General features: G+C 34.8%; 8 protein-coding genes, 1 long non-coding RNA gene, 1 other non-coding gene and 1 pseudogene across 12 annotated transcripts; 5 read left to right on the top strand and 6 right to left on the bottom strand.

Moving 5' to 3' along the window:
• Window positions 1-2,503: 2,503 nt before the first annotated feature.
• Window positions 2,504-4,391, top strand: LOC110808832 (GDSL esterase/lipase At2g04570-like). The gene is made up of 3 exons (XM_022034445.2): window positions 2,504-2,954; window positions 3,058-3,550; window positions 3,915-4,391. Exons 1-3 carry the CDS (start codon window positions 2,583-2,585, stop codon window positions 4,106-4,108), a joined length of 1,059 nt encoding a protein of 352 aa, XP_021890137.1. The 5' UTR covers window positions 2,504-2,582; the 3' UTR covers window positions 4,109-4,391.
• Window positions 4,392-18,249: 13,858 nt separating this feature from the next.
• Window positions 18,250-19,193, top strand: LOC110808823 (uncharacterized). The gene has a single exon (XM_022034435.2). It carries the CDS (start codon window positions 18,330-18,332, stop codon window positions 18,987-18,989), a length of 660 nt encoding a protein of 219 aa, XP_021890127.1. The 5' UTR covers window positions 18,250-18,329; the 3' UTR covers window positions 18,990-19,193.
• A 651-nt stretch (window positions 19,194-19,844) lies between these two features.
• Window positions 19,845-30,193, top strand: ATZW10 (centromere/kinetochore protein, putative (ZW10)). Its single transcript, XM_088215645.1, has 14 exons — window positions 19,845-20,505; window positions 21,025-21,162; window positions 21,601-21,774; window positions 22,006-22,167; window positions 24,202-24,435; window positions 24,508-24,651; window positions 24,767-24,859; window positions 25,482-25,577; window positions 25,856-25,984; window positions 26,088-26,165; window positions 26,259-26,417; window positions 26,493-26,640; window positions 26,728-26,810; window positions 29,476-30,193. The coding sequence occupies exons 1-14, from the start codon at window positions 19,957-19,959 to the stop codon at window positions 29,557-29,559; spliced, it is 2,271 nt and encodes a 756-aa protein (XP_088071771.1). The 5' UTR covers window positions 19,845-19,956; the 3' UTR covers window positions 29,560-30,193.
• LOC148266684 (U6atac minor spliceosomal RNA) lies at window positions 23,275-23,407 on the top strand. Its single transcript, XR_015818200.1, has one exon. It is a non-coding gene; the product is annotated as a U6atac minor spliceosomal RNA (small nuclear RNA).
• A 198-nt stretch (window positions 30,194-30,391) lies between the features above and the next one.
• LOC110808849 (protein disulfide-isomerase like 2-2-like) lies at window positions 30,392-35,450 on the bottom strand. Its single transcript, XM_022034463.2, has 9 exons — window positions 35,252-35,450; window positions 34,357-34,515; window positions 33,573-33,686; window positions 32,393-32,550; window positions 31,868-31,967; window positions 31,417-31,593; window positions 31,168-31,313; window positions 30,855-31,001; window positions 30,392-30,768 (listed from the first exon to the last, which is right to left on the bottom strand). Exons 1-9 carry the CDS (start codon window positions 35,375-35,377, stop codon window positions 30,594-30,596), a joined length of 1,302 nt encoding a protein of 433 aa, XP_021890155.1. The 5' UTR covers window positions 35,378-35,450; the 3' UTR covers window positions 30,392-30,593.
• A 1,145-nt stretch (window positions 35,451-36,595) lies between these two features.
• Window positions 36,596-39,518, bottom strand: LOC110808848 (triacylglycerol lipase 2-like). The gene is made up of 9 exons (XM_088215647.1): window positions 39,098-39,518; window positions 38,858-38,971; window positions 38,577-38,717; window positions 38,388-38,498; window positions 38,032-38,175; window positions 37,909-37,949; window positions 37,546-37,625; window positions 37,216-37,311; window positions 36,596-37,100 (listed from the first exon to the last, which is right to left on the bottom strand). The coding sequence occupies exons 1-6, from the start codon at window positions 39,293-39,295 to the stop codon at window positions 37,938-37,940; spliced, it is 720 nt and encodes a 239-aa protein (XP_088071773.1). The 5' UTR covers window positions 39,296-39,518; the 3' UTR covers window positions 36,596-37,100; window positions 37,216-37,311; window positions 37,546-37,625; window positions 37,909-37,937.
• A 2,451-nt stretch (window positions 39,519-41,969) lies between these two features.
• Window positions 41,970-43,426, top strand: LOC148266683 (uncharacterized). Its single transcript, XR_015817747.1, has 2 exons — window positions 41,970-42,435; window positions 42,807-43,426. It is a non-coding gene; the product is annotated as an uncharacterized LOC148266683 (long non-coding RNA).
• Window positions 42,568-45,490, bottom strand: LOC110808843 (triacylglycerol lipase 2-like). The gene is made up of 9 exons (XM_022034458.2): window positions 44,979-45,490; window positions 44,744-44,857; window positions 44,462-44,602; window positions 44,234-44,344; window positions 43,877-44,020; window positions 43,754-43,794; window positions 43,451-43,530; window positions 43,110-43,205; window positions 42,568-42,994 (listed from the first exon to the last, which is right to left on the bottom strand). The coding sequence occupies exons 1-9, from the start codon at window positions 45,174-45,176 to the stop codon at window positions 42,675-42,677; spliced, it is 1,245 nt and encodes a 414-aa protein (XP_021890150.1). The 5' UTR covers window positions 45,177-45,490; the 3' UTR covers window positions 42,568-42,674.
• Window positions 45,491-45,552: 62 nt separating this feature from the next.
• LOC148266682 (uncharacterized) lies at window positions 45,553-46,986 on the bottom strand (annotated as a pseudogene). The gene is made up of 2 exons (XR_015817746.1): window positions 46,729-46,986; window positions 45,553-46,355 (listed from the first exon to the last, which is right to left on the bottom strand). The product of XR_015817746.1 is annotated as an uncharacterized LOC148266682 (transcript).
• Window positions 46,987-49,191: 2,205 nt separating this feature from the next.
• LOC110808844 (triacylglycerol lipase 2-like) lies at window positions 49,192-56,662 on the bottom strand. 2 transcript variants are annotated; one of them, XM_022034459.2, is made up of 13 exons: window positions 56,268-56,662; window positions 55,954-56,026; window positions 54,246-54,310; window positions 53,406-53,515; window positions 52,940-53,050; window positions 51,289-51,403; window positions 51,012-51,152; window positions 50,823-50,933; window positions 50,590-50,733; window positions 50,466-50,506; window positions 50,077-50,156; window positions 49,732-49,827; window positions 49,192-49,616 (listed from the first exon to the last, which is right to left on the bottom strand). In XM_022034459.2, exons 1-13 carry the CDS (start codon window positions 56,382-56,384, stop codon window positions 49,297-49,299), a joined length of 1,524 nt encoding a protein of 507 aa, XP_021890151.1. In that variant the 5' UTR covers window positions 56,385-56,662; the 3' UTR covers window positions 49,192-49,296. The 2 variants fall into 2 exon arrangements, with proteins under 2 accessions (XP_021890151.1, XP_088071770.1); XM_088215644.1 differs by lacking the exons at window positions 52,940-53,050; window positions 53,406-53,515; window positions 54,246-54,310; window positions 55,954-56,026; window positions 56,268-56,662 and adding an exon at window positions 51,529-52,795 and having other exon boundaries at window positions 51,289-51,402.
• Window positions 56,663-58,892: 2,230 nt separating this feature from the next.
• LOC110808864 (ethylene-responsive transcription factor 3-like) lies at window positions 58,893-60,356 on the bottom strand. Its single transcript, XM_022034481.2, has one exon. It carries the CDS (start codon window positions 60,000-60,002, stop codon window positions 59,316-59,318), a length of 687 nt encoding a protein of 228 aa, XP_021890173.1. The 5' UTR covers window positions 60,003-60,356; the 3' UTR covers window positions 58,893-59,315.
• Window positions 60,357-70,135: the final 9,779 nt, after the last annotated feature.

Genomic DNA, 70,135 nt, shown 5'->3' with positions numbered 1-70,135 from the left:
TTATTATTATTATTGAATTAAATGCTAAAATTAAATATTTATTTAAATAAAATATTTAAAATTTAAAAATAGATGAAAAGTTGTAAGAGACGTAATCTTTAGTCTATTTAATTAAAATGTCATAGTTTGCATACAATTTATTAATTTCTTAACTCAGCCTTCATGCAACAACATGACCCTTCTTGATTCTCGTATGCTTTTGAATTTTGTGTGTATGAGTTTACTACAATCGTGCTGATAATAAATTTCACAGTTAAAATAAATATACAAAACAATCGTGTTTTTTAATTTCTGAGGACAAATTTTACTCAGACCTGAAACAATAAATTAATTCTTTAGCGAAAATGTGACGTTAAGGCAACAACAACCAAAGATTTTTTAGATGATTTATGGAGAGTGCTTGAAAATTTCTTTTAAATAATATTCTTTGACTTTTTAGGAAATGTACTTTCTCCCTTACAGAACAGAACTTTGTAGAGACGGAGGCATCTAAAACTAAAAGTAGGATTATTTAATTAACCAATTAATCATTTTATTGATTAATTAAATAATAGCTCCCAGAAAATTGTAAAACTTTTAATGTCTATACGTTGAAATGTTTTACATTTAATTTAATTTGATATTTAATTAGTCGTGAAAAACTTAGATGACCGCGTTGATCCTTCTGAAAAAAAAAAAAACAAACCCATAATTAATTATTTCTTATTAAGAAAAATTGAATAACAATTCATAAATCAAGAACCGTAAACATTCTCCTAATCCGAATTAAAATGATCAGCCATATTCCAATTTTTAAAAAAATCCAAGGAGAAAAGAGGAATCGGTTCAATTAGAAGCAATAAGATTATAAAAATAATTTCCCAATTAAAGCGGCAATTAGGAGATCTCTCAGAATTCTGATGAACATTTATGGTGATGGGGTACACACCTCCATTTCTGTTGGAACGCTTTTAATGTCATAATTCTAATTATGTCTATAGGTAGTTGCAACAACACCGCCCTTCTGCATTAATTAATTTTAAAAATAAATAAACTGTACTGAAATTTTTTTTTATTTAATTATATGTATATAAATATATTAGTGAACTTACCAACTATAATTTAATTAAATGATTCATGCATTTTTTTTTTATTTATAAATTTTATTAGGTAAAATAATGTATCATTTATGTTACATATGATTAATATATATATTTCTTAATATATATCAGTAAATAGTGTAAAACAAGCAGCACTGTGTATTCAGTTTACTCTGCCTTTCTCTTTAATTAGCAGTACAGAGAAATTATTAACGAGCAAGCAGGTGGTACTGATCAGATCGAGCTGTGGCTGGACTTTGGGACTTTTCAACAACAAAAGGGTGTAAATAATTAATTAATTAACTAAGACTGCGTTAATTATAAATTAATTAATTCTATTAATTAAATATTTTTAAAAAGTTTAAACTTAATTTAATAAATATATAGTGAAAATAATGATTTAAAATGCACAAATTATCAGTACAATCTCTTAATTATGAACTACGTTTTAATTTAGTATTAAAATTTTCAGTATGATTTAGTTTTTGAAATTATAAAAAATTACGTCAAAACATGATTTTTAATGAATTTTTTAATAAAAATTTCAAAATTTCTTTCTCTATTAATATAGAAAATTAAAATATAATACTTATATTACAATTATGAATTTAAAAAAAAAAACTAGAAATATTTATTGCAACCATATTTTTATTTTTTTTAAATATGTGTTATTATTTTATCATCTTCATCGCTGAATAAAATAAATCAATTATTTTTGTTAAGTTTATTATGACTAATATTCTTTAATTGATAATAATTAATTAAAAATAAAATATAAACAAAAGAGAAAAAAAAATTATTAAAATTTTCACAGTTTTGAATTGAAAAAAAAAAAACATCGTGAGTTTAAAAATAATATAAAAATTCTTAAAACTTAATTGTAACTAACAAATAGTTAAAGGATTAAAAATATTTCTCTTTTTAATCTAAAATCTTCTTTTAATTAATTTGGTTAACCTTTCTGTTTCCTCCGTAGCAAACAAGAATCATGAAGTTCACACAACAATTCCTTTCGTATAATGTAATATAATCATGTTCTTTTTTTTTTTTTAACTAAAATAAACTTTTTCATATATAAACTATACTATATATACTTCAAATACATTATACTAAAAGATAACCCAAGATTATTATATATGTACAAAAATTCTTATATATACACATAGACATACAAGGTTCAGATAGATCATACTTCACATATCTTAGGTCGCTAATTAATTAGAAGATGATATTGAAGGATATTTTGTGTGTCCCCTCCTATTATTTTTGTCCACATGATGTCTATTATTTCTCACTCTACCAACTTTTCATGCCAAATTAAAGACTTTCAACGACCATCTTCAACCCATGAAAACTTCATTAACTCACCAAAGCATTACCATTTTCATACATAAATTAATGCATATATATATATACACCATCTATTTGCCTTGTTCTCCACTAAAAGTTCTTCAACATACAAAATATTCTCTGATTATAAACAAGACAAGGAACAATAAAAAGATGATCACAAACTCTCATGCTTTATTGTGGCTTCTCTCATGTCAGCTCCTCCTTTTACTGGCCAAGGTAGGGGCAAAGGTTCCAGCCATTATCGTGTTTGGTGACTCATCTGTTGATGCGGGCAACAACAACTTTATTCCCACGGTTGCAAGGAGCAATTTTCAGCCTTATGGTCGTGATTTCACCGGCGGCAAGCCAACAGGAAGGTTCTCCAATGGCAGAATCGCCACTGACTTTATTTCTGAAGCTATTGGTTTAAAACAAACCATTCCTCCTTATCTAGATCCAGCTTATAGCATCTCAGATTTTGCCACCGGAGTCACCTTCGCTTCCGCTGCAACTGGATATGATAATGCCACTTCCGATGTGCTCGTAAGCACCCACCAACTCAAATCCTTCTTTCTTTTTTGTTTATATTCTAACAAGCGAGATTATGAAATTGATTAACGGCGCATTTACTTTCTTGTATATTCAGTCTGTAATACCTCTATGGAAGGAACTGGAGTACTACAAGGAATATCAGAAGAAACTGAAAGCTCAGGTTGGAGAAAACAAATCGAACGAGATCATTAAGGAAGCTTTGTACATGATAAGCTTAGGAACAAACGACTTTCTAGAAAACTACTATGCCATCCCCGGCGGCCGATCATCCCAGTATAGTATCGGCCAGTACCAGGATTTCCTGGTCCAGATCGCCGGGAACTTCGTTAAGCAACTGTACGAGCTTGGAGGTCGGAAAATATCCCTAGGAGGGATCCCTCCGATGGGGTGCATGCCCTTGGAAAGGACAACGAACCTGATGCAGGGGCGAGGTTGCGTGGAGGAGTATAATAATGTGGCCTCAGAGTTCAATGTGAAACTGAAGAACTTGGCGGAGAAGATGAACAAGGAGCTTCCGGATATCCAACTCGTCTTCTCAAATCCCTATAATGTACTCCTGCAAATTATACGAAAACCTTCCGCTTATGGTAAGTTAATTAGTACATATATAAATATAATATGACGTATATAATCATAAAAAGATGATTAATTGGTAGATTGGCTAATGAACTGGCTATGGAATTATAGTTTCATGCCTTTTTTTTCCAAGTAACACGTGAAAGTCCTGGAGGGTAATTAATTAGGGAGGCATCTAAAAGTCTCATCACATTTAGCCATGATTTTGGTGGGAATTTAATGAGCTCACAGAAACGGTTAGGTCAATGTGAAAGTCTTGTATATATTACTTTTATATAGTCTTGTATTATTACTTGCTAGTTTATACTTTTATCATGATTTAATAATTTCGTTGATAAAAAGAAAAATACTAAAAATGGTCGTGTGGTGGTGCAGGATTCGACGTAGCAGGAGTGGCGTGCTGTGCGACGGGGATGTTTGAGATGGGATATGCATGTGACAGTCGGAATCCATATACGTGCACAAATGCTGATAAATACGTGTTCTGGGATTCTTTCCATCCCACCCAGAAAACCAATCGTATTGTCGCAGACTACGTCGTTAAAAATGTTCTCTCCGACTTCCTTTAATATTTTATATATATATATATATATGTTATATTCATGTGTGTAATTTCCAATTTTGTGGCTATACATATGGCCAGCATGCACATATATCTATTTATTATATATGTAGCCATGTCGTGCCATTTGATGTTTTTAAATATATATATATATATATATATATATACATATAGGTAGTGCAAGTATGAGATATTAATATAGTTGGTAGTATTTCTGTATTTGTATGTATCTGCGCATGTCTCGTATAACTTCCTATTTAATAAAGACATGGTTTATTAAGGATCTAAAACTGTGTAAATGTTTTGTCTTTAGATTTGTTAAATTTATGTTCATATATATTATTCCTATAATTTTTTCCTTACAGAGTACATGGGGAATTAAGATTATCTAGACCATATTAGAAACAAATCTATAAATGACGTTTTGATTTTTTTTTTTTTTGAAGTAAAAACTTTGTTTAGATTGATAAGAAAAGTACAAGGACTTCAAGATAGAATTTTAAATTAAAACATATTATAAACCACAATCCAATAAAATACCAATTTGATTTATGTACTATTTTAAAATATTTAAATTAATGTATATACTATCTTTTGTTATTTTAATCTTTATACTTTCAAAAAAATTATATTTCAGTTTCTAATTATTAATGATATTTGTACGAGTGTCATGTAAACTCAAGTTTGGACACATGATACAATTCGGTTGAGTTGTTGTCCATGTGAAATACCTGTGTCTGATAATGTAACACTTCTAACATGATTTTTTTTTGTTTAATCATTATAAATGTAAATCAATTTATTAAAAAAAACAAACCAATTCACCATTTTAACAAAAAAAATTCCATAATTCACTAAACTTATCTTGTCCCAAATGCACTCCTTCCAATCTCTTTCTAGTTGCATCTTTTGGCGGATGATTGTCCCTTATCGAGGCTCTTTCTTCAACAAGTAACGACAACTATTTTAAAGTTATCCTTTAAGTTTGCATTTCTATTTTACCCACAAATAAGTCTTGACTTAAATTATGAATAATTTTGAACTTTTGAATACGTAAATATGAGTATTCAAATATGAGCTTATGAATAGGCTTCCTCGTCAAGCTGTTGGTTTGAGTAATTTATCCAATCAGAATTTTATATTCATGTTTTTTAATATTATAACATTTGTGTGATTAATATAGTTTTATTAATTTTTTTACTAAGAACTTTTTTTTTTTAAATATGAATTCATGGGTTGATATATAGATTGGATTTTTAAGCTTAATACATATGCTTAGAAATTTTATTAGAATGCCTCTTTCCGCACCTCATTCAATGATACTAGTAACTGGTTGATTGAGAATCTCTCGAACTTGTTAAGCAATACTTTTTTTTCACTTAATGAGTCTTACTATTAAATATTTTTTAACCATTAGAAGGCTTCTCCCCATCACCTCATCCAAGGATACTAGCAATTGGTTAATCAAACGCCTCCCAAACTCGTTAAGAAGCGTCTTTTCCCACTAAGCAAGTCTTGTACTAAGTAGACACTAAATGCCTTACTGTTGAAGATTTTCTTATTTCTTGCCAATCAAATAGTTCAAATAATAATATAAAACAACAAATCAATTACTTCCTTGTTGTGTGACGGTCTGCCAATATCATGCCATATGTTAAAAGAGGGTTACAATATTCTTTAGAGCAGCCCCTTATATATTCCACTAAGTTAATCGTTGTAGCACATACTCTGATATCAATTATATTGAAGAAAAATATGCTCTATATTATTAGAATCTTAATTAAAAAATAGATACATACTTGGTATTTGAAGATAACAACAGCATTTTTTTTTTCAAAATTTAGATAACAATGATATTTTATTTTTTAAAAAAATAAGGAACATTTTTTAAAAAATATATATATATAAAATAAATATGGTGCCATATCGAGTGAATCAAGAATAGTAACAAATGTAACCCACAACGACAAGCAATAATTAATTTAGACAACAATAACAAATGGTGTCCCTTGTATCTAAAGCACCCTATTCTAAAATAAGCAAATAAAAATTGGATATGAACTCAATACTAATTCATTAATTAAAATAATTATGAATTTACAAATCAAATTTATTTCAAACATAACATAACAAATTATTCAGATTATGCAGGAACGGAAACCCTTCAACAATTATTTAAAGAATACACACACACACACACGTGTGTGTATATATATATATATGTGTGGAAGCATTTGAATATCTATGTTTCCCAAGGGCCCAGTGAGAATAGAGAAAATTTTGGATAAGAAGAATAGAGGTAATGCACACACACATGCATAGCCGATAGCTGATTATAATTATTAAAACTTCAAATTCATGTGCAACAATTGCTTACTAACATTCTTTATGATTAAATTTTCAATCAAGTCCTAATCTTTTTAGAACGTTAATTAATTTCAATCTTAATTAATTGTTATTTGGTAAACCAAATAAGCCATGGAAGTACTTAGAAGGAATGAAATCAATTGGTAGAGAATTAAGGACAAGAAGGAAATAAAAATATCGTAATAATAACAGTTATATTTAATGGATAAAAAATAATATCAATATTTTTTTAAATATATATGTATATATACGTTCTCAATTTTTTTAAAAAGAAAAAGAAACACCATATATAATATTTATACAATTATTTATTCGTGTATATATGTACTTTAGAGAACACCATACATATAACCTAAAAATAAGACGTTATATTTCTTATACTATATGTAAAAACTCAAATCCTTATATGAGATTTCGAACGTATAACTCTGAAATTTATTGTTTACTATAGAAGCAATTAAAGTTTTAAAATTACATTCATTACACGTTTACTTAAAATGTCTAAATAAGGGTTATGAGAATGTTTTTGAAACTCAAGTAGAAAAAAAAAAAAGACATTAAAATTAAAACTTATATATTATTATTATTTAAAAAAGAATTAAAATTCGTCATATTTGAGCCAAATTCTCATACTCGGGGTATTAAGACTCTCCCTCTTAAAAAAAAAATTTACTCTCAAATTGCTACCCCTAGTCAAACAATTGAGAATACCTAACCCTGAGGTCTGATTCCAACTTCTAGGTGGACTTGTCATGCGAGCGATTTTGCCACATAACCTTGATGAAAGGAATTTCTCTATTGCGAAGCACCTTACTCTTTCGGTCTGAAATACTGGCAGGTACCTCTTCGTAAGATAAGTCCTCCTGAAGTAAAAATGGCTTCTAAGAAAAAAACAGGCGAAGGGTCAAGATTATATTTGCACAGCATCGACATATGAAAGATGTTATGGACTCTGAATAGTTCTGGAGGCAATACTAGTCTGTAGGCGGATAGTCCAATTCTATCCAAGGTCCGATGAACTGAGAATTCAATTTCCCTCTCTTTCCAAACCTGGTGATGCCCTTAAGAATGACTTTAAGGAACACTAGATCATCTTTCTTAAATTTCAAATCTCTCATTCGAGTGTCTGCATAACTCTTATGTTTACTCTGTACCGTTTGAACATTTTTTTAATTTTGACAATCTTTTCTATGGTCTCATCTACTAGGTCTGGGTCATTCAATTTTCTGTCAACTACTTCCTCCCAACAGATTGGTGACCTACAGAGTCAACCATATAATGCTTTATACGGAATCATACTAATACTTATATGATAACTGTTATTGTAGACGAACTCTATCAGGGGTATGTGATCATCCCTGTGTCCTTCAAAATCTAGAACACAAACCCTGAACATATCCTCTAGTGCGCGGATAGTTCATTCTGATTGTCCATCTGTCCGAGGGCGGAATGCTATACTAAGAGATAATTTTGTTCTCATTGTTTATTGAAAACTTATCCAAAACCTAGAGGTAAACTTGGGGTCCCTGTTTGATATCACCGTTACCAGAACTCTATGCAATCTGACTATCTCTCAGATATAAATTCTAACTAACTTGTTCAAGGAATTTGTTATTCTAATAGCTAAGAAATAGAAGGACTTAGTGAATCGATCGACAATTACCCAAATCGCATCGTGTCTCGAATGTACCTTAGGCAATCTTATTAGAAAATCCATGATGATATGTTCTCATTTTTATTTCGGAATTGGTAGCGGCTAAAGTAGCCCCCCTCGGTGTTGATGCTCTGTCTTAACCTGTTGGCTTATAAGACATTTGGAGAAGAAGTCAGTAATATCCCTTTTCATCCCACTCCACCAGAATCGGGGCCATATGTTCTGGTACATATTAGTACTTTTCAGGTGCATGGTGAATTTCGAACTGTGAGTCTCTATCAAGATATCTCCCTTCAACCCACAATCACTAGGAACACACAATTTATCTTGAAACCTAACCAGCCCATCTTCAGAAATTTGGAACTCTGAATTAAAACCATGTTTTATATCATTTCTGAGAGCTGGTAGAGTGGAATCGGCCAGTTGAGCCTCATTTATTCTCTAAATTAACTCGAGTTGGACTGTTAAATGAGTTAGGCATGTTGCCCTCTTCAAGTCTTGGAGATGTATTTGCTGTGTGGCCTTCATCATCCTGCACTCAGATATTATATAAGCTAATATACATGCATTCTTCTTACTGAGGACATCGGCTATCACTTTACCCTTACCTCAGTGGTACAAGATTTTACAATCATAATCCTTAAGGAGTTCTATTCAATGCCTCTGAAGCATGTTGAGGTCTTTTGGGGTGAATATATATTTTAGATTCTTATGATCTGTATAGATTATAAATGTCTTCCCATACAAGAAATGGTGTCAGGTTTTCAAGATGCGGATAATCACAAAAAGCTCCAAATCTGGGGTAATTCTTTTTATGAACTTTCAACTTCCTGAACCAATAAATTATAACCTTCTTGTGCTGCATTAAAACGCAACTCAGTAGGACATGTCATTGTATATTGTATATCTACATGTTCCATTCGGCATAGCTAACATTGGTGCGATAGTCAATCGTTCTTTGAGTTCTGTAAAGTTTCTTTTACATTCTTCATTCTACTCGAACTTAAAATTTTTCTTCGTGAGTCGTATCAGGAGGTCTACTATATTTGAGAACCTTTCTATAAACCTGCAGTAATATTCTATCATATCCAAGAAACATCTAATTTCCTTAATCGATGTCAACTGATTCCAAACCATCATTGCCTTAATCTTGTCAACATTCACTGATATTCCATCTTTCGGTACTATGTGACCTAGGAAGGAAGTCTGCTCAAGTTAGAATCCATACTTATTCAACTTTGCATATAGCTACTTTTTTCTGAGAACCTATAAAACTTTAGTCAGATGTTGGACGTGTTCCTATCTACTCTTAGAGTAACCAGAATATCATCAATAAAAAATATGACAAATAGGTCCAAAAATTGCTTAAAGATCCTGTTCATTAAATTCATAATGATTACAAGTGCGTTAGTCAATTCGAACAGCATAACAAGGAACTCATAATGCTCATATTGGGTCTTGAAGGCCGTCTTAGAAATGTTTTCTACCTTGATCTTCACCTAATAGTAACTTAAATGTAGGTCGATCTTAGAGAAAATATAAACACCATATAACTGATCAAAAAGGTCATCAATCCTAGGGAGGGAGTACTTATTATTAATTATGATCATGTTCAGTTCTCTGTAATCTATACACAATCTTAAGGACTCATCACTCTTTCTTGCGAACGTAACTTTGGCGCTCCAAGGGAATATGTTGTGTCAGATGAAACTATTATCTTGTAACTCTTTGATATGTTTTATCAGTTCTTCCATTTTAACACGATTCATTCGGTATAGGACAACTGAGATGGATTGGGTACCAAGCTAAAGATCAATGGCGAATTCTACTTTTCAATCTACTAGTAGTCCTGGTAGTATATTAGAGAATACATCCGAAAAGTTTCAGATAACGGGGATATCTTGAATGCAAATCTCTTCCTTGGGTTTGCTTAACACGGAAAAAGAATAGTTAAATTAAAAGCATTTGATCGAACTTAATATACTACCACCATTGCCAATAATATCTAAAATTTTATTAATTAGTAAAGGGCTCTTCGTTAAAAACGTTGAATACAAATTTTTTGTGATAACAATCAACAACAACATGATACTTTGTTAATCAGTTCATCCTCAATAATATATCAAAATTTTCGTATCTATTGTTATTATATCTACGCTCAGTTCCCTATCTGTTATCTCTATAATACAATATTTTTATATAACATTCTCTAATAACGTTCTGTTCCCAAGTGTAGATACCAATAATACAGAATCAAGACATTCAAGTAACACATTTAAATATTGAGTAAAAGTATGTGAAACAAAAGAATATGAAGCATTAATGTCAATCGAAACATGTGCAGGGTGTTTGCAGATAGTATACGTATCATGTATTACATCTGGGTTGGCTTCAGTATCCTGCTGGATGAGTGTGTAGACTCTATCTTGAACCACAGGTCTAGTTTGATTCTAATTCTTCGGGCACTATCTCGCGTAGTGTTGAGCAGTCCCGCATACATGATAGGTGTTGTTGAGGCGATAACATGGTCGGTCTCCATGATCTTTGCCACAGTACTGACAAATCTTATCGCATCCTACAATCGGGGCTTGGGGAGGAGCTTGAGGCGCAGACCTTGGTCTCTTGTTCTGCTGGTTCAGTGTAGTAGGTGCTGATCTGCTATGCAAAACTGATGGCATGGAATTGCCAACTGCTAAAGGAAAGATACAGAGGTTCCTCTCAATTAATTGTGTATTGGCCAAGACTGCCAAATAAGTGGCAAGCTCAAATATATATAGTTATTGTCTGATCTCAGAACAAACGTAACTTTGGCACTTCATGGTAATATGCTGTGTCAGATGAAACTATTATTTTGTAACTCTTTGATTTGTTTTCTCAATTCTCCATTTCAACACGACTCATTCGGTATGGGACAACTGAGATGGGTTGGGTACCAAGCTGAAGAGCAATAGCGAGTTCTACTTCTCGATTTACTAGCAGTTCTGGTAGTTTATCAGAGAATATATCTGAAAAGTGTCACACAATAGGGATATCTTGAATGCAAATATCTTCCTTGAGTTTGCTTAACGTGAAAAAAGAATAGTTAAATTAAAGGCATTTGATCAAACTTAATATACTACTACCATTACTAACAATATCTAAGATTTTATTAATTAGTGAAGGAATCTTCGTTAGGAATGTTGAATACAAGTTTTTTGTGATAACAATCAATAACAGCATGATACGTCACTAACCAGTTCATCCCAAGATTACATCAAAATTCCTGTATCTAGTGTTATTAGATCTACGCTCAGTTCCCTATCTGTTATCTCTTAATACAATATTTTTATATAACATTCTTTAGTAATGTTTTGTTCCCAAGTGTAGACACTAATAATACAGAATCAAAACGTTCAGGTAACACATTTAAATATTGAGTAAAAACATGTAAAATAAAATAATATGAAGCATCAGCGTCAATCAAAATATGTGCAAAATGTTTGCAGATAGTATACGTATCATGTATCACATATGAGTTGGTTTCAGCATCCTGTTAGGTGAGTGTGTAGACTCTACCCTAGACCATGGGTCTAGTCTGATTCTGATTCCTCGGGCACTATCTCGTGTAGTGTTGAGCACCTCCGCATATATGATAGGTGTTATTGAGACAATAACATGGTCGGTCTCCATGATCTTTTCCACAGTGTCGGCAAATCTTGTCGCGTCTTGCTATCAGGGCTTAGGGAGGAGCCTGAGGCATGAACCTTAGTCTCTTATTCTACTGGTTCAGTGCAGTCCGTGCTGGTCTACGATGCAAAATCGGGGGCATAGAGTTGCTCACTACTGAGGAAAAGATACGGAAGTTCCTCTCAATTAATTGTGTGTTGGCCATGTTGGCCAAGACTACCAAATAAGTGTCAAGCTCAAATACATATAGTTGTTGTTTGATCTCCGAACGAAGACCCCATTCAAACATTCCTATTTTTATGCCTTCATCTGTCATGCTCTCTGGGGACTAGATGTGCAAACTCTATTTCTTTCAAGCATCTCGAAGAGCCAATCAACATCCTCCCAAAGCGATCCCTTCCGAATTGCTCTATTTAATGGGGGCCTTCCTCTCCTCATGTCTCTTTACCCATATTTCATAACAATGGTTTGAGGTTCGAGTTGCATTAAATTTACTCTAAACCTATTTGCAATGAATAGTTTTGAGGAATGTGGCTCTAATGCCAACTGTAAAAGCCCAAACTCCTATCCGAGATTTCGAACATATAACTTAATAATCGTAAAATAAATAATACTAAAATTTATTATTTAGCAGAAGCAATTAAACTTATATTGCCCAAATAGGGGCTATAAGAATGCCTTTGAAACTGAAGCGAAAAAAAAAAGAAAACATTAAAAATAAATATGGTTAATCTCTACTCAAAGCTGACGAAATAAAAGAGGTAATTCTTTAACTAGTCTCTTATTCAGGATCCGAGTTTTAGTTATTCTGATATGAAATAGTTCATAAGAAAGAGGTGAATTACACTATCTCAATAAAAATATCAACGTCTTACCATTGATGTAGAAAATTAAAGGATTGTAGAAAATATAAAACAATCAATGGAGCTCATTCTTAATAAAATCCAAATGCTAGTGCATTCATTATTCATTTCACTGTAAATGTTAGCATTTTCTCGACTAATCTATAACTTCTCAAGTATCATCCATTAAGGTAAAATTCATAATAACAATTGAATAGTATACATTCAAAACGACGTATAACTTTGACTCATTACTATTTTTAAAATCATATTCTTACCATGTTCATCTCTACACTATCGTTTTACCTTACCATACTGATGTCGCTGGGGGTGGTCATAGGGATCCCTACTACACGTGGATATGAATATTTTCTTTGTAATCAAATGGTCGTCCCCATATCTTGTCCAGTAATAAATGCAACAACAAACAATCGCCTCAATACCCCTTCCGGTATGAGCGACACTTATAAACTCTCAACATCTTCTGACATGGTGTAACGCCCGGAAAATTGGGAAATTTTGGTTATTTTATTATTAATTATTTTTATTAAGTTTAAAAAAAAAGAGCGCCACGTCAGCAGCCACGTCAGCAGACCCAGTCAGCAGTCCTGGCCAACCAGGACCTGCCACGTGGCAAGACCACGTCGACCGGAGATGGGGCACGTTGGCGATCCGCGTACGCGCGATCGGACGGCCCAGATCAAGCGTGCGCACGGACGGCTCAGATGCAATCGCACGGACGGCCCAGATTCAATCAAAAACGGACGGCCCAAATTAAATCAAAATGGACAGCTGAGATCAAAAGGCAAAAGGGTATAAATAGAACCCCCACACCTGACCACAAAAACCCTAGCCGCCTGCCCTCGCTGGAGAAGCCGACCGCCGCCACCCACCGACGCACCGGGGAGATTTTCGACCGCCGATCGAGGTAAATTTCATACCCCCGACTCATTTTTTCACGCTGATTTCCCCTGCGGCCAAATCGAAGCCGAAACCCAGCGGTGCCGCCGTGTCCCTCCTCGGTTTTTGCCTCCGATGAGGCCCTTCCCGGCCTCCGTTTGATGCAATTTTTATATCACCGTGATCACCACTCTTTTCTCTACAGGTTGATCGGAGCCGAATCACTAAAACACGAACCTCACCGGAGAGCTGCCACACCCGAAAGCACCGCCGCCGGTAAGCTTCGATTTTTCGTAAGTTTTTTGGCCCCCCGAAGGCCCTAGGATTGTTTTATCGTAGGGACCGATGCAAGTGTGGCCGAATTCGGCCGAAAACGGCCAACCCGAGGTAAATTGCCGCCGCTTGCGGCGGCGCCGTCGCCGGAGCACGGCGGAGCCGCCGTGCCGGAATTGCGATATTGGCCAAAAAGGGGCCATGGGCCTAATTTGGGATTTTTTGGAACACGTGCAGATACCGGTAGTGCGTTTCAGTTCCCCGGAAAAAAAAATTCAGGAAAAATTAGGGACAGCCTGTAGACGCACTGTGAAGCCGTGTTCAGATCCCGAAACGAGTAAGGACCCCTCACCCTATTTTCTATCACGGTATTAAAGTTAAATAATGATAAAACGGTATTTCTTGAATCAACAAATGTGTAAAATTGCTTAAGGTCGCTAATGAAGCCCCAGTCTAGTGTGTTTGTCGGTTAACTGTTATTTAGCCTATTTTACAGTTTTAAATGCAGTATGAGGTTTGATGTTTTTATTTTATAGTTTCGTGTGCATATTTTACTGTTTTATTGATTATGGGTTGAATGACTGAGATACCGATGCTGTATGTTGTCTGTTTGGCATAAATTACTGTTTTGCTTGTTTGTATGTGAATTGATGATGCTGACTGAGGAAAAGGAGAATGAAAGATTATGTAGATTGATAATTGTATAATGTGGTCAGCCTGACTAGATATCCTGGGAGATGGTGGACGGACCAGGTCCGTAGGGAACCCTACCGGGATTGTGGTCTCTCATACCGGACGGGGTATGGAGACCCTATGTGTTTTGGCGTCCATACCGGACGGGGTATGGGGACGGCCCGTTTCACCCTCATACCGGACGGGGTATTGAGGTTTATAGTTTTGGCGCCCATACCGGACGGGGTATGGGGACGGCCCTGGAATCTGATTACAAGTGTTAAGGGTAACGGGTAGTGGGACCCCTATGGATCCCCATGGATACTAGTAGGTTGGTAAATGAGGAAAATATGTTGTGAAATGATTGAATTACAAAAAGGCGTGATAAATATTGTGTTATACAGTTTATATGATTTCATGATGATGATAATGTTATTGCCTTCGTATATTGTTTTATGAATTTCACCGAGGTAAGTGGATGGTAAAGGTTTTATTATTAATAAAATGATTTGTTGTAAATCATGCTCCATTGGTCTTTTTGTGTTTTTTACCCACCTTTACCTCCGTGACGGTGAGATATCGTGATGTCTTTACTGGGCTAGTGTAGCTCATCCCTTATTTAATCATTTCATATCAGGAAGACATTATTCCCGAGCCCGTCCCGCAGGAAGATGACGAAGGAGACGCCTAAAGACTCCATAGTCATATTCAAAGCTTTTACTTTCGAGTCTCTCTTTTAGTTAGTTTGATCTTTTATATTTTGAGCACGTTTTTTGTTTTAGTGTAAGGGATGTTAATCGAAATTTTGACTTCGCTTCCGCATTTGACATTTTTAATATACATATTTCATTTTAAATTTCCGGGGCCGTTACACATGGGACTTTTCAGCTCTGTACGGTTAAAGATAACGTGCATAGTAGGGTTCACCCTATGCAATAAGTTCGTACACTTTTTCCTATGACGCCTGGTAAGCCCTTTTTATTCAACCGTATTAGTTCACACATATCATTTTTTATTTATTATTTAACCTTAAATGCACATATGCTCGCATCTCCAAGCAAGACAAGAGTACAAAATTCATGTTTTAAGATACATGAATGAAATAAATATACATTATGCTAACCAAACGTATAATATATAAAATTAAACAACGAAAAAGATAGATTAAGGCAAATAAATTGAAGTAGTTAAAATAAAATAAAGTAACTAAATAAGCACAATAATGATTGGAGAATTGGTTAATATAATTAAACAAACATAAACTGACTGGTTACTGGTTCCATCGACAACCTGTATTTAATTAATCAAGGAATCACCAATTATCTAAAATTTTTGTTTGTTATTAATTTACCTTTAATTTCACCGTAAGAAAGAAAAGAGGTGAGAGATTCTTACATTGGGTTAGTGTCCAGAACACCATTTTTTACACTACGGTTCTCGATGGTTCTCAGTTCTTAGATTTGTTTGGGTTTTTATGATAAGATTAAAATATACATAAAAAATGGCGTGAAAATATGCAAGGAATATCAGAAAAAAAGCAAAAATCTCAACGGGGGTCAGGTTGGGATTCTGGCACGAAAGCACTGCCGCTTTGTTGCCTGGTCCTCCTTCTTCAACGATTATTCCTCTTGAGTCATACTGGTTTTGGCTAGTTCTTAATGGAAATCTTTTTAAATCGTTGTTAGGGTGTGTTTCTCGACGAAAGGAGGAAAAAAATAAATGTTTACCGGTGGTTTCAATCCTCCAGTACGGCGGCTCAGCCAAGCTCCGTCGTTCCTTCCTTGCAGCTTCTGTCGGTTACCTTACATCGAAAACATGTTAGACGGCTATAGGCGGAGAAACGGGAAGAACAGAAATAATTTTTAGCTTACTTAAGTGTTTTCGACATTCTGGCACAGTGGCGTTGGCATTCTTCTGATAGCTGGGTCTCCTTCCGGTCGCCCTTCTTCTTTTTTTCCAACGAAGCGTGTCGGCTAGGGTTTGGGGTTCAGACGAACGAGATGTTTAAATACTTCCATTCCCTCGATTTGGGTTGTCCATCCGAGCCCACATGGATCAATAGCAGCTGTCAGATCTTGCTTATTCAGGAAATGAATCTAAAACATTCAATTGAAAAAAAGTGGACCATTCGATCAGGCTTATCTGAGGAATTAATCTGGGTTGTTCGTGTGCACAGGAGTGACCATGAGTCGTTCGATCGGCCTGGCACGCGGATTACCTGTGTGGTTTCTCACGTGGAATCCATATCAGTGTGTCTGCCACGCAACATACGACGATTCATCGTGTCACTGACTGGGCGTACATATGGCTCACATAGTTTTTTTCTTTACGATTTGATTTCTATTTTTAATTTTTTTTTAAAACATATATCTTTTTATTTACAGTTTGATTTTGTCTTGTAAAAATTATTTTTAAAATTTTAAAATATATGTATTTTAAAAAAAATAATGAAAAATTAAAATTAATTTATATATTATTATTTTTTAAAAATATTAAAAATTATCATTTCGTACCAAATTCTCATATTCGATGTGTTACACTATATATGTAATTATTTATATATCTTCATATACTTCAGAGAACACTATATGTATGAATTTTCAAAAAAAGGAACACCATATATATATATATATATATATATTATAATAACATATATGTAATCATTTATTTGTATTTATATACTTCATTTCCGTCCAAAATTAAAAAAAAAAAAAAAGAATTATTTGGATATTACCGTCATAAAAATTCACCAGAATTATCTCTTCAGCCTTCAGCTTCGCACCTTTCAAATACGACAAATTTCCTACAACTTCCAATTCAACGCCCACATTCACTTTCAAAGAGCGTGAACACAGTCGCTCACCAGATAAAGCTTTATTTTGTTTATAATAATAACATTAAGATTAGTGCATTAATAATACTATTTAACCCCAAAAGAAGCTCCTAACTATAAACGTTTAATATGCAAAGACTTCCTCTTTTTAGTTATTCTAAATTATCATTATTAACTCGCTTTTCTTAAGTTTAATGATTTTCATAATATTTAAGTTTCTGAATATATACAAAATTAAAAATTTATCTTTTTTAAATTAGAATCAATTATTATTATTTTTTTTCGGTTTACTATTCATTAATTATCGTTTATATTGTATTACTATAGTTTTTGTAAAATATAGTTTAAGCCATGTGATCTAATTGAATAATTAAATTAAAAAAACATAAGATTTAAATTTAAATAAATCAAAATAAAATTAGTGATACTATAATATAATAAATTAAAATTTTTAATTCTTTTATATATAAGATTAAAAAAAAACTAAATCAAATGTATAGCAAAAATTATAAATTACAACAAGTCAAGTTATAAAATTATAATTTATTTTTACATTTTATTCATTCAAAACTATCGATTAAAATACATAATAAAAAATTATTATTTTTATATAAATATATTATATTTTTAAATATAGGGATTAAATTTTTAAATAAATATATAAAAATTTAAATTTTAATAATTAAAAAATAAAATATAACAAAAATAGTTATTTAATATATTATTAAAATAAATTAAATTACTAAATTATGATAAGATTAAATAATTTAAATTAAAGTAAAACTAAAGTATAGTAGAAAGTTTATTTTGTGAATATATAAAATTTCAATTAAAAAAATACTTGACGACCACGCTGCCCAGGAGCGTGGAGTACTCATCTCGTACTCGCCAAATTTTCCACACGCGTACCAATTTAAAAGGAGACATAACTCTTTAAAACTTCAATTTATTATATTCCATTACAATTAAACCAAACCCATTGAAGAAGAAAATCCACAAACTAAAAACTCAAGTCCCCCAAATGAAGAATCTTTACAAGAAAGGCAAAATCCACCCAACTCCACAGCTCCCGCCGTCGTCGCCGTCATCATCAAACACCGGCGATCACTATTTGTCTGTGCTTCCCGCTGCAATTCTCACCCTCGCCGTCGGTCTCTCCCCGGAAGACAAACAAGTCTTGGCGTACCTTATCTCATGCTGTGGCACCATCTCCACCTCCTCTTCTACCTCATCCAGTCACCGGAAGAAAATTCGAAATAACAGTAGGTTATCCGCCGGCGGCGCTGATGATCACAGCCCTATGTTTCAGTGCTGTTGCTTCAGGTGTTACATGAGCTTTTGGGCACGTTGGGATGCTTCACCTAACCGGCAAGTCATCCATGATATAATCGAAACTTATGAGGAAGGATTGCTGCCTGAGGGGAGCAAGAAAAGGACTACGAAGAGGAGCAGGAAGAAGAGAGAGAAGCGAGTTTCTGAGTTGAAGGGTGAACGCGATCATCATCAGAGTTCTTCTCGGGGTGAGTTGGTGAAGGACGAGTTGGGTGAGTCAGAATCGGTTGAACTGAGTCATGATTATGATGATCATGATGACGATCTTGAAGCTGAAACATCGGAGAAAGATTCCGTGAGGAACATTATGAGTTTTCTAGGCGAGAAGCTTTGGAGTATTTGGGCTTGAAGATAAAATATTTTCTTAGCTCTTAAGCTTCTAATTTAACTAATTAATTAGTATCAAATTGTTCTTTTCTACTTTTTTTTTTTTCTCCCTGTAAAAATACATAAAACTAGAATATATATATATATATATATATACATGATAATTAAGCCATTTTCTTAATTTGAAAATGGGATTAATTGAATTCATCATGTACCCTTTTCTTCATTTTTTTTTTGTGGGTCAGGTATTGAATTATCAATTTCTGTTAATGTAAAATGAAGTATAAGCATCTGGAGTTTTGTACACCTTTTAGACCTACAGTACTTTGTGGATTTTTTTAAATATTTTAAAAACTACATAAAACATTTTTGGGTAATGTATAATTTTCAATTAAGTAGTAGCTTAAATTTAATTTAATTATAATGTACTGTGCCAGCTGCAATTCCCAGCTATTGACTGGATTTGGTTTGAAAATTTGAAAGCGTCAATTAGTCAACATTCTTCAGCGTTGATCACCAACCGGCCAAAACTTCGTATTTCAGATTTTGGACTTTGCTCATCTTTCTAATCTTTTGACTTTGGAGCTTCGTTTTCTAATTTTTTGTGTCTCCAGTTGCTAATTAGCTTAATAGTAACACTTGGCAACCCTTATATAAACATACATATTTGTATATAAATAAATTAAAATTTTTAAAAGAAAAAAATCTATAATTTTAAGCTTTTTAGATAATTTTAAATCTGTTTTCTAAACAAATATTATAACGTAGGGCCATGTCCAAATTACTCTTTTATTTAAGGGCTCCAGGCCCATTTTATCTTTCCTAAAGGCCCACATATACGTACAATAGTCGGCTTTTTATAGCACCAGCGCACGTTAGCTCTCTCCGCCATACACCTAGTCCCCTCTACTCCGCCGCTATCGACCAACTACAATATAAACCAAACGGATTCCAACTTCCCGCCATTCCCATCCGTCAGATCGGCCGAGATGGACGTCTTGTTCGACACAATCAACATTCGCGATCTCCTCTCCGGTCACGACCTGACTGATCCTACCACGCCTCTGTCCGCACCGGATCTTCGCCTCCTCATCAACCGCCTCGAGTCTCATTCCCATCGCATCAAATCCAAGGTACAAGCCTATCTCCTAGCGCACGTTGATGACTTCTCCTCACTCTTCTCTCTATGCAACGAAGCCGTTTCTAAGACTGGCCAAGTTTCCAATGATCTCACCGATGTTCTGAGATTGATTTCTGACCGTCCGATTGACGTCGAGATTCGGGCCTTGGTAGAGGAGATGAACATGAAGATGAGGGAGGTGAAGGTAAAGAGGGAATTGCTGGAGCTGGTGAAGGTAATTGTGGAAATTTGTGAGGGATTGAAAGAAGCGAGGGAAGGGTTGAGGAATGGGCGGCTCAGATTTGCCGCTGAGCGAATAAATAATTTGAAGGTTGCTCTGAGGATTGGTGACGAGGAAGAGGGGGAGCCTATTGTCTATGGTTTGATGAGGAAAGAGTGGTTGGATTGCTTTGAGGAGGTAAAGAAAATTTTATTTCATTTTATTTTTCTAAAAATGGATCTTGATTGGTCGCTAAGAAACTTGAAGAACGTAAGAGTTAGTTTTTGAGTGTTTTTACATTGCTTTGCTCTCTAGTTCTACTAGTGAACAGTAAATATAGTTTAATAAAACTACCTTTTAGCTTCTAATTATTTTTATGTATTAGTTGCAATTTATTTTCTGAGCTAACGAACAGATCATCATATATTCCAATAAACTTCTCCTTTTCTCCTTCTTCCTCCTTCTTCTCCCTCACCCCCCTCTTCTCAATCCCCCAACAGAGAAGAAAATTTGGTATTTTATATTGTATAGCCTGTAGACTTTATATACCGTGGAATTAGCTTCATTATAGAGTATTTGTGGAAGGCATTAGTTGCTTTCTTTTCACCTTCCATTGTTTTATCAGCAAGTGAACTGGGTTATGTAGTTTTGTTTTAGTGATTGGTGATTCAAATGTTTGTGTTATTGTTTTTAGAGGAATTGGATTTGGGTTTGTAGATTCAAGAATTGCTCGTGAAGTTCATGGAAAATGCAATTCACTTTGAGCATGAAGCTAAAAGAATTCGTGTCAGCTATAGATTAAGTGTTGATGGAATTGATGGAGTTGAGCTCAGAACAGTTTTGGAGGCAATGGATGTGAGTTGCTTCTTTATCTTCCATTTGCTTCAATTTGTTACAAATTTTAATTTGTACTTTTTAATAGAACCGTGGTGTTTTACTTTATTATTAATTATGATAATTCAAGTAAATGGCTCAAAGGCTGTTCATTGCCAAACAAATTTAAACCATTTCAGAAAATCCTGAATATTAATGCAATGGAAAACATTTCACTGAAGCTGCTAATAGCAGTAGGTAACCATGATGCTTAGATTATATGTGATGGGTCTATGATTGTGGATAAGTATCAAAAGATATCAATATTATTTTGCTCAAATTATGGTCGTGAGACAGAGTAGCTGTCTACTAAAAGATTTCAAACTTAAAAATTATTATTCTTTTGATAATGGAATTTTAAGAAAGCAAAATCAATATTGTCTTATGAACTAGTCATAAATCAATAATGGCTTATTCTAGGTGGTCGGTATCTTGGACTATGGGCTTGCAAAAGTAGCTGACTCAACAATCAAACATGTGATTACTCCAGTTGTAAATCGTGGTTCAGCTATTAAATTCATTGAGGATTCTAATCAACACTCAGAAGAAATGGTCGAGGCAACATTGACACGAATAACAATATCTGATCCTGAGGTAACTTACATTTACCTCATGCTTTCAATTTTAAATTTACTCCTTTGCAGTTAGTTAGATAGTGACAGATGATAAGTGAAAGAAACAATGAGCTTGCTTAATTTTATTTATTGCTTTAAATCCTCTTTCGTTAAGCTGCTTTTTCTTCCCTGTGAGATTGATTGTCAATCATCACAGGTTTTTTGCTTACTCTGCAATTTGGTACATTCACATTTCTCCCTTGATTTTTAGATTCAAAATCTGGATGGAGAGACTATGTACTTGGGGATTATTCAGGTTGTTAAGTTTATTTACAAATACTTGTGCTTCCAAAATGGCTCTTGGATAAGATGTTTTGGCAGACTGACATGGCCACGAATATCCGAGTTGATTATATCCAATTTTCTTTCAAAGGTTTGTCTTATATTGCCCTTTCACTCTGTCTTCTTAATAAATGTACAGTTACACGACATACTGCTTAGGAAGCAATTCTCTCTCATGGGACAAAACTTTTTTAATTGTAGGATAGGCTAAGATTTTTGTTCTGCAGTTCTGTTTCAGAGGACTATTGGTTTCTGCTATGTAGTTCTAATACAGCTTGGCATAAACTGTGGAAATGAAGATAGTTGCAGGAAATGTTTTTTGCATTTTTCCTTAGAACTCAAGAACACATGGGTAATAACGTATAGAACAGGCTCTGTTCAAGTAAGATCATATTTCTAAGTTTTTTTTTCTCCTGTTCTACAATCACTGAAGAATGAAAATGATTTCACTAGTAAGGTTGTGGCTGAGTATCATATTAGCTTGATGTAGGACAGTAGGAGAAGTAGGTTGGAGGTGATAAAGAGGAAGAGAGGAGAAGGCTGCTGGAAGAGAAAAGAGCAGAAAAAGAGAAGTGGTCTTCTGAAAAAAGAAAGAACAATAGTGATAATAAGTGACACAAGGAAAAGGAAACAACAGGAAAGTAAGAGAACTAGATCAAGGACAAATTCATGTTATCTGCCTAGTTTGATTGTTGTGCTGTTTTTCATTTTAACAATACTGAAACCTAGATGTCACTCCTAGAGTGTGTTTTTTAAGATGTCAGGCCTGAGGTTTCTTATATTTGACACTGAGGAATAATTGCATCACATGATTATATTTCTACTAGAATGTAACTATTAGGATCAATTACCATTTTAGTCCTATAACTTTGGGTTATATTACAAATTTAGAGCCAAACTAATTTTGTTACAATTCTGTCTCAAAGTTAATGTCAAATTCAATTCAAATAAAATTAAGTAATTTTTATTAAAATTAGGTCCAAAAGAGCTTAGAAAGGACTTTATTGAAACACTTTTTATTGCTTGGACTCGAGTGTAGCTGTGAAAAAGAATCCAGTACTAATTTTGTAATGAGGGTTACAGTTTTGAACAACATTGTCACTAGCCCTAATATTAAACAAACACTCGGGGGCGATAAGAGATGAAAAAGGCTTCTCTCTTATCCCTTGGCTATCCTGTGGATTATTTGGAAGGGCTTGCGTCCATAGAAAGTTAAAATGGTTGGCATCTCCCCTAACACGGATGGGGATGTTCTTCTTGCTTTCTTTTTAACACATCTAGTTAAGGCTACCCACTTTCTAAGCGGATCTCTAAAAAGTAGAAGGGTTTTTAGAATATTGCTTTTTCTTTCATAGGGTTAGGGTTCATGGTTTGTGACCCTATATTTTCTTGTTCAAGGGTCATCCTTTTTCCTATGCAGAGGATTTGAGGGACTTTGCTGGTGTTCTCTCCTATTTTAAATTTCTATTACTCCGGTCTATGGCTGCACCCTCTCGTTGCATTCTCACGGCATTCCTTTTTCCTCTTAAAATTATGATCTGAAAAACCAGAAATTTCTCAAGACTATATTATTTCTAAATTAGAAAGAGATAAATTCCCAGTCTATATTGAAAATCCAAGTCAAACCCCATCTTCATTAGAATTTAATTCAAAAACCAATACTTCCAGTCCAAATAAATATCTTCAAGAATCCTCAAAAAGAAAAAAAAGAAAAGCCAAGAAAATCTTCCAAGACCCTAGTAGAGGTGCTCCAATATTGACACTCAAAACTTTAAGACTCCTAAGATTCCCTGTACTTTTAAGCCGCAAGGCCAAAGAACCTGTCCCTTTAATCCTGTAAAAATTACTCCAACTACTTTTTTCGGTATAGAATATTATGTTTCTCCAGTTTTGCTGCAGTGGTCAATGTCAATTATATGAATGCCTTTGTGTGGTTTAATGGGATTATTTGCTTGCATATGCAATTTATGCTAGTTAATAATTATGATTTGATTTGTTGGAGAAATTTGTTTTTAATTTTATGAATCTCTATTCTTTTTAATAAAGAATGATTTATAAAAAAAAAAAGAGAAAAGAACACTTCCTTGTTTACACTTGTGGAAAAATTTACACTTTCTTGTTTTAGGTTGTTCCTGAAGATGCATCAAAACTTGCTGATTTCCAGAAGATCATCAAACAGACATCTGAATTTGAGACTTCTCTTGGGGAACTGATGTTCATTTCAACTTCTGATGGAAAAGATGAAAGGCTGAGCAATTTTGCTGAAAATGTTGAGGTTCACTTTGCATGTAAAAAGAAAACAGAAATCTTGGCAAAAGCTAGAAATTTGCTTCTCGAGTGTGACTTTGCAGTTCCGCAGGTGAGTGTCTGTGACCAGAATGTATATTTTGGTTTCTCTTCTAAGAGTTTGATTTACAAAAGTTCTCTGCAGGAAGTCAAAAGTCCCATGTTCAAAAATGATGGTCAAACTGTTAATTCTAGTGGGCATGTTGCTGACTTACTTTTCTTATCTGAGAGGTGTATTGTATCCAAAGCAGCTTCTCAGTTAATGGGTTTAGTTCATAAGACACTTAAGGTAACTAATTTGAGGGCCAGAATGATTTGAGTTTCACTTTATGCTGTCGAAATTTCAGATATTTTGAAGTTTGACCTCTAGATGAGATTGTTGTCCCTGTTTCGCTTCTTTATAGGATATTTGCATGTCCTCTGCCAGAGTTGCTTTGGAGTTCTATCATGCTGCTAGGGACTCCATACTCCTGTATGAAGCTATTATTCCTGTTAAGGTTAGAACAAGGATATGTCTCTTCACTTGATTACCGTGTATGATGATTAGTAGTATTTGTAATTAGAACCACCAGGGGGCCATTATTTACGCATGGTATATTTTGGCTTGCGGAAATTTAGAGCTAAAACTCGAAAAGCATGTATTTAGGAACACATTTGTTCTTAATTTATTATACTTGTTGTAACATGGATGAAAAGAAGTGCTTTGCAACAAAGAAACATCATCTATGTGATTGTGCACTACTTGGTATTTATATTACTTGCTATGCCTAAATACTCATGTTATTTCATGTGAAATTTAGAGGGTGTTTGAGGTTGCTGAAGAGGAATGTGCTTAAAGTGCCAAGTTAGAGCCAAAACACCCTCTTAATAATTCAAATCAGAATTATGGAGTCCATGCCCTAAAACTTTGTTTTGGCAAAATGTTATCATGTTTTAGTTCGGAAGCTATGCCAATCATAATCAAGAAAACACGAGTGACTTCATTTTTTTTTAATGATTTGATCTGTTTATGGCAGTTGTATATTCTTATTTCATGTTATGTATTATGCATGACCTACAAGAAGCCTCTTTATTGAGCTAGGAATGTTAACTTCTTTTTTCTATGCTTGGGTTATGAAGCTAGAGAGGCAGCTTGATGGCATCAATCAGGTTGCTGTTCTAATGCACAATGATTGTCTTTATTTATCTCAAGAGATACTTGGACTTGCATTTGAGGTATGTGGAAGTGATCCTAACATTTTAAGCTCTTCACAATTATGAAATCACTCTTGCATACACTTACCATTTGTAACATTTATACCTGGTTATAATCTTTGAACGTGATCTCTTGTGGATGCGGGGAATATTTCTATGAAATGACTTGTTTTTCCATTTTAGTAGTATATATAATTGATATGAATTGAGTTATTTAATTCACAACAACTCTCTTATGGAGGGGAAAGTTACTGCAAAAATATTTTTTGAACTAATGTGCTTGCACACGTTTGCTTCAGTATTGCTCAGATTTTCCAAGTTCACTTAAAGAACATGCCGTTTTTGTTGATATGGCTCCAAGATTTCATTTAATGGCAGAAGATATACTGCAGAGGCAAATTGAACGTGTCATTTTCAATTTGAGAGAGGTAAATTTGTTACCACGTTCTCAATGTCTTGCAGCAACTTTAGAATTCACCCAACTACGAATTTTAATGGTTATTTTTCTTCACAACTGCTGTTATCTATCAGGCTGTAGATGGTGCTGACGGATTTCAGAATACCCACCAAATGCAACAATTTGAATCTGCAAAGTTTAGCATAGATCAGGTGGCACTCTTATATAGTTTTTGCTGTTTCTTATTTCCCTTTATTTGTCTGGCTGTACTTTTCCACTTAGTAGAGTTATATTCTGCTTGACAGGTTGTCTTTATTCTTGAGAAAGTACATATCATATGGGAGCCACTCTTACTGCCCTCAACTTACAAGAGAAGCATGTGCACAGTTTTAGACTCAGTCTTTTCTAGAATCACAGGAGACATACTACTCCTAGATGATATTGCTGCAGAAGAATCATTACAGGTATGATCTAATTTGTTTCTCAGTTATCTTTTCAAAATTAGAATGCTTGTACATTAAATGTCCATGTATTTTCAGCTTCAAAGATTGATTCATTTGATGCTGGAAAGCCTGTCTTCTTTATTGGATTCCCTGGTTTCTGTCAACCAAGAAGGAAAGTCAGAGGACTCAAGATGTCGTATTGATGACCTAATACCATCTTACTGCAAAATCCACAAACTAGCAGGCATGTTTTCATTATATTCTCTTGTTCTGTTTTGAAATTGGACCAACTTAGTGAACTTGCAACTGAAACTTTTTTTTCTTCTTCCAGATTTATTGGATATGCCTCTCAAGTTTATAACTTCAGCTTGGGAAAGTGGAGAACTGGTCAGCTGTGGTTTTACGAGAGTAGAGGTAAAAGTTACTCTTTTATATTCATTCTACCAGCCAAATCAAAGTTAACTTACTTGTTTTTCAGTTACAAAATCATGCGTACGTAGCTAGCAGTCCTTGAGTGAGAGAGGAAGCATCTAGTGTGTCTCCTTGCGAATCTACATCTCATGCCAGTCTGCTTACCAAGAAGACTTCTGGTCATAGAAAGGAAGTCTTTTGGCTTCATTATTGAAGCTAGATTGCCTGGACCCTTTTAGGATCCAGAGAAATGATAAAGGTTCTTAAACCTCCTCTTCCCTTGTTAGACATGAGATCGATTGCCTCCTACTTGTCCAATCTCTTTGGAGTTAGAGGACCCATTTTCATTGATTAAAAGCACCAAAGGTGCAGGAAAAGCTTTGCAGATTGCCTTCAGGTTTAACAGGGGGGTGAATTTTGGTGTTGATGAAGAAGGTTGCTGATATGTGTATAAGAATATTTTTCCCAGAGGGGGCAGCAGCTGATAGATGTTGGCCTTTTTTGTCAACACTGAGAGAGCTAGCTGGGGAAGATTTATTACTCAAAATCATGTTTTGGGACTCAGAAGAGTAAGAAGAAAAAGATTTTGTATTGGTGTCGTTGGAGCTTGGATGGACAGATGTGGGAATGCTTGTAGATGCCAATGGTGGTTAAGGAAATCCCCTGCCTTTCATATAAATTGAAGATTTCTTTATTGGTGAAGATTGATACACAAGAACACAACTATCATTTGCAGATGCAGCTGATTTTAAGGTGGGGAAGAAGAGACCCGACTCTTGCAGGTCAGGAAAAATTAAAATTTGGGCCCTATCTTCTGGCATGGGAGCTTGGGTCGGATCCTCGAGTCTACTTGGTTTGCTTATGCCTATGCCTGCTAGGCCTAGATACTCACCTAAGGAGAAAGGTAAATGGGTTGAAGTTAAAAAATATTGAAGAAAATCTATGCCTATCCGGCCGATCGGATGGTGCCTAACCCACCTGGAGGAATTTCTTTTAGGGAATCAGAGTCATGTATATCTAAAAAAGTGTTTTAAGATTTAGTCCATTTCTAGGAGTCAGTTTTAGGGTTTCGAAGACTAGGCCATCACTGTTTAGGGCGATTGAATGTAACAGGACTTCTAAGGGGTAAAAATTGATAGTCTTGTTTCGACCCATCAGTGTGATGTCTGTATCTCCCCAGTCAATTGCGGAACCTTCTTTAGATGGTCTTGTTTTGGACCCTTTGGATAGAAGTAACAGAGAGTAGCCTGAGAAAACTTTTTTGGAGTCTGAAATTCATGAATTTGTGATGAGTTGTAAAGTTGACAAGGCAACAGATACAGTTTTCCTATGGTGTTCCTTCACAATAATTGCACAACCACTAAAGTAGACCTCATGACAGTTTTCTCTGAGCTTTTCAAAAAGAAATTTTCTGCCTCTGGCCTTGATTGTACTTTTCTGGTGTTCATTCCCAAGATTGAAAATGCTTCAAATCCTATGGAATTTTGACTTAGTAGCCTGTATGTTTTCACAAGGTGATTGCCAAGGTTCTTGGTAGAGATTGAGGATGATGATGGATATGGTTACATGCCTGTGCAGAAGGCTGGCAGGTGCTGGATGCTTCTTTAGTAGCTAAATCTGACAAAACATTGATTTATGAACTGTGGGCTATGCTGCAACCTACTCCTAATATTTTGGTTATTATTTTATCGCCAAACTTATAAAATTATTTCAAAAAACATGATTTTATACTAAGATTATTTACAGGAATAGCAAAATTATTAATGTTTCTATTTAGAATTGAAAATTAAAAAAAATGTCAAAGATAATTTTTGCAGACCTCTTCTTTGTTAATGTTTGTTACTGTGATTTGTATTGTTAAATAAAACAAGTTGATTGTTTTAGTTAAGGATAACCTTAAGTTATAACTTTCAAACAACACTAAAAATGAAGTAGAGACAAAACAAAAGATTTTTTTTCATTTTCTATTAGAGTTTTCACAGTTAATGATTTACTCTTAGTTGTATGATTGGGAAAGGAACTAAGGATTTAATTTGTAAATTGAACATGGGAAGGCTTATGGCCATGTTTCATAGGCATTCCTGCTTGTTGAGGAGGATGGATTTTGGGGAGAAATGGTGCTCTTGGATTAAAACTTGGTCCTCCTAGATTAAAGCTTGAATCTCTTTGATCTCGCTTGCGCTCTTATAGTTAAGAAGGGCCTGTCTGAATTCTTTAGGCTTCTAGTGGGCCTTAGCAAGGGGAACATCTCTCTCCTTTCCTTTCCTCTTCATTATTGTTGTGGAGGCACTCAACAAATGGATCATAAAAGCTAAGGAGCCAACAGAAGGGGAAAAGAGACAAGTCTTCCAAGCAAGGTGGTTTTTGGATTTAATTTAAATGAGAAAGTGTAATGCACTTGAGAGGAGGGATTGGAGAGAACTAGTGGCTGACGAGGCTGAGCACCAACACCAGTGTGCACAAGGTGTTTTCTGCCTGGATATGAAATGCACATTTCCACTGCTGCTTCATCTCAACTCTCCTTGTTCCATTTTTTGTTGCAAATGAATCCATCTGGGTTTCTGCCAATTCTTTTCCCTTTTGACTTGGTATTGATAGACTGCTTCATTTCCCTATGATATTATACATCTTTCTTACTTTTTCAGTATCTCTAACCTTCACTTTGCAGGTACAAGATTTTATTAAAGCTATATTTGCTGATTCTCCTTTGAGAAAAGAGTGCCTATGGAGAGTGGAGAATATCTGCCTCTAAATTTGCATTCCAGAATCTTTAGTCGATAACTGCCACTTAACAAGAAAAACGGTGAAGCAGAAGCAAGATAAGGGCAGAAGGTGAAGGAGAAATGAATGGACTTTTCGGATAAGTATGGCAACCTATTTCCTCTTTCTTGGAGAACAAGTGAAGTCAATCCCAACTTCCACTGATCCTGTGAAAGTGAAAGATGCAGTTTCGGTATTAGTTTTAACTAGATAATTTTTCTTTAGAAAATGAAGAGAATTTGTTTAGTGCACATGGAAGTTTCTGTACAATGTGTTTGTACATTTTGGTGTTGCTGAAAAGAAAGGGAAAAGATTAGGTGCTGATTTTTTATCAATGCTATGCTCCCCTTGTAAGCGGACTGTTAACTGTGGAGAGTGAGGAATTAGTCTGTAAAATCATGTTAGGTGCAGCCAAATTCTAGTGTTGCTTTCCTGGTGAAGCCTTCTCAGAGTGATTGAACAGTGAAATTTATAAATGCTTATCGGGCCTCCAATTCAAGTCCATAGATTAGAACAAACGCAACTGGGAAATCCTTATGTTCAGGCAAATTTTCATACTGTATGTTAACTCATATTCTTAAAAATCTCAAGTAACTTCTATAGTTATCTAAAAATATCTTCATTTTTGTTCTTTAGTTATGGCCTACTACTTACAAGAACCATCATATGTGGAATCTAAAAACATTTTAAATGTTTTCATTAATTGCCATGTAAAAATTTCAAAGAGTGTAGCTAGATTCTTTTTCCTTAATTTATTATTCATTAATTAATAAAAACTCGACAAAAAGGTCAAAACCTTATTCCTAAATAAGATAGGGTCGAGATTAATAAAAAAATGCAACCCGTAAATTAAAAACAATGCAGTCGTAAGGATTGATCGTAAGTTTCATAGAACAAAAAATGTCATCCAGTACAGTAACAAATTACTGGATTCATGCCATGCCACACACACTGCTTGCCACATGAAAATCGATTTTACCCTAGGTTTTTTCTAACTTTTTTCTTCTAGTGCCTAATGAAAGTTTATCACAACTCATCCTTGTTTGAGGTATCTTCCCCCATTAGCTCTTCAAGGGAAAATTCATCTGCTTCAATTAGCTCTCCATCTTTGCCATCCCAGGGTTCTGTCTTCTCAATCACTGGGGTGCCACCAAGAGGTAAGTTGCCCTTCCCTCCACGGCCAGCTTCCTTCACAAACTCTCTGAGAAACCAAATGGGTTCTTGTTATGTTCAGTTATAAATACGAATCACATGATGCTTCCTGATAAAGCAAGAAAGGAAGCTTACATGATATGCTCGAGCTCAAATGCACTTTTAAGGGGAGCATGTGCTCCTTTCTTCACATTCAAGGCAACCATGGCTGGATAGCCGTATCCTCCAACACCCACACGGTTTTCAAGATCTGGCTGCTTACCTGCAGCAGCCCAAACGAAGCTGCAGGATATAAAACCAGTAAGAAATGTGTTTAACCATTGATCCAGAGAACTTTCAGTCACAAACATGCACAAAAAACCACATTGCATGCGTGCGAGTCTATATGCAATACTGGTGTTTCGAGGTGCACAAAGAGAGATAAGCTAGAGATATTGGGCATAATCACCTGTAGGGACTCCTTTTAAACTTCTCTGCAACTGATAATAACATCTCAAGATACTTGTTCCTTCCTTCTGCTTTGGAATCCAAAATGTCAGGTAAGAAACTGACAAAACAGATGGCAGCTGAACCACATTTCTCTTCCATGACATCCTATATGACAGGTAAAAGAAGATGAAATTACAGTTTTGGACTATCAAATTTAAAAAAATTTCCAAAAAGAAATAAACTTCCGAAATGATAATTGAAAAGATACCGCACTAGTCAGCTCAGTCACTTCTGCAGGTCCAACATTTGTTTCTAGCTGTTCTAGAGCAAATGATTCAATAGCGGAGGCAGTTCTAGCACCCTCATAAGGAATCGGGCTATCTTTATCTGCACCAAATACCAAGATGGTGGGGAACCCTTCCACTTTGAACCTGCTCATGAGAGACTGATAACAGAGACCTCATCAGAATTTGTGGTTTAATCCCCACAAATGGTGCATGAAACACAGCCCTTTCCAAAGATTTTACACAAGCAGTAAGTAAAAAATGCATCTATTGAAGTACAAACTGATACGGAAATAATGACAGGACATCACTAGGAAATGGAAAATAAAGTTCGAAAAGGAATTCAGAATGTAAAATTATGCCTAAGAAACAAAGTTTTGATAGGACTTGTTGCTCAAATAATAAGAAGTCTAATAACATAAACTATTATCTTACTTTCTCAGAGTCACAGTCAACATGGCCCAGCTTCACCTTCCCCTTCAAGTTATTAGCTGCCTTCTTCCATTCAGGAGCAAGCTTCTTGCAATGTCCACACCTAAAAAATGAGTTTAGTAATATTTGTATGGACAGAAAAAAAAATCTGTAAATGTGTGATTTTACGCTCAAACAACAGAACTTGCCACTCAAAATTCAGTACTTAACCTAGTAGCTAAACAAAACATGCATTAAATATTAGGATTTTCTCTTTTATAATAATTTATCTTTGCAGTCATATACGTCGTTCAGAATCATCAATATTAATCATTTGATATTAATCAACTTTTTTGCCCATATTCTATAACTTGGGAGGAAGTATGCGGAGTTTAGTTAAATCCATCGAAATATTCTAACAATCCAACCAGAATGCATGTAGACATATGGATATCAATAGTATGTCCAAGAAATTTCAGTTCATAACTGCCTAAACAAAACAACCTGCCCCATCATACACAAGCAATATGACTAACAAAGGTTACTTACCAAGGTGCAAAAAACTCTACAATCCAAAGTTCTTTACTCTTGAGAACCATTTCATCAAAATTGCTAGAATTCAGTTCTACTGATGCACTAGGTTCAGATTTCTCGCTGGATCCTCCAGATGTTTTCCCACTCAAACGTTCCTTCAAAAGTGCCTTTATCTGCATAATTTTGAAGCATATAATACTTATACCATAGTCGTTATTAAGTACATAGCATGTTCATGCCAAAAAGAAATGATAGAGGTAAAGCATGTTATTCCATCCATGGTTTAGTCAAGTGTCAATATGTACAGAACAAGGGATATATGTATTCAGTTTATGTTTGAGAGTTTGATGGGTAAAGTAAAGTCTCTTTTGTGAAAAATTCAGCAGAATAAAGGAAAGTAAGATTTGTAGTCAAACCTTGTCTGACAATTAATTATATTTGAAAAGGTAAAAGGAGATTTCTGACCCAATCTTATTTGGTTAAAGAGAACTAAGTATAGTAGGAAACTCAAAAAAAATTATTATTGACTATATATGAACCCCTCCCAACACTATTTTTCTGGTTGAATAATCCCCTCTTTTAAACTGCAAACATGGATTGACATCAACCATTATCTTATTTTATCCTCTTTTAACCCAAAAAACTCCTAAAAACCTGTTAGAAGATAACTGGTTATGTTCGTATTCATGATATCATTCAGACTGGACAAGTATGAAGAGCCTAGACAATACCATGAAAATACTCCATTAATTCTGTGAAACCAATAAATTCTCAAGATACATTATTACAATTAACAAGATTAGCCAATTACAAATAAAGCAACCAAGACATTAATCAGGAAAATCTATTCCTACTGAAACTTGGATCAATACCAGATCATGAATAGAACTAAACCTAAGAAGGTGATCACAATACTCTCCAAGATATATAACAGTATTGATAGACATGCATTGCCAGGAGTTTATAGGCTTTGAATAGTAATGATAGCATTACCACTGCTAAAGTCACATCCGCCTTCTACTAACAAAAAAGTCATTTCCACCTGATTAAGTATTTCCGAGAGCATAAACAAAATGTTCATACAAGATGAGCTGTCATTAGATAGGAAAAGAGATTTACGTGTATTTTCAAAAATTAGTATACACAAAAGTTTACATCAGAGTTCACAAAGTTCCAGAAACACAGTATGACGAACCTGTGAGAGGGCAAATTCTGCAATAGGTTTGACATCCCTAGCTCCTTGGTAATCCACTGGAGGCTTTCCAGGGGCAAACACTTTTATTGTTGGAAATCCCCTGATTCCATACTCCTGAAGAAAGCAATCAGATCTATGAATGAAGAAGATTCAGAAAAGTTCATCAAGCATGTTAGAATATCATCAACTAACATTTAAATGCCCTGTTCTTTTCACCTAGGCGATAGAAGGCACATGTAAGCAATATTATTGATGAGGAAAGAAAATAATTAGACAAGGCCAAGATACCCTCAAAAAAAAGGGAAAAGACCCTAAAAAGGAAAAATTACAAAAAAGAGGTCTCTAAGTCCTATACCAAAGAGAAAATGTGAAACAAGCATCTATGAGTACAACAAACAAAATTCCTGCTAACCACCATATGAAACAAAAAAACTCAAAGTGATTAGAATGCAAGGAAATCCAACTGAACTGATGCAGAAAATGGATTCTCTCTTTTGCCCTGTTAATGACAACAACAAACTCTTGGTAGTTTAGGAACTCATAAAAGATGGCAGCCTATGTCCACAATTAAGCAAATGTCAAATAATTAACTTATTGTGATGATTGCTTTGGCTGGAAATTAAATCCACAATCATAAAATTTCCTCTATAGGATAATTTGTAATTTTTCCATTTAGCAAGCTTGAGATATTTTAAAAATAAATTCCAACATTGAAAAAATTGAAATAAGAAGGCAAGTTAACAAAACAACAAACAATAGGGGAAAAAATAGTAGCTATGCAAACCTGAGCAAGGGACTTGTGTGCATCAGCATCAAGGGCTGCCACAGTAGCAACACCTTTCAATACTGTGGCTGCTTTCTCCCATGTAGGCGTTAGAGCTTGACAATGACCACACCAAGGGGCAAAGAATTCAACTAGAACAACTCCATTTGAGTTCAGAACCTGCCACAATTTGAAACTCTCAATAACAGTAGACTGCTCCGGATCTTGCAGTAACAGTACGGTAATCAACATTTAAATTTCACTCAAGAAATCAAGGACCTATCCAAAAAAATAGGAATGATTTTCACCCTAAACATGCACTTTCATCCTAAAATGGAAAAACATACGAAAATATATGGGAGAAATAGCATAAAACAAGAAAATTTTCTTTGAATATTGGAAACAACAAAATTCCAAATTTCATAAATGTTATTTTTTTTAAATAAAAAATTTCATAAATGTTATAGTCAACTAAGTTTAAACATTAGTTATTAACGTGTGGTATTTGCATTATCCCCGTAAGAAATTTAACACCTTCCACTTAGCGATCGCTCATAACATACACTGAAAAAGTAAATCAGAGGCGTCTTTTTAAATAAGAAGCGTTTTTGGCTTTACATTCATTGCAAAAATAGTAAGTACCTGGTTTCAAATAAATGATTCGCGGATTAAATAAACAGAGTATAAATAACTATTAAAAGAACTCTAAGAAAATCAAAACAGATCTAAATAATTCAAACAAGTTAATTAAAATCAATCCAGATTGTGATCAAAGATTCATGCGCCATTTTGTTATCAAGAAAAGGTAAAGAAGATAAAAATTCACCACGAACATCAATAACACTTTCCGCCAATTTTCCCGAGCTTCTGGACCAAACAAAGAACAGAGTAATAAGCGGAATTTTAAGCAAGTTACCTTGGACTTGAAGTTGGAGGGAGTCAGCTGAACCACTGGCGACGATGGTCCATACAATGCATTGCACAGATTAAAAGCGAAGAAAATTGATTGAATTATTACGAACGGCGACCACGATCTGTGCATTTTCCGGTCACTCTCTCGAGAAGTTTCTGTCTCGTTATGGTTCTCGTTATGAATCTCAGAGCTGAAGCCTGTCGATAAGAGTAGAAAATTAAGCTAATTGCCGCGGAGGGGCTTACGTGTGGTGACCAATAGGAACTTTACACGTCAGCTCAGCTCACTCTCTCTTAACCGGGGTTGTGGATTTTCCCTCCGTTCGCTGGGTTAATGTTATTAAAACTTTTGATGGGCCGTTAGCCAGCCCATTTGAGGTTTTGGCAATTAAAGCAGTTATAAATTAGTTTAATGTGTTTTTTCAAGTACTAAAAGCTATTTTTCTCATCTTCTCGCTTCAATTTTTCTGTTCTAAAAGTATTTTTATAATTAAATAAGTAAAATACTAAAATATATTTTAATAGGTTTTAAATTAAAAATTATAATGTAAATTTATTCATAAACATAAAAAGACAAGAACGTATTAAGAGTATAATTATTCAAATCTTCCAAAGCATTAAAAAAAAAAATTAGATAAAGCCAAAATACTAAAACAATTTTTCTATAACATCCCGAAACCAAGGCTGCAAAGAGGGCGGGTCCTGCTAAAACATTAAAAAGACAAGAACATATGCAATTTGGAAACTATAATTATAAACAACAAAAAGCAATCTTCATAAACAAGCAAGCAAAACCAAACCCATACTACATAATCCATGTGATGCCACCTCTTCTTCAACTCCCCATCTGTCAATATATATACATATGCATAACCATCAACACCGTTATAATCTTAACTTTAAACCCATATAATGATTGAAGTGCATTAAAGCAGAAAAGGATTGTTAATGGAAGGGTTCACCAACTGTTGCAGAAGGTTGAAGAAAATGTTGGTGAGGTCCAGTAGTAGCTGCTGCTCTGATCCACCTGACTCATCAGCCCGGGCTGTTCGATGTGAGGAGCTCCACTTGAAAAAGAAAGGGAAGAGGATTATCAATGTGAGTTCTGATCATGAAGAAGAACAAGATCATTCTATGGCAGCTTATGTTGCAGCCCAGAATCATTTCAGTCACAGGCCAAATATATATATTTAGGGTCTGATTCCATCCATTCCATAATTTTTAGTCTTTTCAAATTGAAGAATGTGAAATTACCAAATGTAGGAGATTATCTTAGGTGGGTAGCTTTGGAAAAGTAGTAATCACATGCCATTATTGAGTTTTTGACAAAGCTACCGTCTGGTTCGCTATCATTTGTAATAGATCTTTATTGACATAAGAATGAGGTTTCACACATTATTGAGTTGCAATACAAAGTAGTAAAAGAAATCTAATCAGAAATCAGAATTAGAACTGAATATATTCAGGTCACCAACTAGAATGAAGAAGAAAGCTTTACACTTTTTTTGTTCCCTTTTCAATCGATACGTAATGTCATTGTAGCCGAAAGAAAGCGATGAGAGGATCATACACATCTTGTTTAGCATTAGCAGCCATAACATAATCTGCATGAGCATAATCTTCTCTGTACTGAATTACAAGCTTATCAGAATCATGATCTTTCAGGCTGTCCAATAACAGCTTCACATCGTTGACATTGGAGAGAGCATCCGCTCCTCCATAGCTAAGAAAGATAGGAAGGTCATTTGGTATACTTGTCATGTCATACACTGGAGGAGTGGGCTGCCCATAGTGTTCCATGTTCTTGTTCTCATTAATGTAGTCATACATTTTAATGGTCCCTTCTCTCATCACTGTCCAAACACAAGTTGTTCAATTTAGTTAATCAGCAAATACGAATACTACTTGAATAAAATTGGTTTAGTAGTATCGATTAACTTTGCAGATTTATGGGTTTGGATTGCTTACTCTGAGCGAGATGGATCATATTCTTGGTTGCAGTTGCCTGGGGCTCATGGTCAAGAAAAGTATTGACAATGGAATCTTTGAGGCAACAGTTCTGGCCTGCAAACAACAACACAACATTCAAATAAGTTGATAGTTAGATGTGTCACTTTTTTTTTTATAAGAAATTATATGTTCGATTTATATTGTATGTTTTTATATGTTCTAATTAAAAGTGTTATGATGGATATATATGTGTCACTTAACTAATAAAATGTACATTATTCTATCAAACAAAAAAAATTAAGTTGATATTTTAAATAAATACAAATTAGGAATGTTGGTTTTATTTACCAGTAAAGGAGGTGAACAAATCAGTGCATTTAGCACCTGGTTTGCCGCAGATATCCTTAAGAAGATTAACAACAGGCTGCCTGTTCAATCAGAAGTTCCCAAAAAAAAAAATTTCTCAATTACAACTAAAATTGGACACCCAAAAAGGAAATCACACAAAGATTTCATATATATTCTTAGAATAATGATTGTTAGTGTAATTTCACAAATCATCTCAATTAGGAAAGGTTATATTCTCCTATATGAGAAGTCTTTTGCAAAATAACTTCAAAACAAAACCTGTAGATTCGACAAACAAAAGAATATAATATTATTGAATATGATATTCTTGTGTATCGAATAAAACATCGTATATGTTCTTACCCTCTGGGATCAAATTCACGAACACCCAATCAGTATAATCCCTGTACAATAAGATGCATTTATATAGATTGTTATAAGTGATAAAATAGAAAAATGATATGGGCAAAAGAAACCAGCACTGACCTCAGCAATGAAGTTATCAGCAGCATTCTTTGCTAGAGGAGAGGACACGTTGCCTACATAGGCAATTGGGCAAAGTAAAGCAGCTGATCTCAACATGCTCACCAGCTGATCCTTGGAAAAGGCAGCCATAGCAATCAAAGTTCCCTATATCATCAATTTTCAATTACTTAGCTTAATAACTTTATTTAGCTTCTTAAATTTCGTAATATTCTTGTTTTTGAGAAAAGATTAATGTGTTTATAGATTATAAAACATAGATAACCCATCATAAAATGATAAGTAGAATTCAATCTGAAATTCCTACACACCAAAAGAAATTAAAGTTAAAAAGAATAGTGAAGAGGTGAGAAGTTCACCAGTGAATGCCCAACATAGTGCAGCTTCTGTCCTGTTTGATCATGCACGTACTGGAATGTGCTAGGAAGATCAAAAGCAACCAGCTCATCCCATGACCAATACCAGTAAGCCTGAAACAACATGTGGAATTAGTAAACATGGTGAAGAAACTGGATTCCCAAAAATAATTTATTCGAGAAGAAACAAACCGGGTCCTTAGGACTGACTGATGTATGCCCAAGACTATACTTAGTCCCACGAGTATTAGCAAGCCAGACGTCAAACCCGTTATCTGCCAAGGCAAATGCCAAAGACTGACTTGGAGGCAATAGCAGCCATGTTATTGCATCCTTCAACCAAACAATTTCAATTCAATTCTCATTTCTTCACTATTCAATTACTAGAACATAAAGGATTACGTATTTAGGATGCTAATCGAATTTACTATCGAAGACAATGAGGTGGATTTGCTTTCTGGAGAAAAACTAACCATTAAAAGGCCATGTTGTAAAAGAACTGGCGGCCTGTTTCCTGCTGTCTTCTCACCAGAATGCCCCACTGGAATTCTCTGCAAGCTAAGAACATAACCATCCTTCGTAGTTACCTGAATAAACCCACCAAGATCCACCAAGAAGAAACTCATTTAAGCAGAGTAACATATACGATTTGGAACTTGAAAAAAACAAGAATAAATAAAAAGAAAAAAAAAACATAATTCACAAAAGCAAACCTTATGTTCTTCACAGATATAGTTTTGTGTCTGAACCATTGATTTGCAAATCCCACCATCATCACCAGCTGTTGAAACTAATGCAGCCTCACCAGCCTGAACCTGGACTTTCTCTGAAAACAAACTTGTTCTACCTCCAAAAGCAGACCCACAAAACAGAGCCAACATAATTATTGGTGCTGCTAAACCATCGGCCATTTTGTTGTTACCCTGTGATTTCCTGCTCCAACAATCGTCAATCCACTGCCAGTGATATATGTACACATAACAGTACTAGATTTTAGATTTCCATATAAAAAGACAAACTGAACATTCGCATGGGAGAAAAAATAGTTCAAAGAAACATCCTCTCTTAGCAGTTTGCTCTATTGATATTCAAATGTATCTTCTGGGTCGTTTTCTTCCTATTTAAAAATGTTGAATCAAGCTCAAAAAATACAAAAGAATTTATGCAAAGCCCAAGATTAACGATGTGATAAAAACCCCACGCATACAAAATTAGCATCAAAAACTTAAATTCTAAATAAATATTTTTCAGTTAATTTGCTATCAATAAAATGATAGTAAATATAATAATTAAAAAATTAAAAGAATTGAAAGAAACAAGAAAAATACATTGATAAGTTAATTCCCTTTCTTTCTCAACAATAAGATTAAAGGTACCTTACTAATTGAAAATAAACTTTGTAAGTTTATTGACTTAAACTTGAATTCATATAACTATGAATGTAATATCTATTTATAGTTGTAAGTAATATTAATAATATGGAAAATACTCTCCTAACTAATAGTAAAAATTATATGAGAAATTAAAATAACTACAACTAAAATAAGATAAATATGATTTTCCTTTGTAGAAATATTTTCAAATAAGAAAATTTTAATTAATTATGAAAGATTTAGGAAAAAAAAAATTGTTAAGATATTTTCCTCTCTCAGTGTTTTTTTTTTTTTTCTGTAGGATTTAACATTTAAGTATTTTTTTTTTCTCAAAATAGTTTGCAGTTTATGAGAAATTTTCCCCCATGGCTGATTCTCCCTCTTAAGGGGAAAGAGTTCCCGCAGGATTATAAAAGAAAATCCTGTGGGAATTTTCCCTTTTCACTTGGAGAATTTTTCCCTTGTGGGAAAATTCCTTTTCCCTTTTCTTGCTTATTTCCCACTTCCAATTGGTGATTGAGAATGGTGATTTAACCCATGTGATAAGTCTATAAAGCGAAAACATGTGCCTAATATTAGAACAAGTTTGGGGCAGTTAGTGCGTGTCCTTTACTTGAGCGACAAACAGATACTTTATGTATAGCAGGACCGTCCTTGAGAATATCTTCAGACGGTATATAACTCCGCCATCAGACAATCTTTGCCTGGTTAATGGTCTTCTAAGGAACCGGAGCGGCCACCCTTTCAGGTTTTATTCGACCCACCATTTTCATCTGCTCCCTTCTGGACTTCCTGTGTGCGTACCGTGTGCCACCTCTCCAACCCAAGCCGTTAACTGCAGTCAAGTGAAAGGAATGAATCAACATTAATGTATATATGCTGCTTTTGTGGTGCATTCAGATATTATATTAAATCGGGAGAAGATGCTAATTGTATCAAGTTAATAATATATTGAGTGCCTATAATTTTTCACCTATGAGAAAAGATGGGTAATCATATCTCGAAAGTTGGTTCCCAATTAATGTGAAATGTTCTATATTTGATTGGCGAGTGAGCCAACTCTACTCGTAAAATCAAATTTTGCAGTGATGGATCCATATTTTTACTTTGTTGGGTAGGAACAAAACCAACATAGCTCGATTGAACTTTGCAAAACACTATATTCAGTTTTATTCTATAGAACTAGCATCTGAAACCATAACCAGACTAATAGCATTCATCAAAGCAACCCACCAACTTCCACATGCATAAGATTGTTATAAGGGTTTGCTGTTTTATACCACGTGTTTTCCTATATATTTTATATGTGAATTTTTAAGAAACGAAAAACTATCAAGTAACTTCGCTACCCAAATGGAGGCTTCGCTTTCTTAACAAACCAACAACAGTATCACATGCTCATAGAACCCCTTCCCAATGGCTCAATATATGCAGGAGATAGATTGAGAATAATATGCATTATTGCCTTTTATCGTAAGTTCAAAATCCCCAATTATTTTCCACATAATTCATACAGCTAAGCTGCATTTCATATAGTTCTTTTTCAGTCTCAATACCATCCTTCTTTATATCAAAAGTATAAGAGTAACACTGCCAAAAAAACCAAAACTTAGATATTATATTTTTAATTTCTCAATTATCTGTTTTGTTGAATGTTTCTCTTTATGAGAGTGTAGAGTCTGAGTTGTATCTTTTGTTAGGAATTTGGGATACTATTAATTGTAATTGTTATTGGTGTGCTGATGCTACTTAAATCATTGAAATACATAAATTTCTATTGAAATATATATTTATAACTTTGATTCAAAAATATTAATTTGTTTCATTTGTGTTTGTACATATCTATAAAGCAACAATTATAAAAAGATATAATTTGAATTAAAGATAGAATAGATTTTAAATTATGATTTTATTTGCATTCAAATTATATATTTATGTTGAATTTTCTTTTTTATTTTGTAAAATTGAAATTTCAATCAAAGATAAATGCTTAAGTAGGGAAACTGTGATTATTTACATGTTTGTTTTTGGAGGGTAATAAGAACTGAGATTCTTCAAATCCTTCAAAGCATAAAAAAAAAAATTAGATAAAACCAAAATATTAAAACAAACTTTCTGTAACATCCGGAAACCAAGGCTGCAAAAAGGGGGGGTCCTGCTATAACATCAAAAAGACAAGAACATGTACAACAAAAAACAAGCAAAACCCATACCACTTTATACATAATCCATGTGATGCCACCTCTTCTTCAACTCCCCATCTGTCAATATATATACATATATGTAACCACCAACACCATTATAATCTTATCATTAAACCCAGATAAAAATTAAAGGGCAGTAGAGCAGAGAAGCATTGATAATGGAGGGTTTCACCAACTATTGCAGAAAGTTGAAGAAAATGTTGGTGAGGTCCAGTAGCAGCTGCTGCTCTGATCCACCTGACTCATCAGCCCAGGTGGTTCGATGTGAGGAGCTCTACTTGAAAAATAAAGGGAAGAGGATGATCAATTTGAGGTGCGATCATGAAGGAGAACAAGATTATTCAATGGCAGCTTATCTTGCAGCCCAGAATCATTTCAGTCACAGGCCAAATATATACATTTAGGGTCTGATTCCATCCATTGTCTTTTCAAATTGAAGAATATGAAATTGCCAAATGTAGCAGATTATCTTAGGTGGGTACCTCTGCTATCATTTTATCGACAAAGCCACAATATGCTTTGCTATCATTTGTAATACATCTTTTTTTACATAAAAACGAGATTTCACAGAAACTATTGGATTACAAAACAAAGTAGCAGAAGAAATTTGATAAGAAATCAGAATTAGAACTGAATATATACAGGTCACGACAACTAGAATAAAGAAGAAAGTTTTGCACTCTTTCAATTTTCTTTTCAATCGATATATAATGTCATTGCAGCCGAAAGAAAGCAATGAGAGGATCATATACATCTTGTTTAGCATTAGCAGCCATAACATAATCTGCATGAGCATAATCTTCTCGATACTGAATTACAAGCTTATCAGAATCATGATCTTTCAGGCTGTCCAATAACAGCTTCACATCGTTGACATCGGAGAGAGCATCTGCTCCTCCATAGCTAAGGAAGATAGGAAGGTCATTTGGTATACTTGTCATGTCATACACTGGAGGAGTGGACTGCCCATAGTGTTCCATGTTCTTGTTCTCATCATTGTAGTCATACATTTTAATGGTCCCTTCTCTCATCACTGTCCAAACACAAGTTGTTCAATTTAGTTAATCAGCAAATACGAACACTAATAGTGCAAAATTGGTTTAGCAGTATCGATTGTCATTGCAGATTTATGGGTTTGGATTGCTTACTCTGAGCGAGATGGATCATATTCTTGGTTGCAGTTGCCTGGGGCTCATGATCTAGAAAAGTATTGACGATAGAATTGTTGAGGCAACAGTTCTGGCCTTCAAACAATAACACAGCAATCAAATAAGTAATATACTAATAAGTATTCGGCTTGAGAATTGGTATGTTACTTCCTCTAAAGAAGTTATGGATTTTAGTTGAACTTTGGATTCCTGTATGTTCTTGATAGGAAGTGTTATGATGGGTATGTAAGTATCACCTAATTAATAAAGTGTATATACTTCTGCCTAAAAAAAATGAAGTTGATGTTTTAAACAAATACAGGAATGTTTGTTTTACTTACCAGTGATGGAGGTCAACAGATCAGTGCATTTAACAGCTGGTATGCTGCACATATCCTTAAGAAGATTAACAACAGGCTGCCTGTTCAATTAGAAGTTCCCAGAAAAAAGATTCCCAATTACAATTAAAAATGGATAACCGAAAAGGAAATCACGGGCTATTAAAAAAATTTTTAACAACAAATTCAAAACAAGACCCGCAGGTTGAAATTATATTGGCCAAATAGATTTGATAAACAAAAGGATACAATACTATTGAAATTGATATTCTTGTGTATCGAATAAAACATTTTATTTGTTCTTACTCTCTGGGATCAAATTCACGAACACCCGACCGGCATAATCCCTGTACAATAAGATGCATACTATAGATTTTTATTAAGTTATAAAATAGAAAAATGATATGGGCAAAAGAAACCAGCACTGACCTCAGCAATGAAGTTATCAGCAGCATTCTTTGCTAGAGGGGAGGTCACATTGCCTACATAGGCAATTGGGCAAAGTAAAGCAGCTGATCTCAACATGCTCACTAGCTGATCCTTGGAAAAGGCAGCCAGAGCAATCAAAGTTCCCTATATCATCATTTTTCAATGACTTAGCTTAACATAATCAGCTACACAGACTTCTAACTTTATTTAGCTTGTTAAATTTCTCAATTTTCTTGTTTTCGAGAAAAGTAGATTACACAACAAGAAATAACCCACCATCAAACGATAAGTAGGATTCAATCCGAAATTCTTATACACTTAAAAAGAAAGTGAAGAAGCAGAATAATCTGAGTTCACCAGTGAATGCCCAACATAGTGCAGCTTCTGTCCTGTTTGATCATGCACATACTGGAATGTGCTAGGAAGATCGTAAGCAACCAGCTCATCCCATGACCAATCCCAGAAAGCCTAAAACATGTGGAATTAGTAAACATGGCGAAGAACTGCCTAAAACAACATGTGGAATTAGTAAACATGGTGAAGAATTTGGATCTCAAAAATAATTTATTTCAAGAAGAAACAAACCGGGTCCTCAGGAGTGAGGGATGTATGCCTGAGGCTATACTTAGTCCCACGAGTATTGGCAAGCCAGACATCAAACCCTTTATCTGCCAAGGCAAATGCCAAAGACTTGTTTGGAGGCAATAGCAGCCATGTTATTGCATCCTTCAACCAAACAGTTTCATTTCAATTGTCATTTTTTCACTGTTTTATTACTAGAAAATAAAGGATTACATATTAAGTATACTGATCAAACTTTACTGTCGAAGACAATGAGGAGGATTTGCTTTCTGGAGAAATACTAACCATTAAAAGGCCATGTTGTAAAAGAACTGGTGGTCTGTTTCCTGCTGTCTTCTCACCAGACTGCCCCACTGGAATTCTCTGCAAGCTAAGAACATAACCATCCTGTGTAGTTACCTGAATAAACCCATCAAGATCCACCAAGAAGAAACTCATTTAACCGAGTAAAATATAGGACTAGGAACTCGAAAAACAAGAAGAAACAAGGATAAAAAAAACACAGTTAATAAAATCAAACCTTATGTTCTTCACAGATATAGTTTTGTGTTTTAACCATTGATTTGCAAATCCCACCATCATCACCAGCTGTTGAAACTAATGCAGCCTCACCAGCCTGAACCTGGACTTTCTCTAAAGACAAACTTTTTTGACCTCCAAAAGCTGACCCACAAAACAGAGCCAGCATAATTATTGGTGCTGCTAAACCATGGGCCATTTTGTTATTACCCTGTGATTTCCTGCTCCGACAACCCTCAATCCACTGCCAGTTATATGTATGTATATATATATGTACATATAACTGTACTAGATTTTAGAATTCCATACAAAAAGACAAACTGAGCATTCGCCTGAGAGAAAAAAAAAAAAGGTTCAGAGAACATCCTCTCTTAGCAGCTTGCTCAATTGATTATTCAAATCTATCTTGTACGTCCTTTTCTTCCTATTTAAAAATCTAGAATGAAGCTCAACAACTATGAAAAGGAATGATTTTAGCATTCATCAACTTGTTGCCATGATTACATATTAGAACAAGAAATTCCCACCTTGCTTGGTGATTGAGAATGATGATTTAGCCAATGTGATATGTATATAAAGCCAAAATATTTGCCTAATATAAGAACATTTTTGTGGCAATTAATGCTTGTTTTTTACTTGAGGGACAAACAGATACTTATGAAGAAATGTATCTAAGAAGTTGTGTCCCTTATTTTTGCCAAAAAAAATTGTTTCTTAAATAGATAATATATCGGGCAATCCTGGACGCACTCAAATTGATGTGGAGAAATAGCCTTAGAATTGCCTTACGAAAAGTTCAGTCTTTAGGCAAAAGCTTATAGAGCTTGTGATCAATGGTTAGAAATTGACCTGATCATTCAACAATCAACGTAAATTGGCCATATAAATTCCACTGATGAATTCTTTTCATCTCATAACAGAACATTAATATGGTCAATTAGCCAACAATATGCAGGTCAATACATTTTATACAAGTGTTTTCTTGGCGGCTTCTTCTGCTACCTTGCTATACCTTGAAATAGATTTCAAGCCTGTTGTAATGAATCCTGAATAAATTTCTACTTGTCATCTCAATTCTTTAGCCTTCAATTTTTTATTCTCTATCCAGAAAAAAATGGAGTAACAAAACTGATGGGTTTTCCCAGGATTATGTATAGCAGGACCATCCTTGAGAATATTTTCAGAGGGCATAACACGGCCATCAGACAATCTTTGTCTGGTTAATGGTCTTCTGAGGAACCGGAGCGGCCACCCTTTAGGTTTTATTCGACCCAGAAACTGCCACCTTTTGGGTTTTAGTTGCCCAAGCATTTTCATCTGCTCCCTTTTGAACTTCCTGTTTGTGTACCATGTGCCACCTCTCCAACCCAAGCCGTAACTACAGTTGAGCGAAAGGAATAAATCAACATAAACATATATTCGCTGCTTCAGTGGTGCATCCAGATATTATATGAAATCGGGAGAAGATGCTAATTGTATCAAGAATAGCAAACTCTCAAATTCTAAAGCCAAGTTAATAATATATTGAGTGCCTATAACTTTTCACCTATGAGAAAAGATGTAATCATATCTCATAAATTAGTTCCCAATTCATTTGAAATGTTCATTTTTTTTTTAAATCAATGCTGACCCTAAAAGTTTGGTCCATTCTATCAAGCATTTCCACCAAAACTAAAAGAAAGCTCCCAAAAGAATATGAATTTAAAGCTCAGAGTAAGAAAACAAGGAAATTTCAACATCTGAGAACAGACCCAGTAACTTAAGTGGTTCCAGCAGTGGCAACCCAAGCAGCAGTATTGGAACTTCCTGGATCAACAAGCTTTTTGATCTCTGCATGTCCGAGATGATAATTATTGTTCATCTGCCAGAAAATAAGAGAAGTAAATTGGAATATGACATAGCAACACTAAAGCTATACTGGAAAGAAATTCCACTAAAATGTGGGAATTCGTTTACCCATATTCTAAACAAAAAACTGAATTTGCAAATAAAATTCTACATTTTTTTAGGTGAAATTCTTTGGTAGTAATACAGGTTAAAGATAAAGAAAATAAAGAGAATTAATTTTTGATATTTTTATTTTATTTTTTGACTCAGTTATTTGATCGTTATAAATTTTTTCATAGTTTTTATATTTTATTTTCGGATCAAAAAAATAATTATATATTTGATTCATTCTACTCTTGAAAATCAAATTTTGTAGTGACTGATTTATATTTTTACTTGGCTGAGTTATATTTCAAAAAAAAAAAAAAAATTACTTGGTTGGGTAGGAACAAAACCAACATAGCTCTATTGAACTTTGCAAAATAGTATATTCATTTTTGTTATATTCCTATCTCCATTCTATAGAATTAGAATCTGAAACCGTAACTAGACTAAAAGCATTCATCGAATATCACTAGCAACCCACCAGGTTCCAACTTGCACCTAATAAGATTAGAAAAGAAAAATTATAAAACCTAAAAGAATTATTTGGTCTACATAAAATTCCACAATCATAGATTGTTATAAGGGCTTGCTGTTTTAACATTTTAACAGTACCACTACCAAATCAAGGCAAGAGCACCAGGTAGCTAAATACAACTACAGCCAACTTACTCGGCAATAAAGTGATAAAAAAAACAAAAGAAGAAAAGAAAGAAATAAGTAAATAAAAGAAAACTTTTTCTTTAAGGGGGAGATCTTCAAAAGTATATAATTGGCAATAAATAACATGTATCAACCACGCATTTAGTAGAAGCTGCGGTGACATTGTTAGCAAAGTGCACAAACCACTGAGCAACAAAAACCTGTAACATCAAAAAGACAAGAACATATACAATTTGGAAACTATAATTATAAACAACAAAAAGCAATCTTCATAAACAAGCAAGCAAAATCCATACTACCTTATATATTCTCCATGTGATGCCACCTCTTCTTCAACTCCCCATCTGTCAATATATATACATGTACGTAACCACCAACACCATTATAATCTTATCATTAAACCCATATAAAAATTAAAGGGCATTAGAGCAGAGAAGCATTGATAATGGAGGGCTTCACCAGCTGTTGCAGAAGGTTGAAGAAAATGTTGGTGAGGTCCAGTAGCAGCTGCTGCTTTGATCCAGCTGACTCATCAGCCCAGTCGACCGGCCGGGCGGTTCGATGTGGGGAGCTTTACTTGAAAAAGAAAGGGAAGAGGATGGTCAATTTGAGTTGTGATAATGAAGAAGAACAAGATCATTCTATGGCAGCTTATGTTGCAGCCCAGAATCATTTCAGTCACAGGCCAAATATATACATTTAGGGTCTGATTCCATCCACTCTCATAATTTAGTGTCCTTTCAAATTGAAGAATGTGAAATTGCCAAATGTAACAGATTGTCTTAGGTGGGTAGCCTTGGAAAAGTAGTAATCGTATGCCATTGTTGAGTTTTCTTGGTGCTCCAAATATCATAACCTGCTGCAGAGAGGTGCATTTTAAATCATGTGATTTTAGCATATGAAGCATGATTAACTTACCAAAAAAGCCCTGTAATTCGTGTTCAAGATTAACCAGGTCTTTGGCACTAGATATTTGGAAAGTGGATTTCAACCTTGGGAATCAAGGATAAAGCAAGAAATAGGTAAATAATATGCGGGGTAAAAGGGTAAAGTTGATACAAGGGTAGTTTTGTCTTTTCACTTATAAGATATTAGGGTTAGGGTTAGGATAATGGAGAAACAAAAAAAATGAGAAGAAGATCGGCACCATCATTCGGCACGTTCAGGCGGTTACAACCTGCTACCTTTATAGCTTTTATATATATATATATATGTATCCCAGGAAAAGAAATCATCCAAAATTTTATTGAAGGCAGAGTACTTTTTCTCTCAGATCCCGCCAGAGTCAGCTTTCTCTCTCGCTCTCTCTGCTTTCTCTCTTTCTTCCTATTTCTTCCAATTCCTTTCATTTATCAAGCTCATGACATTCTCATCCTAATTCACATGCCATTTCCATGCCTCAACTGCTTTTAAATTCTACTTTCCTCACATTGAAACATAAAGACAAGGCCTCGTATGAAAGTAACAAATTGTTTTATCCCAGTGTCATCTGGTAACGAGAAGAGCCCAAATTTCAACAAAGCTACCACGTGCTTCGCTATAATTTGTAATACATCTTTATTGACATAAGAACGAGATTTCATACAGACTATTGAATTGCAAAACAAAGTAGCAGAAAAAAATTTGATCAGAAATCAGAATTTAGAATTGAATATATAAACAGGTCACCAACAACTAGAATGAAGAAGAAAGTTTTGCACTGTTTTCTTTTCAATCGATTTATGATGTCATTGTAGCCGAAAGAAAACGATGAGAGGATCATATACATCTTGTTTAGCATTAGCAGCCATAACATAATCTGCATGGGCATAATCTTCTCTGTACTGAAATACAATCTTGTCAGAATCATGATCTTTCAGGCTGTCCAATAACAGCTTCACATCGTTGACATCGGAGAGAGCATCTGCTCCTCCATAGCTGAGGAAGATGGGAAGGTCATTTGGTATACTTGTCATGTTATACACTGGAGGAGTAGGCTGCCCGTAGTGTTCCATGTTCTTGTTCTCATCGTTGTAGTCATACATTTTAACGGTCCCTTCTCTCATCACTGTCCAAACACAAGTTGTTCAATTTAGTTAATCAGCAAATACTAATACTAATTGCGTAAAATTGGTTTAGCAGTATCCATTAACATTGCAGATTTAGGGGTTTGGATTGCTTACTCTGAGCAAGATGGATCATATTCTTGGTTGCAGTTGCCTGGGGCTCATGGTCTAGAAAAGTATTGACAATGGAATTGTTGAGGCAACAGTTCTGGCCTGCAAACAATAACATTCAAATAAATATGTACCAGTAAGTATTTGGCTTGACAGTTAGTACGTCATTCTTTTTATATGAAGTTATGGGCTCGAGTTAGACTCTGAATTTTTATACATTCTCAATAAAAAGTTGTATTATAATGAGTATTTATGTGTCACCTAACCAATGAAATGTATATATTTCAACTAAAAAAAATAAAGTTGATGTTTTAAACATGTAAAAATTAAGGAATGTTTGGTTTTACTTACCAGTAAAGGAGGTCAGCAGATCAGTGCATTTAACACCTGGTTTGCTGCAGATATCCTTAAGAAGATCAACAACAGGCTGCCTGTTCAATTAGACGTTCCCAAAAAAAAAAATCTTGATTAGAACTAAGATCAGATACCCGAAAAGGAAATCATGGGAAGTTTTCATATATATATCTTTAGAATAATTATTGTTAGTGTAATTTTACATATCATCTCAATTATTTGGAAAGGTTATAATCTCCTATATTATAAGTCTTTTACAAAATAAATTGAAAACAAGACTTACAGTTTGTAATTATATTGGCCAAATAGATTCGATAAACAAACGGATATAATATTATTGAATATGATATTACGTGTATCGAATAAAACATCATATTTGTTCTCACCCTCTGGGATCAAATTCATGAAGACCCAACCAGTATAATCCCTGTACAATAAGATACATATATATAGATTGTTATAAGTGATAAAATATAGAAAAATGATATGGGCAAAAGAAATCAGCCTGACCTCGGCAATGAAGTTATCAGCAGCATTTTTTGCTAAAGGAGAGGTCACATTGCCTACATAGGCAATTGGGCAAAGTAAAGCAGCTGATCTCAACATGCTCACCAGCTGATCCTTGGAAAAGGCAGCCAGAGCAATCAAAGTTCCCTATATCAAGAAAAGATTAATGCGTTTATAGATTACAAAACAAGAAGAAATTAAAGTTAAAAAGAATAGTGAAGAGGTGAGAAGTTCACCAGTGAATGCCCAACATAGTGCAGCTTCTGTCCTGTTTGATCATGCACATACTGGAATGTGCTAGGAAGATCATAAGCAACCAACTCATCCCATGACCAATACCAGTATGCCTAAAACAACATGTGGAATGAGTAAATATGGTGAAGAAATTGGATTCCCAAAAATAATTTACTCGAGAAGAAACAAACCGGGTCCTGAGGAGTGAGTGATGTATGCCCACGGCTATACTTAGTCCCACGAGTATTAGCAAGCCAGACATCGAATCCGTTATCTGCCAAGGCAAATGCCAAAGACTGGTTTGGAGGCAATAGCAGCCATGTTATTGCATCCTTCAACCAAACAGCTTCATTTCAGTTCTCATTTCTTCATTGTTTGATTACTAGAACATAAAGGATTACGTATTTACTAATCACATTTTACTGTCGAAAACAATGAGGAGGATTTGCTTTCTGGAGAAATGCTAACCATTAAAAGGCCATGTTGTAAAAGAACTGGTGGCCTGTTTCCTGCTGGCTTCTCACCAGACTGCCCCACTGGAATTCTCTGTAAGCTAAGAACATAACCATCCTGTGTGGTCACCTGAATAAACCCATCAAGATCCACCAAGAAGAAACTCATTTAACTGAGTAAAATATACGATTTGGAACTCAAAAAAACCAAGAAGAAATAAAAAGAAGATAAGAAACATAATTAACAAAACCAAACCTTATGTTCTTCACAGATATAGTTTTGTGTTTGAACCATTGATTTGCAAATCCCACCATCATCACCAGCTGTTGAAACTAATGCAGCCTCACCAGCCTGAACCTGGACTTTCTCTGAAAACAAATTTGTTCTAACTCCAAAAGCTGACCCACAAAACAGAGCCAACATAATTATTGGTGCTGCTAAACCATGGGCCATTTTGTTGTTACCTTGTGATTTCCTGCTCCAACAACCCTACTGCCAGTTTTATATATATATATACATATATATATATATACACACACTGGATTTCAGAATTTCATATAAAAAGACAAACAGAGCATTCACATGAGAGAAAAAAAAAAGTTCAAAAAAAAGGTCAATGAACATCCTCTCTTAGCAGCTTGCTCTATTGATAGTCAAATCTATCTTGTGGGTCCTTTTCTTCCTATTTAAAAATCTAGAATCAAGCTGAATAACTATAAAAAGGAACGATTTTAGCATTCATGATCTTGTTGCCACGATTATAGATTAGAACAAGAAATTCCCACCTTGATTGGTGACTGAGAATGGTGATTTAGCCAATGTGGTTTGTATATAAAGCCAAAACATGTACCTACGATTAGAACGTTTTTGTAACAGTTAATATTTGTCCTTAACTTGAGGGACAAACAGACACTTACATAGAAACGTGTAAAAGAGTCATTGGGCTTCTGTTCTATTCTGTTCATGGACGGTAAGGAAGGCGCAGGTTTGAATGAAATCCAGTCTTAAAATTTGATTCTTAAATATATCAATATATTGGATAATCCTGAAACCCATGAAATTGATGTTAAGAAATATTGTCTTAAAATTGCCTTACGAAAAATTTAGTCTTTAGGCAGAAGCTTATAGAGCTTGTGATCAATGGTTAGAAAGCTCTTCAGAATCATCAATCACGGCCTTGTACGATGGTAACTGGGGCCCAAATGCAGTCCTACCGCGTTGACTTTTGCCCGTTAACAAGTGCTCTCTATAGTTTCCAATAGCTAACCACATAAATTGGCCATATGAATTCTACTAATGAATTCTTTTCATCTTATAACAAAACATTAATATGGTCAATTAGCCAAAAATGTGCAGGTTGATACATTTTATACAAATATTTTCTTTGCAGCTTCTTCCGCTACCTTTATATATGCTGAAATAGATTTCAAGCCTATTGTAATGAATCCTGAATAATTCTATTTGTCATCTCAATTCTTTAGCCTTCAATATTTTATTTTGCATCCAGAAAAAAATAGACTAACAAGACTGGTGGGTTCTCCCAGGATTATGTATAGCAGGACCGTCCTTGAGAATATTTTCTGAGGGTATAACTCCGCCACCAGATAATCTTTGCCTGGTTAATGGTCTTCTAAGGAACCTGATCGGCCACCCTTTAGGTTTTATTCGACCCAGCAACTGCCACCTTTCAGGTTTTAGTTGCCCGAGCATCTTCATCTGCTCCCTTTTGAACTGCCTGTTTGCGTACCATGTGCCACCTCTCCAACCCAAGCCATAACTACAGTTGAGTAAAAGGAATGAATCAATATTAATGTATATATGCTGTTTTTGTGGTGCATTCAGATATTACATGAAATCGGGAGAAGATGCTAATTGTATCAAGAATAGCAAACTCTAAAAGTCTAAAGCCAAGTTATTAATATACTGAGAAAAGATGGGTAATCATATCTTGGAAGTTAGTTTCCAATTCATGTGAAATGTTCATTGTTTTTGAAATCAATGCTGACCCAAAAAATTTGGTCCATTCTATCTAGCATTTCCATCAAAACCAGAAGGAATTCCCGGAAGAATATGAATCTAAAGCTCAAAGTAAGGCAACGAAAACTAGAAAAATTCAACATCTCAGAACAAACCCAATAACTAAAGTGGTTCCAGCAGTGGCAACCCAAGCAGCAGTACTGGAACTTCCTGGATCAACAATCTTTTTTATCTCTGTATGTCCAAGATGATAATTATTGTTCATCTGCCAGAAAATAAGAGAAGTAGATTGGAATATGACATAGCAAAACTAAAACTATACTTGAAACAAATTCCACTAAAAGGTGGGAATTCATTTATCCATATGCTAAACAAAAAAGTGAATTTGCAAATAACTTCTATGCTTTCTTGGTGAAATTCTTTTGTTCCAAATACAGGTAAAGAAAAAGAAAAAAAAAGAGAACCAATTTAATATTCTCCTTTTATTTCTTCACTCAAATATTTGTAGGTATAATTTCATCATAATTTCTATATTTGATTCTCAGATCAAAAGAAAAAATTTCTATATATTCCTATCCCTATTCTGTAGAATTAGCATCTGAAACCATAAATAGACTAATACCATTCATCAAATATCACTAGCAACCCACTTAGTTCCAACTTGCACCTAATAAGACTAAAAAAGGAAAATTAAAAAACGTAAAAGGATTATTTGGTCTACATAAAATTCCACAAGCATACATTGCTATAAGGGCTTGCTGTTTTTAACATTTTAACAGTCCCACTACCAGATCAAGGCAAGAGCACAAGGTAGCTAAATAAAGCGGAAAAAAAATGAAAACCTTTTCTTTAGCGGGAGACTTTCAAATATATATATAATTGGCAATAAATAACATGTATCAACCATGCATTTATCAGAAGCTGCCGTGACATTGTTAGCAAAGTACACAAACCACTGAGCAACAGAAACCTAATAGTATGCAGCAATTACTCACAGCTTTCTCAATAGATTCAAGCCTCTGGTCAACTTTTGATTCATGATAATGCCGTATTGAATAACCTGCATGATAATTTGTCTTTCTAGTTAACAATTCCATCCAAAAACTTCTTTCAAGTTTTCAATATCTACATGCTCAAATCTAACATTTTCAACACAAGACAAAGACAAGTAAACACGCTCAACAAAGATGCTGTCACATTGTGAGATAATCATATACCCGCTTTTCCTTGTTTTTGCAATGAATTATATTGCACACTATAGTTCAAGGAAAACTGCAGAGGACCTAAACAAGCATCTTCCCTAGTTTTGATTAAAAAGTTATGTTGCATACAGAATGTTGCATGATTTCTCCATTTGGGACACAAAAACATTTTCTAGTTTTTTATTTCCTAGTTTCACATATGTTTGCACATTAAAATAAGTAGGGTGGCACATGCATGTTGACATTCAATTATAACTAAAAACAATTTTCAAGAAGATATTAAAAATATTTTCTTATTTTCTTTAAACTTATTCCAAATTTCCATTATGAGTTTCCAAAAAATATTTTTATTTTTAACTACCACTCATGTTTTCACATATAAATACATGTGAATGTTTAAGAAATGAAAAAACCATCAAGTATCTACATAACCCAAATGAAGCCTCAGCTCTCAACCTATCTTAACAAACCAACAACCATATCAAATGCTCATAGAACTCCTTCAAAATCATTCAATTTACGCAGGAGATAGAATGAGAATAATAGGCATTATTGCCACTCAAAATGCAAGAGCTACTTTCCACTAATGAAAACAGGTTGCTTTTTACCATAAGTTCAAAATCCTCAATTATTTTTCACATAATTCATAATTAGTTAAAGCTGCATTTGATATAGTTCTTTTTCAGTTTCAATAGCATCCTTCTGTATATCAAAGTATAAGAGCAACAACACCAAAAGACTAAACCTCAGATCAGATTCTGTAGGTTGTGCACTAAAATCCACTCGACAACTTCCATTGTTTGTCTATATAAACCGATGTAATCTTGCACATTTTTATAAAATATACTAATCTAACAAACTTTTAAATAATTGATTAAACCAATTATTTCAAAAACTTAAAGTGAAATGAAAAGGCCCAATTTTTATTAGTTATATATTAACCAATCACACTTAACACATGAAATCAAATTAAAAAAGCCGTGAAGGCCTGAAAGTGAGCATGTAAGCCAAGTAGAGATTGACAGACTTTTTACTATTTGAAACCCAGTAGCCAGCAAAAGAATTGATGAACAAATAATGGAAAGGAACAAGATCCTCAAGGTTAAGCCCAAGCATATAGTTCTGTATGGTATCTTAAATAATAAATTTTACCCGGACTACCATGAAAGTTTACGACATAATCTATTACTTGCATGTTAATACAAAATATTATCGTATTTCTTGCTTGTTTTATTTCTTGTTATCAGACAAGGATAAGCTGCATTTGAACCAAAACATGCATTTCAACCATTATTATTACCATAATGCCAGTCATCCAGTCAAGTTTACAGATATAGGCATCTCTTCTACTCAACTTTAATTGCAAAAGAGTCTGAATGTTAGCAAAAGTAACACAAGTCATTGGGAACATATATAACTTCAGTAAGGTAGAACAACTCTGGAAATTCACAACATAAAATGGAGACTTGGGTATCATAAGCATAAATTGAATAAAACCCACCTGCCCATGCTGTTATAACAGATGCTATAGAAGTTGCTACTGTAAACACCACTCTATGCCTCTCAAATATGTCCTATAACCATCAAGATCAAACGTAAGACAGCCATGAAAGAAAACCCAAAAAGGCATATGAGATAACTGAACACTCACCCGAACAGTCTCATTAACTTATGGTACAATGAGCAATTTCAAACCAAAGGAATAAACCCATTCTTAGAGCAACCGTTATTGAAAATTAACTGATACAAATAAAAAAAAAAAAAAAAACTGGACTGAAAGCAGAAGGCGAACGGAGAATTAGAAAAAGGATGTACCTTGGTTGAGAAGTAGGTATCTTGAACAGCAACCCATGAATTAAGGGCTTTTTTCTTTAACTGACGCCCTGACAATGAACCCAGAAGCGAGGTGCTTCCGCTTCTCAGACGCTGCATCTTGTGGTCCAACTGAAAACCCGGTTGATTGGACTCAGACGAGTCGTCGAGTTTCCTGCTGGGTCCCCAAAGGTTTTCTCGCGAACTAACCAGGAAGTTTCTGCGACGGAAAAGGTTCCGGTCAGGGTTCAGAAATCACCCGAGGTTTTCTTCACTAATTAAGTTTAAAAGTTAAATAAAAATCAGAAAAATATAAGATAATAATTTTAAAATTGATGAATGTAAACATAAAATAATATTAAATAAATTGGAATAAGTGAATTAAAAATAATAATAATAAAGAAGAGGGTAGGGTTTTTTGGCCCACGAGAAATAATAGTTGGGTTAAAAGCAAAAGTTGACACCAAGCACGAGGCTTTCTTCAATTGATTAGACAGTTTTATAGATGTGGTAACACATCAGGCCCAAATTAATTATTAAAAAAGAAAAAAAGGTACAAAAGGTTGAGTTATTATTTTAAATTTTAAATTATTTACCACGTTACAATTATTAATCTCTTTAATTACAGATTAATTTTATAATTATTTCAGTTTGTGATTCTTTTTCATAAAACTTTAATTTTTAACAGAATTTAACATTTTTTTTTTACTCGTATTTAAAAATTATAATAATTGATAATTTGATTTTAATAAAAATATGTTTAAACATGTTTATGATAGTAATAAACATTAAAAAATATCGCTTTTTTATTTTTTTAAATTCCTAAGCTAACTATTGATATTAAATATTTTAAAGTTTTTTTTTTTTTTTGTGAATTGAAATAAAATATAAATAATTTAACTATTTCAAAAAATTTCTACTAAAATTTACTAAATTAAAATATATTTATAAATTTAACGAGTATTAATAGTTAAAAGAGTCAAATTTATTTAAATTAAATATGATTAAAGTTTTAGTTAAAATAATAACAATTATGTTAAACAGTACATTTTAATCACTTAAAATTTTAAAGGTACTTATTTTACCAGAATCATTTAGTGTCATTTCTTTAAGGAAATATCAATTTGTTTGAAGTAGAAGACAAGCCATTGCTCAATTGACAAAATCCAACCCATATTTCCCGATTCAAATCAAAATCCCTACTCATGAGACTCTTCGCACACAAAAATGTCCCACCACAAATGAAATAATGTAAGTCTAAGTTTATTATATATATTATAATTTAAATTTATCAAGCTTTCATTTTGAGAAAATTATTAAAATTTTCAAGAGAATAACATTAAAATTACCCTTACATTTTTATATATATTTTTTAAAAAAAAGGTTGTCACAAATAAGTCATTCTCTCTTTACATACTTAAATTCAACCTTTAATAAAATAAGATTTTAATGGGTGTTTGGGACTAATATCATAAAAAAATATAATAGTATTCGTAAATTTATGGAGAAAATATTTACAGCCAGCTCGCAAGCATTAAATTCACCCATACATAATTACTGACATTCGTTCATCATATTTATTATTAGCAATCAAAAGTTAGATAGGCCCCATGTGCCACCACACACCACAACCCACTTTCAAAAGTGGATCCCGAAGTACACCCTTTGCACCCAAATCTACATTACATAATTTTTCTCTCGATACTAATCCAATTTTTCATGTATGAAATAATTAACATTTAAATATTTAATCCTTAATGTAACATATTTGAATCAAATTCTTGGTTAAAATAATGAAATTTTCTTGCACACTTACCCACCCATCTACCACTTTATATAATATTTTTACTTTCTTTCATTTTAGTTTTATGTGCATGTTAAAATGTAGTAAAATTGTTTATAAATTATATTTGGTACGCATGCATGCATGTATTACGCAAAATATAAAATTTTTAAAGTTACAATAAATAATAAATTAAAATAATTTTTTTAAAAAAAATAAAATATTATGTATCCGATTAAATTCACTAAATTAAAATAATTTTAACCACATATAATTTGTTTTTCTCACCAAAAAAATAATAATAATAATAAAAAAGGAGTGGAATTTAGACCTCAAATGTTGGGTTGGTTGAGACTTCATCCTTGAGAAAATACACCAAGCCATAAGCTTGTGGAGCTCTGCATCACAAGTGCAATAAATGGTTCTTATCACAAACCCTATCAATATCTTCTTCTTTACTCTTTCCGCAATTCTCTATACTTCATATCTATACCCTGAAAAGATTGTGTATTTTTTCGACCATTGGTCATATAAACTGGGATTATCAAGCAGTGAGATAAGTATTATTGGGTAAACCCTAAAACAATTATTGCTTACAAAATTTATAAATAAAATCAAAATAACTAAATTTTAATTACCTATATTTAAGGAATGCAAGTTACCCTTTTAATATACACGATGATTAACGAATTTAACCATAATTTGGATCAAAAGGATGTTATTAGAATATTGAGTTTAGTTTATGTTAAAATTTTGCCAAAGTGTAATGCTTATTCATTATTCAACTTTCAGATTAAAAATAATACATCAATTTACGAAATAATAAGTTACTAAGTATAAAAATATGCAGAAATTAAAATAGTATGTATTGAATTTTTGTTTTCTTGTGTTCTTGATCGAGATAATGTGTTTATACAGAAGAAAATTTAGGGTAAAAAAGAAAAAAAAAAAAAAAAAAAAAAATTGGGAATGAAGGAGAAGCAGATCAGGAGACCAAAACTCCAGATCTGATCTCCTGCTCTGTGAAACGATCTTTTCAACTTCAACAACACAGATAACAATCAAGAGCTGAAGAAAATCGCAGATCGCATAAACAACACCAATACTAATCTACATATAAATCTAACATCATAAATTTCTCTTGTAACCCACCAACCAACCTAATACCAATCGTCCCCTTCTTTTTTCTTGATGATTTTCTCGAGAAAATAAGATTTCGAAAACGAAAATTATATTAAAGAAAGGACCATTACATCGGCGTCGGAACATCACAGGCGCAAGGCGGTGGCGTGAAGATCATCACCGGAAAAATCAACGGGGTGCGTCGTCTGTGGTGGGGGCAGGTTGAGATCGAAAGGGAAGACTGTGCGGAAAGAAGATGTGAGGACACAGTCATCGTCATCGACGACGGAGGATGAGGAATCGCAGTCGCTATGGCAATCATCGGGCTGCAGAGGCGGCTGCTGTACGGGTCTCCTCTTGTGGGCTCTCGGTGCGACGGCGCTGGCGGAGACAGCGATTCTGGGCCCGCTAAAGGACTCGACCGTGCTGCTCATGCTGCTGCTGGTTGGCCGGTTGACCTGAACCGGCTCGTACTTGGAGAATCCACCATCCTCCTGCGGATGGCGATGATGACGATTATGGCCTTGATATTGCGGGTAGACGGGAGGAGGAATCGAAGACGATTGTGTTGTGGGAAAGTTAGTTTTGGCCTTGGGTCCACGGAAGGAGCGTGCAGCGGCATCGTAAGCGCGGGCGGCGTCCTCGGCAGAGTCGAAAGTACCGAGCCAGACGCGGGTCTTCTTCCAAGGATCTCTGATCTCGGCGGCGAATCGACCCCATGGTCGCTTTCTGACGCCTCTAAACCGAATTTCTTTCACCGCGTTGGTCGAATCGGGCGCGATCGGTTTGGCTGTTAGATCTGTTTGCTTCGTGGTGGCTCTGCCTCGCCGCATGGGGGAAGGGTGAAGGGTGAAGATAAAGAATAAGAAAGGAGAAATACAAAGAAAGATGGTAGATTACCTTTTTCTTTTTCTGGTTTTTCTCTTCGATTATGAAGACGACAATGTATAGATACAAACAAATCTTGAAAAGGAAAGAAAAAATTGAAGATGTGAATTGGGCTGCCCACCAACCAAACGCGGTCTCCACCTCCCTTATAAAGAAGAAATATTATTGTTGAGAATTCATGGCTGCCTGTTTCCTTTACGGCTTTAGCCTCTGATTTTGGTTTCTTTCTTTTTCGCTCTTGTTGATTGTCTTCTTCTCTCTCCGGAATGAGCAATCCGGTTTCCTTGCTTGTGATGATTTTAGCTCTTTTATTCAGAGAAGGAGAAGGGCCTGAATTGGGTTTTCTTACGCAATTACAAATTTGCCATCCATTATTTACTTTTTACCTATTAATATAATATAAATAAATAAAAATAAACTGAAACCACTACTTTGGGAGTTGGCCCAATCGAGACTTGCTTTTTTTTTTTTCCTTTCTTTTTCTTATTTTGTTTGCTTTTTTATTTTCTTTTTCTTATTTTCCTTACTCTTTTTTAAAAAAATTTTATATGTTAGACATGATATTTTTCAAAATATTGTTTAAATAAATTTTAATAATAGATAATTAATATATGATAATAACAGTGATTTAATGTTAATAACACAGCATGAAATGATAAAATTTGTTTATGTTTGAATGATTATTTATTAATTTATGTTAATAACAACTGTTTTATTTGAATGATATAATTGTATGATTCTATTTTTAATAGAATTATTAATTTATTATATATAATAATAAGTGATATATAAGAAATAAATAATTAAAATAAATAAATTATATAAGAATATAATTAAATTTATATTTAAATAAATAATTATTATACATAATAAAATTAAATTTTTATATTTGATAAAATAAATAATTATTATTTATATTGTAAATATCGGACTCGGAATTTAGTCCAATATCAAATTTAACATTCTAAAATATATAAAAAATTTATTTTTTAATTATTTTAATTTTTGTTAAATTTATGAAAAAAAAATAGCTTATGGAAGAAATTGAAAATAATTTTAGAAAAAAAGAGTGAAAATTTAGGTTCATGAAGTGTTTTTGAAAGAAAAATTAGAAACTATGGGTCATAGTGCAAATAGAAAAAATTGTGCCACGTATGACTGCTCTGTCAGCAACCCAGACGAACCAGAGCATGCCGCACGGTAAGACACGCTGACATCGGTGCCATGCAGGATACTACGTAGGCGATCCGCGTGCCCTGCGATCGAACGGCGCAGGATCGATCTCGCGCACGTGGATAGCCCGAATTTGTTCCCCCTTTAAATATGATCGGACGACCGAGATCAAATTACGATAAACGATCTAAATTCATTTCTTCATTAGATGCGATCGGACTGACGAGGTCGATCGCGATGGACGGTCCAGATCAATGTGGGATGAGTATAAATACCTCGCATCACATGAGAACCCAAACCCTACCCTCCAGTTCCTGGCGGAGAAGGAAGCTGACTACCGACCGCTGCCACAACGGAGCCACTACTAACCGCCAAAAGAGGTAAAAAATTTCCTTACTCGCTCAAAATTTGATTCTGAGCATCCCCATAGCCAAATTGGAGCAAAAAGAATAGTAGGTGAGCCGAAAGCTGAGGACAAAGCTCGGCGGAGCCGCCGCGGCCAAAGTCCCAAAACCCCTCCGATGAGCCTCATTTCTGATTTTCGTTTTACGTAATTTTTTTATCATTATATTCGTCGTCCTTTTTTGTGCAGGTTGGCCGAAGAAAGAATCACAGTCCCCCCGCCGGTGAGTTCGGTTTTCTATGATTTTTTGGCCAATCGATGCCCTTAACGTATTTTTCTGCAGGAATACAACCAAAATCGCCTAAAAACCAATATAAGTCGGCTAGGCCGATGCGAACTGCCGCCATGTTGGAATCCTGAAATTGGCCAAAACAAGTTTTAGATATCAATTTTGGATTTCTAAGGTATTTTTAGGTGCGTGACAAATGTTTTGAATTTCGTAGGAATAATTTAGCAAACCTGGCATTCGTTAGAAAGCGTAGTAGACAGCGCGACGTCTTGAAACACCAATTCGGGTAAGGATCCCTCACTATTTTCTCCTTTACGTCAAATTGACACTTAATAATTAATAATTGTGTGTTTTATGAAAAATTAGAGAACGTTAAGAATAATTATAGGTCACTAGTGGAGCTGGAACAAGTTAGTTTACGGTCGTTGCGATTTCTTATTTATTTTTCTGTATTGTCTATATTTATTTACTATTATACTGTGCATAACTCAATTGATGGTTTTTAGGATTTTTTTGGTTATTTGTTTCCCCTGCATTGTGTAGGTATTTTTGTCGTTGGTTATTTGGCTATGTTAAACTATATTGTTATTTACGTGAACTGTGAGTATAAAATGAGATATGGTTATTACATGGTTGATTGTTATACTGATGGAAACCTGTATGAGAAATACTTACTGGGTACCCAGGAAAGGGTGGACGGGTCCAGTACATAGAAAACTCTACCGCGAACGTTACCTCAGTCGGACGGGACTGAGAAGTTCCTTACCAGTAAGGTTTGGGAGATATAGTTCACTTTCATATCAGACGGGATATCGAGGTGGTGGAATATTTGGCACCCATTACTGGACGGGGTATGGAGATGATCGGTTAATTATTTAATTCGATATTGGGTTCACGAGTAGGAGAACATCCCTATGGACCCCCAAGGGTACCAGTAAGTGGATAAAAATATAAAATGATCGTTTCTTGTTATCTTATATGTGATAAGTGTATGAATATGAGTTTTCATAAGTTATTGTTGGGAAAGACTTATTACACAAATATGGAATAAATGACTTTCTTTATAGTAAATGAATTTACATTAAATTAAGGGCTCAATTGGTTATTTTTCTAATTTTTACCGGTCTTCAGTTTTTTGTATATATAATTAATATAATATTCTTATTGGGATAGTGTAGCTCACCCTTTCATTAACTATTTCAGATCAAGAGGACCAAGATCTAAATCTCAATCAACAAGAGGGTTGTGAATAATTCACCACCCGAACTCCCTTCAAAAACTAGTGAAAGTCGTCCTATAATGCTTAGTTATTTGCTTTTAGTTTATTTTTTTAATTTTCGTTTGTTCTTTTAGAAGAGATATTCCCGTAGTCCTATTAGGTATTCTAAATTATTGTGTAATGAATGTAAATACTAACTCTATTATTTCACTTTTGTATTTAATTTATGACTTTATTTCCATTTAAGTTTCAGACCTCTATAGTTGGTATCAGAGTCGCATTCTTTGAAACCATTCCTTACATAAAGACCTAAGGAAACACCAAAAAAATAAATTATCGCTCAACCATTCATTATGAAATACAGGTACAGATAGATGATGAGAGGAAGACCCCCACTAAATCGAGCAGGCTGATTCACTTCGAGAGGATGTTGACCGATTATTTAAGATGCTGGAGAGACTCATCACTACCTTGTAGGCCCAAGAGGAAAGGAGGGAGCTACCTGACCCTCCCATGCTGCCATAGTTTGAGCCACCCTAGTATAACCTTGCTCCTCTACAGTACCATCCGGCATCACCACAGTATAGTCCGGTGCCCCCACAGCATCACCCAACACCACCACAATACAATTTGGTGACTCCATCGTATCATCCAGTACCACTACAGGGCCATTCGGTCCCTCCCCAGCATAATCTAGTCCCTCTTCTACATGATCCAGTTCCACCCATGATGGACTCAAGTTATATTGAGATGTACAAAATACTAAATTCATTTACTTTTATAGGGGCATCCTCCATTGAAGAAGCTGAGTACTGATTAGCTGAGACAGAGAAGGCTTTTACGACTCTTAGGGTGGTTCCTGAACAGAAAGTTGTACTTGCCACCTACATGCTTATGGGAGAGGCAGGTCGCTAGTGGCAACTAAAATAGGCGACCCTGCTCATTCCAATCACTTGAGAACAATTCATGATGACAACCTTTAATGCATAGTACATCCCAAAGCACCTCCGATATCTGAAGAAAATAAAGTTTGCACACCTAGTCCAGAGTGATATGACTGTGTCAGAGTATGCCCAAAAATTTTTAGAGTTGGGCTGGTATTCTCTCGACAGTATGATGGATGAAGGCAAAAAGGTAAGAAAGTTCGAGTGGGGCCTCTATCTTGAGATTAGACAACAGTTGTATGTGTTCGAGCTCAGTACTTACTCAACCGTTCTGGCCAAGGCACAGCTAGTGGAAAGGAACCTTTGCATTTTTCCTCCAACAGTGGGGAACCCCAGACCCCTGTTTTCACACCTCAAACTAGCACCCACTGCACCGGTTTAGCAAAACAAGATACATAGGTCAGTAACTCAGGCTCCTCCTTATATTCCGGTAACAGAATGCGGTAGAAGTTGCTAGTACGATGGCAAGGATCATGGGGACCGACCCTGCTATTGCCTCAACAATATTTTCTGTATATGTGGGAGTGCCCAGCACTACGCGCCCGTAAAATCAGAACCAAACCAAACCTCCTATCCAGGGCAGAGCTTACAACCTCACTCAGTATGATGCTGAAGTCAACCCAGATGTGATACATGGTACGAACACTATCTGTAATTACTTTGCACATGTTTTGATTGATACTGGTGTCTCACATTCATTTGTCTCACATACTTTTACACCAAAGTTGAATGTATTACCTGAAAGGTTTGATTATGTGTTGTTTGTGTCTACTCTTGGGAGTAAGACACTATTAGGGGAGATTATATACAGAGCTTGTGTCATAGATATAACAAATAAAAAATTGAGTATGGACCTAATAGAAATTGACACAAGGGACTTTGATGTAATTTTAGGAATGAACTGGCTAGCGGTGTATCACGCTACCATAGATTGTTTTCACAAGAAACTTATATTCAACCCTCTTAATAAAAAGTTATTTACAAATTAATAAAAAATTTAAACATTATTCCCTAATGAAAATTTTCTTATTACAAAGTGTCTTAACTTGGTTGTTTTCTCTAACTAGACAAATATAAGAAAAAAATTTACATTCAAGAAATTCCGGTAGTCTGAGAATTTTCGAATATATTTCTTAATAAACTACTCGAACTGTCAGTGGGCAGAGAAGTTGAATTCACCATAGATCTTCAGCCAGACACTCAGTCTATCTTGCTTGCCCTTTACCGCATGAGCCATGTTGAGATGGAAGAGTTAAGGAAATAAATCAATGAATTATAGGATAGTGGGTTCATCCGACATAGTGTGTCTCCTTGCGGTGCTGGAATCACATTTGCAAGGAAGGGGAATGAGACGTTAAGGTTATATATTGACTACAGGGGATTGAACAAGGTCACGATCAAGAATAAATACCCCCTCCCCAGGATTGATGACCTTTTTTATCAGTTGCAGGGTACCTAAGTCTTCTCCAAAATAGACCTGCATTCAGGTTACCATCATGTAAAGATCAAGGCAGAGGACATTCCTAATATAATTTTCTGAACCAAGTACGGACACTATGAGTTCCTACTAATGCCATTTGCACTAACCAACGCACTAGCCATCTTTATGGATTTGATAAACAGAGTTTTCAGACAATTCTTCAATCAGTTCGTCATTGTATTTATCAATTATATCATGGTCTATTCAAAAAGCAGAGAGGAACACGCTCACATCTCACTAAGGTTTTGCAAGTTCTTAGAGAAAAGAAGTTGTATGCAAAGTTGAGTAAGTGTGGGTTCTAACTTGAGCAGACTACCTCCCTAGAGCACATCATATCAAGAGATGGGGTATCAGTGAATCCCAAAAAAGTTGAAGCAGTGCTTGGTTGGAAAAAATTGACATCAGTCAAGGAGATTCATAGCTTTGTGGGAATGACAGGTTATTACCATAAGTTTGTAGAAGGATTTTATAGCCTAGCTGCTTATTTGACCCGGCTCACAAAGAAGAACGTCAAGTTTGAGTCGAACAAGAACTATGAAATGAGCTTTTCAGAACTAAATTAGCGGTTGACTACTGCACATGTGTTGGTTTTGCCGAGTGGGACAGGTGAATATATAGTTTATAGTGATGCCTCCTACATGAGGTTGGGTTGTGTTTTGATGTAGCATGAGAAGGTCATAACTTATGGGTTTAGGCAGTTGAAGAGCAATGAGAAAAACTACCTCATCCACGACTTAGAACTTACCACTATTATCCACTCTTTGAAGACTTGACATCACTACTTGTATGGGGAGATTTTTCAGATTTATATCGACCATAAGAGCTTAAAATACATATTCACTTAGAATGATCTCAACATGCATCATAAGCGTTGGATAGAACTCCTTAAGAACTACGATTGTAAGATTTTGTATCACCTAGGCAAAGGCAATGTGGTAGCCGACGCACTCAGCAAAAAAAGTGCATGTATGTTAGTTCACCTAATGGTTTCAGAATACAGGGTAATAGGGGCCACATAACAAATACGACTTCAAGACTTAAAGAGAGTTGCATGCTTGACCCACCTGATTGTTCAACCTGAGTTGATCTAGAGAATAAAAGAAGTCTAATCCGTCCATTCCACCCTAGTAGCTCTTAGGAAGAATGCATAACTGAGAGTAAATTCAGAACTTTGAGTCTCTGCTGATGGGTTATTCAGATTTTAGGACATGGTGTATGTTTTAAGTGATAGTGTACTGAAAAAAGACATTATAACAGAGGTTCATAGCTCAAAGTTTGTCATGAATCCCAGAAGCACTAAAATATATCAAAGTATGTGACTCTGATTTTGGTGGAACGGAATGAAAAGAGAGGTAGCCGGCTTTGTTTTCATGTGTCTAGTGTGTCAACAGGTCAAGGCAGAGCATCAATACCCAGACGAGTTACTTCAGCCATTACCGTTTTCAGAGTGAAAGTGGGAACACATCACAATGGATTTCATAACAGGGTTGCATAGGGCACGCTCGGAACATGATATCATTTGGGTAATTGTTTACCGGCTCATCAAGTCTTTCCATTTCTTGGCCATCAAGATAACTGACTCCTTGGACAAGGTAGCAATAATGTATATCCGGGAGATAATCAGGTTACATGGAATGTCAGTGACAGTAGTATCCAACAGGGACCTCAGGTTCACTTCTCGGTTCTGGTCTAATTTTTAGCAAGCCATGAAAACGAAATTATCTCTTAGTACTGTATTCTACTCTCAGACTGATGGACAATCAGAAAAGACGATTCGCACATCGGAGGATATGCTTCAAGCTTGTGTTCTTGATTTCAAAGGCCATTGGGATGATCATTTACCCCTAATAAAGTTCACTTATAATAACAACTATCAAGCAAGTATCGACATGACTCTGTACGAGACATTGTATGACCGCTCATGCAGATCGCTGATATGTTGGAAAAAGCTGGGTGATAAAAAATTATTCGGCCCAAATCTTGTGAATGTGACTACAACCAAAATAGTTAAGATCGGAAAGAACACCCATACGGCTTAGAGCAAGTAGAGTTATGCGGATACCTGGAAGAGAGATTTGGAATTTGAGAAAGGTGATCGATTGTTCCTCAAAGTCACTCATTTCAAGGGAATCAGTAGATTTGGCTATAAGGAAAAACTAAATCCCCGATTTATTAGGCAATTTGAGATCTTAAACAGAATTAGTACTGCCACTTATAGACTAGTACTACCTCCAGAGCTATTCAAGGTCCATAATATGTTTCATGTTGCTACGCAAGTACAAATAGAATCCCTCTCGCATCTTGACCCACAAGTCCCTTTCACTTCAGGATAATCTATCCTATGAGGAGGTACTAGTGGACATTGTAGACCGAAAGAGCATAGTACTTCGTAACAGAAAAATTTTATTCGTTAAGATTCTATGATAGAATCACTTACAGAAATAGGCCACATGAGAAGTAGAATCAGACTTCAGAGTCTAGTATCCCCAATTGTTTGATTAAGTGAGAGAGAGACAAATTTGAGGGACTAAATTTCTTTTAGGGGGGAGAGTTGTAATACTCGAGTTCCAGAATTTGGTACGGGATCAATTTTAACATTCTAAAATATATAATTTTTTAAAATTAATTTATTTTTATTTTTGTTGAATTTATGGAAAAAATATGTTAAGGATGAAATTGAAAATAATTTTAAAAAAAATGAATGAAAATTTGGGTTCGGGGGATGCTTTTGAAAGAAAAATAAAAAATTAGGGGTCAGAGTCCAAATAAGGAAAATTATTCCACGTAGGACCACTCAATCAGCAATCCCGACGAGCAGGAGCATGCCACGTGGCAAGGCACGCTGACGTTGGTGCCACAAGGGATGCCACACAGGCAATACGCGTGCCCCGCGATCAAACGGTCCAAGATCGATCCCCCGCGCAATGACGACCCAGATTTGTTCCCCCTTTAAATATGATCGGACAGCCGATATCAAATCGCAATGAACGATCCATATTTATTTTCTCCTTAAATGCAATTAGACGATCAAGATCAAATCGTGATAGACGGTTCAGATTCATTTCCTCTTTAGGTACGATTGGATGGATGAGATCGATCGCGATGGACAGTACAAATTAAGGCAGGATGAGTACAAATAGCTCGCATCACATGGGAATCCAAACCCTAGCCGCCAGCCACCGCCGGAGAAGGAGGCTGACCGCTGCCGCACCAGAGTCAACATCGACCACCAAAAGAGATAAAAAATTTCCCTACCCGCTTGGAATTTGATTCCGAGCAACCCCATGACCAAATCGGAGTAAAAAAAATGGTGGGTGAGACGAAAATTATTGGCGAAGCTCAACAGAGCCGCTGTGGTCAAAGTCGCAAAGTCCCTCCGATGAGCCCATTTTCAATTCCCATTTCACATTATTTTTCGATCATTGTGTTCATCGTCATTTTTTCTGCAGGTTGACTGAAGAAAGAATATCAGCCGTGAAGGAGAATCGGCAGAGCTGGCATACCCGGAAGGCTCCCCGCCGATGAGTTTGGTTTTTTACAATTTTCTGGCCAATCGAGACCCCTGATGTATTTTTCTGCAGGAATACGGCCAAAATCGTCAAAAAACTAGCCAAAATCGGCTAAGTCGAGGTGGACCGCTGCTGTAGGCGACGGAGCCAGTGCTGGAGCACGACGGCACCATGGTGTCAGAACCCCGAAATTTGTTGAAACAAGTTTTGGACATCGATTTTGGATTTCTAGGGTATTTTTAGGTACGTGACAAGTGTTTTGGATTCCGTATGGATAATTCAGCAAATCCTATACCCGTTATAAAGTATAGTAGACAGTGTGGCATTCCAAAACACCGATCTGGGTAAGGATCCATTACACTTTTCTCCCTTATGGCAAATTGAGACTTAATAATTAATAGCTATGTGTTTTTATGAAAAATTAGAGAATCTTAAAAATGATTACAATTCATTAATGGAGTTAAAACTGGTTAGTTTATGGTCGTTTTGATTTTCTGTTTATTTTTCTGTATTGCCTATATTTGTTTACTATTATACTATGCGTAACTCAATTGATGGTTTTTAGGATCTTTTTGGTTATTTGTTTATTTATTTCTCCTGCATTGTGTGCCGATATTTCAGTCATTGGTTATTTGAATGTAGTAAACGATATTGTTGTTTAAGTTAACTGTGAGTATAAAATGAGATATGATTAATGCGTGGTTGATTGTTATACTGATAGAAATTTGTTTGGGAAATACTTATTGGGTAACTGAGAAAGGGCAGACGAGCCCGGTATAGAGGAAACTCTACCGTGAACGTTACTTCAGTCGGACAGGGTTGAGAAGTCCCTTACCAGTAAGATTTAAGATATATGGTTCACTCTCATACCGAACGGGGTATCGAGGTGGTGGAATGTTTGACGCCTATTACTGGACAAAGTATGAGGACGACCGATTAGTTGTTTAATTAGATATTGGGTTCACGAGTAAGATGACATTCCTATGGATCCCCAGGTATACCGGTAAGTAGATAAAAATGTAAAATGATTGTTTTTTATTATCTTATATGTGATAATAAAAAGTATGTGGATTTGGATTTTCGTAAGTTATTTTTAGAAAGACTTGTTACACAAATATAGA

Source organism: Carica papaya, chromosome 3, assembly GCF_054855325.1.
Source record: "Carica papaya isolate Zhongbai chromosome 3, ASM5485532v1, whole genome shotgun sequence".
Classification (NCBI taxonomy): Eukaryota; Viridiplantae; Streptophyta; class Magnoliopsida; order Brassicales; family Caricaceae; genus Carica; species Carica papaya.
Note: the sequence above shows the minus strand (reverse complement) of the source record. Positions and strands in the feature narration are given on the sequence as shown.

Bases quoted from the DNA above. Each gene is read 5' to 3' on its own strand.
- LOC110808832 (XM_022034445.2), top strand. From the start codon at position 2,583: ATGATCACAAACTCTCATGCTTTATTGTGGCTTCTCTCATGTCAGCTC. The intron at 2,955-3,057 runs GTAAGCACCCAC...TTGTATATTCAG, and splicing joins ATGCCACTTCCGATGTGCTC to TCTGTAATACCTCTATGGAA. The intron at 3,551-3,914 runs GTAAGTTAATTA...GTGGTGGTGCAG, and splicing joins ACGAAAACCTTCCGCTTATG to GATTCGACGTAGCAGGAGTG.
- LOC110808823 (XM_022034435.2), top strand. From the start codon at position 18,330: ATGAAGAATCTTTACAAGAAAGGCAAAATCCACCCAACTCCACAGCTC.
- ATZW10 (XM_088215645.1), top strand. From the start codon at position 19,957: ATGGACGTCTTGTTCGACACAATCAACATTCGCGATCTCCTCTCCGGT. The intron at 26,641-26,727 runs GCATGTTTTCAT...TTCTTCTTCCAG, and splicing joins CAAAATCCACAAACTAGCAG to ATTTATTGGATATGCCTCTC. The intron at 26,811-29,475 runs GTAAAAGTTACT...TTCACTTTGCAG, and splicing joins GTGGTTTTACGAGAGTAGAG to GTACAAGATTTTATTAAAGC.
- LOC110808849 (XM_022034463.2), bottom strand. From the start codon at position 35,377: ATGCACAGATCGTGGTCGCCGTTCGTAATAATTCAATCAATTTTCTTC. The intron at 33,687-34,356 runs GTTTGCATAGCT...TGCTTTCTTCAG, and splicing joins CACACAAGTCCCTTGCTCAG to GAGTATGGAATCAGGGGATT. The intron at 31,314-31,416 runs GTATCTTTTCAA...CCTGTCATATAG, and splicing joins TGACTGAGCTGACTAGTGCG to GATGTCATGGAAGAGAAATG.
- LOC110808848 (XM_088215647.1), bottom strand. From the start codon at position 39,295: ATGGCCGATGGTTTAGCAGCACCAATAATTATGTTGGCTCTGTTTTGT. The intron at 38,972-39,097 runs GTTTGCTTTTGT...GGGTTTATTCAG, and splicing joins ATATCTGTGAAGAACATAAG to GTAACTACGAAGGATGGTTA. The intron at 38,176-38,387 runs GTGAACTTCTCA...TTGATGATATAG, and splicing joins ACTATGTTGGGCATTCACTG to GGAACTTTGATTGCTATGGC.
- LOC110808843 (XM_022034458.2), bottom strand. From the start codon at position 45,176: ATGGCCCATGGTTTAGCAGCACCAATAATTATGCTGGCTCTGTTTTGT. The intron at 44,021-44,233 runs GTGAACTCAGAT...ATGATGATATAG, and splicing joins ACTATGTTGGGCATTCACTG to GGAACTTTGATTGCTCTGGC. The intron at 42,995-43,109 runs GTAAGCAATCCA...GTGTTTGGACAG, and splicing joins TATGATCCATCTCGCTCAGA to TGATGAGAGAAGGGACCATT.
- LOC110808844 (XM_022034459.2), bottom strand. From the start codon at position 56,384: ATGCAGCGTCTGAGAAGCGGAAGCACCTCGCTTCTGGGTTCATTGTCA. The intron at 53,051-53,405 runs GTTTGTTCTGAG...ACTCAACTGTAG, and splicing joins GGAACCACTTTAGTTATTGG to TTATGGCTTGGGTTGGAGAG. The intron at 49,617-49,731 runs GTAAGCAATCCA...GTGTTTGGACAG, and splicing joins TATGATCCATCTTGCTCAGA to TGATGAGAGAAGGGACCGTT.
- LOC110808864 (XM_022034481.2), bottom strand. From the start codon at position 60,002: ATGCGGCGAGGCAGAGCCACCACGAAGCAAACAGATCTAACAGCCAAA.